At 37.3% G+C, this 58,844-nt stretch overlaps 4 protein-coding genes across 5 annotated transcripts in view; 1 reads left to right on the top strand and 3 right to left on the bottom strand.

Annotated features, from left to right (window-relative positions):
• LOC131927061 (uncharacterized) overlaps positions 1-3,716 on the bottom strand; it is a 12,082-nt gene extending 8,366 nt beyond the window's left edge. For both annotated transcript variants that reach the window (XM_059282720.1, XM_059282719.1), the window contains exons 1-4: positions 3,651-3,716; positions 2,354-2,505; positions 680-814; positions 67-180 (exon numbers count right to left, since the gene is read on the bottom strand). In XM_059282720.1, coding sequence (XP_059138703.1) covers positions 67-180; positions 680-814; positions 2,354-2,426 — 322 coding nt within the window. In that variant the 5' untranslated portion in view covers positions 2,427-2,505; positions 3,651-3,716. The remainder of the gene's footprint in view (positions 1-66; positions 181-679; positions 815-2,353; positions 2,506-3,650) is intronic.
• Positions 3,717-27,621: 23,905 nt separating this feature from the next.
• LOC131927039 (uncharacterized) lies at positions 27,622-31,045 on the top strand. Its single transcript, XM_059282696.1, has 5 exons — positions 27,622-27,736; positions 29,519-29,647; positions 30,433-30,561; positions 30,653-30,740; positions 30,979-31,045. Exons 1-5 carry the CDS (start codon positions 27,622-27,624, stop codon positions 31,043-31,045), a joined length of 528 nt encoding a protein of 175 aa, XP_059138679.1.
• Positions 31,046-31,197: 152 nt separating this feature from the next.
• Positions 31,198-32,282, bottom strand: LOC131927040 (uncharacterized). The gene is made up of 2 exons (XM_059282697.1): positions 32,255-32,282; positions 31,198-32,201 (listed from the first exon to the last, which is right to left on the bottom strand). The coding sequence occupies exons 1-2, from the start codon at positions 32,280-32,282 to the stop codon at positions 31,198-31,200; spliced, it is 1,032 nt and encodes a 343-aa protein (XP_059138680.1).
• Positions 32,283-55,910: 23,628 nt separating this feature from the next.
• LOC131927054 (procathepsin L) overlaps positions 55,911-58,844 on the bottom strand; it is a 7,012-nt gene continuing 4,078 nt past the window's right edge. The window contains exons 4-7 of the mRNA XM_059282711.1: positions 58,048-58,148; positions 57,696-57,800; positions 56,946-57,112; positions 55,911-56,587 (exon numbers count right to left, since the gene is read on the bottom strand). Coding sequence (XP_059138694.1) covers positions 56,488-56,587; positions 56,946-57,112; positions 57,696-57,800; positions 58,048-58,148 — 473 coding nt within the window. The 3' untranslated portion in view covers positions 55,911-56,487. The remainder of the gene's footprint in view (positions 56,588-56,945; positions 57,113-57,695; positions 57,801-58,047; positions 58,149-58,844) is intronic.

Genomic DNA, 58,844 nt, shown 5'->3' on the forward strand with positions numbered 1-58,844 from the left:
TTATTGACAGGCAACAAAATATGAGCAGAACTTACACATTTTCTAGAACTGTCATGTGAAACTTACATGTTTCGTGAAACTGTAGACTTATCCATTGGACTATGTACTGCCTTTGCCACGTGACTTTGACCCATGTGCTTGTTGACGTGTGCGATGCGTTCTCCACACTGACCAAGTCCTCTGTCGATTTGTTTTGAAAAAATTTAAGTTCCCAATTCGAACCTGACTTTCCATGGGATAAGTGAAGTAGAGTTCACCTGTTTCTGTGACCTCGGCATAGCGAGGGATAATGTGGTCAACACTAAACCGAGCCGCTTTTACTTTCCCTAACGTGAGTTAGGTACCCGTCAGGGCTGGGTAGACTCGGGACAATTTGAATTGTATTTGTTAAAAAAATCTCTGTAAAACTAGGACATACAGCTACTGGTAATATTTTGGCAGACTCATGCAAAGAGTTTATTCATCTTCGTATCATTTCAAACATTGACTGACTTTTTAACGCTGTGCTTGCGAGTTCCTGTCATAAAGTTACCCTAGTGTAACGGTCGTATGTCTACGAAGCTAGGGACACAGGTAGCTCTTTGAAAAAATAAAATCTGGATATTAATATTAGGTATACATTATTATTACTGAGGAGCAAGTAGAAACTTGACGATGACAGCATAAATTAAAAACTTACGGTACTGACATAAGGGACCAAACCATCCCCTGGCACAGTCGACGTTGTTGGCACACAGTCCAGCTGTGGTACAATGACCGTCAGTACAGTGACATTTGTACTCACACTTAGGTCCGAACCAGCCAATGTCACAAGCTGAGGATATAAGGGTTAAGTCTGTGAGTAGATGATGCAGCTATCTAAAGTCAAGTAGTCTGTGAGTAGGTGATGGAGTCGTGTAAAGTCAAGTAGTCTGTGAATAGTTGATGCAGCTATGTAAAGTCAAGTAGTCTGTGAATAGTTGATGCATCTATGTAAAGTCAAGTAGTCTGTGAATAGTTGATGCAGCTATGTAAAGTAAAGTAGTCTGTGAGTAGATGATACAGCTATGTAAAGTCAAGTAGTCTGTGAATAGTTGATACAGTTATGTAAAGTCAAATAGTCTGTGAGTAGATGATGCAGTCATGTAAAGTCATATAAAGTCATCAAATCTGACAGTAGGCGATGTAAACATATGTCTTGACACATTTCATTTATAAACCTCTGCTCTAGACACCCTCTCCCTTCATATGTCAAGGTCACCGAAAAAGTTTATCGCTATTGACCATAGCTCAACGAGAGAATTTTTTTTTACTGCACTATGATTACACTATGATTACACAATGATTCTACTATGATTACACTCTAATTACACTATGATTACACTATGATTATACTATGAATACTGTATGATTACACTATGATTACACTATGATTACACAATGATTCTACTATGATTACACTCTAATTACACTATTATTACACTATGATTATACTATGATTACTGTATGATTACACTATGATTACACTATGATTATACTATGATTACTGTATGATTACACTATGATTACACTATAATTACACAATGATTACACTGTGATTATACTATGAATACTGTATGATTACACTATGATTACACTATGATTACACATTGACCACATTATGATTACACTATTATTAAAATACCTAAGACTCAAAAGGATGTAATAATCTATTAAAATACATTAACAGAACTGAGCGTTGAGCGATTTCTTTGAAAATGTCTGTTTTACGTTAATATGGTAACAGTATGGTTTGTATATGTTTGCACAGCTCTGTTTTATCCCATGAGTCTCCAAACTTTACAGTCCGAGGGCCGCATTAACTATCAAATTTCAGTTCGGGGGCCAGTTTCTTCCTGGCATGTCTTTAATTTTTCTGGGCAAAGTTCCTCAGCCATCACCAACATACGTTTTTTCTGTGCACAAAAAGATCTCCGCGGGTCGAATGAGAGGACATCGCGGGCCGTAGTTTGGAGACCCCTGTTCTATCCTAATCGTCGAAGTTGATCGCTGGATAAACGGATCGGCATTTTCTAGACACTAAATACACAACAAACACAGCAGGTAGTGGCTACAAAAAGAAGGACTGCATACAAATTCAATTAGTATATTTATTAAAAAAATATTTTTGACGAAGTTTGATGAAGAAGTTTGTTTGAAATACCAAGTTTCATACACTTGTAGTGTACAACAATTATCGCATCATTGTTTTTTAACGCTGCCAGTAACCTGCGCAGCAACTATGGTAAGGTTTACTGCTAAGATACGTCTATGTTTTTGCTAGAACTCTTTTTTGTCATCGTTTATACGAATCCTTCTATGTCGTGTCACTTACCCCATGTGACCTGAGACAGTGTGTAGCACACAAATAGTATGTAGCACTCAGCCAACATCAATAATGAATTCATCCCTGCTCCAATGGTAACTCCAGTACGGTAACTCTTTTCGACGTGGCCAACATTGAGTTAACTAAAAAAGTTAAGACCTCTTGGAGAAAATAAGAGATGCAACGTTAATAAAATAAACCGGGAGTGATCTCCCCTAAACTTTCTCAAATATTCTAATATAACACTACGTGGGATTGCAACTCGGAATATAGACATGATTTTTTTTTACTTAAACTTTTAAAAATAGAATAGAATCTAGATCTAATAGAAAAAAGAATTGCGCACCAAGCGAACGCCAAAACAAAATGTGCATAATAGTGCGCAATATTATTGGTACTTTATAAATTTACATGCGTTTTTTTGAGAAATCGGAAATAGCGTAAATTAGTACTTCCGGTCAACGGAAATTACTCATAATTTGACAGAAGGTAGAGAATTAGATATTTTACTTACATGTGAAATTTCATTTATCTATCTGAAATAGTACTCAAGTTATAGGCTTTTGAAAAATTCAAAGTAGAAAAAATACCACTTCCGGTTATCGAAAATCACTCACAAGTTGACACGGATCTACGATTTTGATAAAATACTTATATATGAAATTTCATCAACCTAGCTGTAACGGTACTCAAGTTATCGTGTATACACACAGACAGACACACAGACAGACAGACACACAGACATACGAGCAAGATTGCAAAATTATGTTTTTCCGTATCAGTGAGGTGTAAAACGTCGAGATTTGTAAAAATCTCGATTTTTTTTTTGCACGATTACAATACTTTCTCTATATTTCGTATATACGAGAAAGTAAAAAATGAATATGAGGTACAACAATATTGTGCATCAAGACCAATTAGACGCCTTTTAACGTTTTTGTAACACTGATATTAAAAAATACTTTAATTCACAAATTGAATTGCAAATAAAAACTTGCTGTCTGATTGTAAACAAGTTCGCTCAAATGCTGGAAAGATTTTTATAAATTATTAAATATCAAATACCTGAAATATTAATTGATATTTTATATTTACTCAAATAAGTTTCAAAATAATTTAAAATCATAAGCCTTTACATGAATTTTTTTTTAAAATTGAATAACAATCGAAATGCAAAAACTCAAATACTTGATTAAAAAAAATAATACTAAAGAATATAGGAAAATACAATTAAATAATGAAGAATACCACAAAAACAAAAAGCACTTATTTTAATAACTGACTTTAGTCCTGTACACCCACCTACCCGTCACCGGTAACTTAGCTACCGCCTAACTCTAGTATCATGATATATAGACCTACTCTTATCTACAAATGGCCTATTTAGTGCCTAATCTCTACCTCTCTTTATATAGGTAGAAAGTCTTTAAAGTTTTCCCTGAAATAATTATTGATTTATTTGGGTTATCAGCGCAAGTTCTTGGCACCACTTGCCGAGGTTTGTTTATTAAGCAAAGTGACGTAGAACTACACATATTTTACATTGTAAAAATGTAAAAAAAAATTCAAATGTAGGTTGTTTATAAACTATTGATCTCATCTATTTAAAAGCTTTTAACTTAGTTTTGAAAACTCTTTCAACAAACATTCATCAACAAGAACTAATCACGCGTTTTAAATACAAAATTCTGATAGTGGTCCACAAGCATTTCACGCTTTAAATTATAAAGCATTATTATCATCGTAATCATTATCACCATCTCTAACGTGAACCTGTTGAGGATAGGGACGCAACCACATCTCTTCCTTGTAGTCAGCTTTTGGGCTTTTTCTTTCAGTAGGGTCCATGACATTCCAGCGGCTTATGTTTCATTGATAACTTCAGGGGCGTAGCGAGGGGGGGGGGGGCGGGGGGTGCGGACCGCACCGGGTGACACCATTTAGGGGGGTGACACCAAGGCAAAAAATAGCAAAATATGTAGAGAAAAACTCGAGGGGGGGGGGTGCAAATCGAAAGTTTGAGGGGGGGGGGGGGGTGCAAATCGAAAACTTGAGGGGGGTGCAAATCGAAAGTTTGAGGGGGGGGGGGTGCAAATCGAAAACTTGAAAGTTTGTCCCTGGGAAGGGTCTCTATGCCTCTAGGGGGGTGACACCATTAAGTGCCGCACCGGGTGACACCCGACCTCGCTACGCCACTGGATAACTTATCTTTTAAATTGTAATGAAAAAACTTGTTTTAACGTCTATAACTTGAGATTTAACGCAAGTAAATATTTGTATAATTTTATACATTTTTCGATCGCCTTTTTACATTTTTGTCTATATCGAAGTGACATTTTTAACATTTTTAATCATGTTGACGTCACATTTTAAACATATTTTATCATATCGACGTGCCATTGTTAACATTTTTGACAAATATGACAAGTAATGACGTGACCCTGTTAATAATTTTTACTATACTAAAATGATTTTGTAAACATTTTTGTCCATATCGTCGTCACTTTGTTAACATTATGACATTATCGACGTGACATTGTTAACATTTGTGACCATATCAACGCACCAGTGTTTAACAAATCAGCTCCACCAAAATCGATCAAGAGGCGTTGTTTGCTATTGTGCACGACAGAGCAATAAATTGTACAGTTTTTAAGTTTGTTCTAATTTGTAACCCAAAACTCGTAGGTTCGCCTTCCTCGGGAATTGCACAAAGTTTGACAAAGAAAGCACAACAGATAAGGAAAGATTTTCAAATATTCAGATGCAGGTAGATTTTAATATAAAAATAGTAACGTGTCGCCCGGGTATACTAACGTTAAAAGACGCCTGCTGTGTTGAGATAAGCTCACTGTATTGTTGTACCTGTGTAACTTATAAGACATTATCCCCACATAAAACATTTTGGCCCAGAATGAGCGGACATAAACGTATAGTTTGTATTAAATATATTTTCAGCAAATAACTTTGTTTTAAAGAGAAAAAAATTTAAGACACGGCAATGCGTTTTAACATGTGCGATACAAGTATTAAATTATATATCAGTCTTTAATAAAAAAAAATTAAAGTAAGAATAAAGTTATGACATATTGCATCGGACTTTGTAACCAATGCAATCTTGTGCCTATGTAACCAATTTATTATTGTACTTATGTAACCAATTTATTATTGTACTTATGTAACCATTATAGTCTTATGTCTATGTAACCATTTTAATCTTGTGCCTATGTAACCATTGTAGTCTTGTGCTTATGTAACCATTGTAGTCTTGTGCCTATGTAACCATTGTAGTCTTGTGCCTATGTAACCATTTTATTATTGTACTTATGTAACCATTTTAATCTTGTGCCTATGTAAGCGTTGTAATCGTGTGCCTATGTAACCATTGTATTGTTGCGTGTATGTAACCATTGTATTGTTGCGTGTATGTAACCATTGTATTGTTGCGTGTATGTAACCATTGTATTGTTGCGTGTATGTAACCATTGTATTGTTGTGTCTATGTAACCATTGTATTGTTGTGCATATGTTACTTATAAGACATTTTCCTCAAATAAAATCATTTTGGCACAGGATAAGCGGACATAAACGTATAGTATATACAAATACATTAATAATTTTTTTGTCTTGGTCCGCCACAGCTAATAAAACACGTTTTAATGTAATTATACTTATATAATTATATGTATTAAGAAAACAAAGCCAGAAAACGAGTTATTCAAAGAGGAATATTTATTTTTCTCTTTTAAAAACATACATAGGGTTTTATTTCATTGAGTTGTTTGACATTAGACGAAGGAAATTAGGTTATGGTTATTTTTGTTTAATTTACAACCGCTTACAATGAAATAAATATATACCTAACAGAAACCAAAACTCGATCCAAAAATTTTCATACAACAATAATTACATTTGTTTTAACCCTAACCAAATTCTTTTCAAACAATATTTGGAAAATAGTACAATAACCACTAGCACAAAGCAAACATTTTAAAAATATTCTGAATTAGTTATTAAATTAAAATAATACATCAAATCAATCTATAATTGCAAACAACCAGCTAATTTTAAATATTGTAGTAAAATCTTACCATAACACCTAGCCTAATCTTATAATCCTCAGTAGGCGCTAAAGTGCTGTCTTATTTTTAAAACCCTGAAACATTTGATCACCGAGGATTAGAGCTTGCCTAATACAAAAAATTCATTAAGAAACAATCCAACTCATTAAGGTAAGCAGATCTACTCGTTGAATTGTATATCGAGGGCAAATGTTCTGAAGCTCTGCCTGTTTTAAACTTGTGTTAAGTTCAAAAGTTTTCTTAGGAAGACAACTCTGGATTTACTCAGTAGGTGTTGCCGTCTTGAGAATCGTTGATGTTCGTTGTTGAGGGGAGCCATCGAACACAAACGTGGAGAGTGAGGGGAAACACGATCTGTTGGTACATGTTCTGTAGAAGTGGTGGATAAGTTCTCTTGAGAGCAGGCAATAGCTGAAAATTGTGTGGGGATTTCTTGTACATGTTTATCTGATTGTATGGTGAGGCTGTTTTCATATTCATGCTCGATTTCTTGGAGTTCGCAAAAGTCTAATGGCAGTAAGGCTGGTAATCCAGCCGGTGGAATGTTTGTTGCTAATGGTGCCAGGTATGGTGATCCCAGCGATGCACTTCTATGGCCTCTGGGCACAAATACAGGGGAGTCAGCTCGTAAGTTGCTTATTATTGTTGGCACAATTTCTGGATATTCGGCAGACAAGTTGCTTGGAAATTTGGGCACAAACTCTGGCGAGTCAGCACGTAAGTTGCTCATTATTGTTGGCACTTCTTCTAGAGATTCGGCAAACAAGTTGCTTGGAAATGTGGGCACAAATTCCGGTGAATCAGCTCTTAGGTTACTTTTAATAATTGGCATGAATGCACTAGAATCATCAGATGGAAGTCTTGCACGTGGACCTACTGACACATCTTCCAAAACCGTAATGCTGGGATGTCTGCCACAGTTTTGCAGAGAAGGAAACACAAAAGATGGGCATTCTGGGACACAGCAGTCAGCAGGGCAGACGTGTGGACCATTCCATTGGTCACCCTGAAAGAGAAGACAATAAGTTGAACGATTGTACAGGAATCCTATATCTTATTTTTTTAAAATGACAAGCATATACTTGTTTAAACGGAAATATAAACATTTTTTTTTCAAAACTAAAATTATTGTATAAAATTATATTGTTATTAATTAACGTTTTACATAAAAGAACATATTATAAACTGAATGGAGACAAAACAATGTAAATAAGAATAAGTAAGAAATTTACCTGCGAGTTTTGGATCACCGAAGGGGAGAGAACTGGTTCTATTTTGTCCTCCCTTGACACGATTACCGCCCATACATCCTTGCCGTTCTGACGGAAGGCGATTGGCTTAGTAAGAGCTGAAAAAATGTCATAAAACCTCGTTATAAGTCTAGACACTTTATTAGGCAGACACTAAGACAAACACTAACATAGACAGAGACCAAATACACACATAAACAGACACTAAAGTAAATACTACCACAGACCTATTATTATATTAAGGACACCACAAACAATGACACATAAGTAAACCCTAGTGTAGACCGACAATCAACTAAACACTGCCTTAAGCAGCAGCTCAAGTAAATGCTCACAGAGACATTATTGTAAACAGACAATCAACTAAACAGTACGTAAACAGACAATCAAGTAAACAGTAACGTAAACAATGAAAATAATCATTTGTGTTATAAATTTAAAGTCAATACTAATTAGTTGTCTATGGTGATGAGGGTGTAGGCCTATCCCAAGATCAAATAAAAAAGTATAAAAAGACTTGAATACTTACACAGCCATTGTTCCGTGTTCCCCTCAACACCCAGTAGCTTGATGTCAATGAATTGTTCCAGGTTAAACCTCTGGTCTATACAAGACACGCCATTGGTTAATTCAATGATTCCACCTAAGGAGGAATGAAATAGAGTAAGAAGGTTTTTTTTTTAAAATTATGGCGATTTTTATAATAATTTTAAAAATAAATTGGAATAACAATGATAAAAAGTATTCCACTATAACTTAATTTCAAATTGTTATCGCTCTATAAAATAGATTTTTAGGCCACTGGTTGTAATCTATGAGCAAATAGGCTACAATTTGCAGCTAATGTCAAAACTGGGCTTATCCCAAATCCTAGATTAATCCTTTAATAATTTGTAGACATATAACTAAACCAAAAACTACACAATTTCAACCAAACTGAAGTCCGTATTTTTAGTGTGTAAAAAAATAAAATCAAACGTACCTGACAAGTACTCACGATATCGAGGACGGTTGACAGAGATGCTGATGACGTGACTGTCTGATATTGGAACCCTGACGGAACTCCTCAAGTCTGGTCTGATGTGTGAGTTGTACATTCTTGTTGCTATACGGGTACAGGACGGTCTAGACAATCTGATCTGGAGTCTCTAGCTGGAGCTGATGTAGTTTATCCAAGAGTCTTTGCATTAAATGTTTTCCGATTCAAAATTGCGTGTGTATAACCTGGTTCGAGCCTTTTTTCGCAGGGGAGGTGAGGGAGGAGTGGGGGGGGGGGGGGGTAGGGGGGGGGGTAGAAGGACCAATGAGCAATGGACAATCGCACGTGTAATGTTGTAGACAGCACGCCACTGGTCATATCAAAGAATTCGACATCAACGACGTCACAACCACCATCTTGACGTTCGTCACAGACCATCGCACATCTAACAAAAACATTTCGGCGACGTCACGATCATCAACATGGTATTCGATACAGACCGCAGCACTACAAACAAACTTGTTGGCGGTACAGTCGACGTCATGATCATCCACCCGCGTCGTTTGTCTCTCGCCAAGCCACAGACACGCTTGGCTGATCACAGCAAATACGGAAATCATAACATTGACCGACCATGTGAGTGGAGATGACCCACATGCTTTGTTGTTGTTTATTCCCTGGCTCCAAACCTGCAGGTGTCACACTTACATCTACTCTAGTTTACACCTGTGTTTTTTATCTTTACAAAACAGATCACTAGAGCTAATCAAAACATGTCGGATCGTATTTACAATAGTTACTGTAAAGTTGCAGTAAAGTTACTTAATGTTTGTCTTTCTTTTTTCTTTTTTTTTAAACAAAAAATATATTTATAAAATTGAACCGTAAATGTATTAGTTTGTGAAAACAAATAGTTTAAGACATTTCTTTTTCTTAAAAGTGTAAATTATGCCTCACCAACCCTCCCACTTCTGATGTACCTGCCCTCACAACCCCAACCCTACAACCCATATGACCTTACCCCTTTTCGAGCCCCTATTCTTTACATGTAAAATAAACCTTATAACCCCCCCCCCTGTTTTATTCAACAGCCTTTCTGCCCAAACCTCCTTAGTACCCAACTATTTTATAGTATTCAATAATGTTAGTTCTATATATGTATTACTCCGCTTAAATGCAAACATTTGAAATGTACAATTCTAAGAGAAAAGATTCTCACAAATTATTTTCGTATAATGCTGTACTTTTTTTTTTCTGTTTTCAAGTCTGTCACCTTGAACTTAATATGTGAACACTTGTAAGGAATTTGTTTACCTCCATACGAAAACTCCACAGCAACCCCCCTCCCCCCAGGCATGTGACTCGAACACACCAAACCCACCCACCCCAGTTTAGCTGTTGAAATTTGAAGTTTTTTGTTTACTGACGTAAACTACAGTTCATAACACCTCCCCCCCCCCCCACTTTCTCCCCTTTTTGCCGGATTGTCACCTTCAGCAGCAGGTATAAGCATATCCAAACTATTTTATGAGAACCTTTGTAATGATTTTTTGACCTCTAAAAAGTAACTTCCTTTGTAACTCCACATCCCAGCACTGACCCCCTTCCAAAATCGTTTTATACCCAACTGTTTATACCAACATTTTTCTGCCCTAGTCTCCTTAGTACCCATCTATGTTATGGTACTAAATAATGTTTTGTCCATATATGTTTTACCGTATTAAAATGCAAACATTTGAGATGTGCATTACAAAGAGAAAAGAATTGCATGTATGAACCAATTTTTATTACCATTTGTGAACACCTGTAAGAAATCTGTTTACCCTTATACGAAATCACCACAGCAACCCCCCCCCCCCCCAAGCACGTGACTCGAACACACCAAACCTACCCGCCCCAGCTCAGATGCTGACATAAAAAGTTTTGTTTACTGACGCAGACTATAGCTCATAACCTCCTCCCCCCCCCCCCCAACCACCATTTTCTGACATTAAAAGTTTTGTTTTGTTTACTTATGCAGGCAATAGTTCATGACCCCCCCCCCCCCCTTCTATCCACCCATCCCATGTGGAAAATCATGCCTAACGCGCCCACCCCTCTTCAAATCTCTACCCCGCTAGACAACTGCCCCTACGACAATTATTCTTTTCTCACCTCCGTAGTATGGAGAAAAAGTGGTCCAGTGGCAGAGAACTGGACTGCTAACTCGTAAGTCCCAAGCTAAATCTGGATCAAATAAGATTAACGACCCCGAGTCCATTTTACTACATACACCAGAGCTTTATATATGTACTACCTAAATGAAATGAAATGAAAGTTTTGTTTGGTTTTTTTTTTTCTCTCCCACACATATGATTCATTTATTTATTTACTAAAAGAAAAGTTAAAGAATTCACTGTAAATAAATTGTATCTCCTTTTTTTGCGCTTCTTGTATATAACAAAAACAAAAAAAAAACCCCAAATCAGCGTACTGTAAAAATGTTGTATTTCCACCTTCTTCCTGTATATTAATAACATATGTACTTATTCATTCAAATTTATGTTAACATGTCACTATAAATATGTTGTATTTTGTTTTATGGAAAATAAAATTATTTAAAAAAAAATATACGTTTTAAAGAAAAAGAAATGTCTTAAACTATTGTGTGTGAGTTATCTATATGTATAATTCTCTTCTTAGAGACGCTAGAAAACACTAAGCTGTAAGCGCGCTCCCTACCACCCCACCCTTACATGGTCTGGTGAGCTTTGGTTGACGCTAAATGTTTACAATCGTTTAGCTGGGTTTAGTGACGGCTATTAGGGGCAGATAATTTAGTTTGAAACGATTTTAAACTTAGGGGAGGTAACTAAGAGGAGGCTGCTTTCACGGTGGGGGGGGGGGGGGGGAGGTGGGGGTGTAGGGTAGGGGTTGTGGGAAAGGAGGGTGGGGGTATTATCGTCCTTAACGACCTACTGATAGTGTTTTAAAGCAAATATTTTCAGTGGCAGCATTGGTACTGTAGAATTCACAAATTATGAATTACTGAAAAGTAGAAAATAACAAATAACTAAATAGCGGCGTATGATATGCCGCGGGTCGGCTCGTAGGTTATATTATTAAATCTTTTAATTGTAAAGTTGCTTTAAATTCTCCAATGACGATGTGCCATACAACAATATTTGTGTGATTTAGATTGCTTCCTAGGTACAGAAACTCTGTAATATAATCCATCGAACATGGACACTCTCCCTACTACATTTTACGTTAACGAAAAAAGTGTGGTTGAGATTAATTATAATCTAATGCTGAATCCAGTTTATTAAATATGTTTATTGATAATTTCTAAGTTAAATTGTCAAAATGTTCAAATAGTCGTATCTATAAGATATAGACGTACACTACTGCGATTGATGCGTATATTCATCAATTGATATCCACCAACAGGCTGATTCTACCAATCAGAATTGGATTGAATTTGACTCTACATATATGGAAACTGTACATAAATATGCTGCTAAAAAGCTGACTAAATTTTAGAGAAAGTTGCTGTGATTATCAAAAATCAAACCAAGTAAAATATTGTTTAATAAAACAATAGAAGATAGATGGGGTGGGGTAACATGCCCAGTGTTTCTTTCAGACATTTTTCTCCTTTGGGCATTTTAAACCTACGGGTGGGGGCGGCTGGGGGCGGCAGGGGGGTGGGGATAGTGTCAAATTCACAAATTATGCATTGTTGATAAGTAGAAAATTAAACAACTACTTAGCGGGTCAACTCGTAAAATATAATTTTTCTATTTTGTTGGGCGGGGGGGGGGGGGGGGGGGGGTGCGGTCGCCGTATTTTGAGGGAGGCGTGGGGTGTTCCTAAAGTCCCCCATTCCGAATAGATGGTTTAAAGAAACTAAATATTCCATTTAACTCACAAACCTTTGAAGGCTGTGTATGTACATTTTTATTTTATCAGGGGTTGGTGTGGGTTCGGGAGGGTTTACCATGCTGATTTGCTTCACACAAGCGTACAACCCATACTTGCATAGCGATTGGTGAAAAAAACAACTTTAGAATTAATTCGTTTTTTTCCGTGTATGGAAACATAACTCTGATGTTTTGGCTGTGAAATTCGAAATAGTCTCGAGTTCGAAGCCTCTGGCAGATAAGGCTCGATCCCTTCCGACACTAAAAATTAAGAACGAAGAAGAAGAAGAAGAGCTGTGAAATGTACCATTTGATCAAGTAGTGTTATCTTAGTTAAAATCAGTGGAGATAACGAACCCCACCAGTTCCATATGCGCATTCAACAAACCCTTCTTAATAGTCTTATCGTACGCACTTACTAAAACGGATCGTGAACCTTATGAGTCGGGTATTACCTCCGCAGAATCCCTGAGACTCACCGAACCCATGGGGTTTTATCGAATCCAGGTTAAGAACCACTCAATTAAATAATGTGAGGGACCAGTTTTATTTTTCATTAATTCAAAATTTTAAACTAGAGTGCGGTCAAGATTAATAAAAAAGTAACTTTCCATTTCGACAGTCCATGGTGCATGTGAAGTAGAGTTTACCTATTTCTATGACTTTAGTATATGTAGGGATGGGTTGGTCAGCATTATGCCCTCACACATTTACATTTCTTAATGGATTGGAACCATTAAGCCAACCCACGCGATGACTTATTCAGTTTAGTAAACGCTGTTCTCATACCTCCAAAAGGCAGGTCGAATTGTTATGTTGCCATAAACCATATATGACTTTGACTTACATTTTGGTTTACATTTTGACTTATATTTTGACTTATATTTTGACTTATATTTTGACTTATATTTTGACTTATATTTTGACTTATATTTCGACTTATATTTTGAATTACATTTTGACTTACATTTTGACTTATATATTTTGACTTACATCTTGACTTACATCTTGACTTACATTTTGCCTTACATTTTTACTTACATTTTGACTTATCTTTTGACTTGTATTTTGACTTTTATTTTAACTTATATTTTGACTTATATTTTACTTATATTTTGACTTGTATTTTGACTTTTATTTTAACTTATATTTTGACTTATATTTTACTTATATTTTGACTTATCTTTTGACTTATATTTTAACTTATATTTTAACTTATATTTTACTTATATTTTGAATTATATTTTGACTTATATTTTGACTTTACAGTTTTACATGAACTTATTATGTCAAAACATTTTTACCGGACTATTATCTAATGTCCAAAGTTTCTTCCCGAAATTTTTTTACCGCACCCCCAAACGAAATGAAATTTATATAATTTTTATAGAAAATATATACTTTTAACTGTGTCCTCCGCCCCCCCCCCCCCGAAGAAAGTCTACCGCCCGCCCCCCGAAAATTTTAAGTGCCCCCCCCCCCCCCCGGGAGAAAAAAGTCTGGAAGAAACACTGCTTACGTGACAAACTATCGTTGGGTAACTAAGTAGTTTTGATATAACTTCTGTTACGTGTTTTTACTTTCTCGTATATATGAAGTAGGCCCTATAGAGAAAGTCTTGTAATCGTGCAAAAAAAAAAATCTTTTTTTTTGCAAATCTCGACGTTTTACAGCTCCATGAGTCGGAAAAACATAGTTTTGCAATCTTGTCCGTATGTCTGTGTGTGTGTGTCTGTAAACACGATAACTTGAGTACCGTAACAGCTAGGTTGATGAAATTTCATATATAAGTATTTTATCAAAATCGTAGATACGTATCAACTTTGGGGCGATTTCCAATAACCGGAATTGGTACTTTTTCTACTTTGAATTTTTCAAAAGCCTATAACTTGAGTTCTATTTCAGATAGATAAATGAAATTTCATATACAAGTTACAGTTCTAATTATCTGCCTTCTATCGAAATTTGAGTACTAATAATATTCCACATTATTAAACACAATTTCTTTGGTGTGCAATACTTTTTTCTACGAGATTCTATTCTATTTTAAAAAGTTTAAGTATTTAAAATGGATTAAAAATCACGTCAATATCCCCAGTTGCCATCCCCGTAGTGTTCTATAAGAATATTCGAGAAAGTTTAGGGGAGATCACTACCGGTTTATTTTCGCAAGCAAATTTAACTTTAAAAAAAATTTTTTTAAACATTATCAAACTTTTTAGTTTAGTTATACTCCATAGTAGTTTACCTCATACTCACTTCACAAACCAGTAAAGTTATGCATCACATTCACATTCTTTCTTAATCAAATTAAACTTTTTTAAAAAAAGAGGTCAAGCTTTTTGGTGTTTAAATTTTTTATTTATTTTCTTGATGTAAACAAAAACAATGCATAAAGTTTCTAATTTTACAGTCAAACCAAATGTACCAATGTTGTGAAAAATACACGTTTCGATGTTGAAGTTTACAAATAGTAAAATTAGGTACAATAGTTGCTGTTGAAAGTTCATGTTATGTGACATGGAAATCAATACAAAATTTACAAAATATTTTCAAATGTTAAGCCATGCTTATCATGTGTAATAGTACATTGCTTCCATTAAGGCAAATTCATTGTTGTAAGTATGATAAGTCGAGGGTGTAATGATAGTCACAAATAGGTCAAAGTGGAATGCATGACAGCAAAAAATCATTACAAATTTTTTTCAAAGTAAACATCATTGACCTTAATATTTACACTGGATCTAGTTGTTTAACAACTTCAATATGCCAATGCTAGACAGAACTTGACATGGAGGTGGTAATAAATTTACCAAAAAGGTGTTAAATTAACAATCAAATTCATAAGATTGTTTACACATTTAAAACAATTTACATTTAAAAAAAATATTGTCATACAAAGAGAGTTGCATTGACATTTTTAAAAGCATCTACATATATAAATCAAATGACATGGGAATTAAAAAAGCAGCAGCAATAATCTTGCATTTGCCCATTTTTACGGTCATTATTTTTTTTGTTAGCCTGCGGTTGCTGGCCTTTTTATGATATTTTTATGATTTATACATGTATTATATATACAACAATGGTATTTACCAGTAATACATCTTTAAAAAAATGAAAAAAATGTTTTAAAAAAAAAAGATAAAAAGAAATTGAACAAAGTGAACATAAAACATTCATAAGAAATTAAAATAAAATCAATGAAATATCTTGACCTAATAGTAGACACGTCCAGTGTACCTAGCATTGGCGCCCAGAGACTGTCGTGGGACGCAGTTGTAGCCTGGTCGTCGTTGTACACAGTAGGACCTAGTGTGGGCCCAGTTACCTGTGGCCCCACACAAAGGGCAGACTACTGATTTTAGGGCAGGGCAGGTAACTCTGCCATCCCCATCTTTAACATTGTGTGAGGTGTACTGCTCCACGGTTTTGCCTTTCTTTTGACAGAAGCCACAGTATTTCTTCAAAGCCAGGGTTGTTCCACTTGACTTGGGTGATTCAGCTGTAGATTTCTGTACCTCAACTTTAGCCATTGCTGCAGCTCCTAAATCAGATTGATCCCTGTTTTCCTCGATGGTGTCTTCGCTGATTTCAACTTTATCATCATTGAGGCTCTTTTCATCAACGTTTTCATCATTTCTGTCATCGGTTGGTTTGATCTTCTCAGTGTGGTCACTGAATTGTTCAGAATTTTGTTGAACATCTCCAGAAGCATCGGGTGTCTGTGCAGCTGTGCTTTGTTGCACATTCTCTGCACGCTGTGGAGAAGTAGGCGTGGTTTCAGTATTTGACATCTTCTCGTTTGGAAGTTGAACTTCATCCTCATCAGGGAAGATCTGGTAAGGTTTGAACTCAGCCTCATCCTTGCTTAAAGGCTGTGGGAGGTCAGGATTATCAAACTTTAGCGGGGTAAAAATTTTATTCTCAGGCAGGTCCAAGATCCGGTAATCAATTTCAGGATCTGCGAAAGCTTCGTTAAAGATCTCCTCGACAAGTGGGACGTCAGGCAACAGATTGGGATCTTTGCTCAAGTCGTCAGACAGGGACCAAGATCCTGACTGTCTTGGTAGAGACATGTCTGAGACACAAGATCCTGACTGTCTTGTTAGAGACATGTCTGAGAGAGAAGATCCTGAAGACGTGGTTGAAACTCTACGCCAGAGGTTTAGCTGCCCTAGTAAATCCCGGTTGGAGGTCGTCTGTTCTGTGTCTTGGCTGTGTAACCTTTCAAGTCGTGACAGTAGGTCATCATCAGGAGAAACAGGCCTTTGTTGAGTTGGAGAACTCTGAAATTAAAGAGTGAAGGAAATTGAACAGCTGGAAAAAAAAAGTTTTCCCCAAAGTACTAAGCAATAAATTGTGTAAAGAAATAATAAAATTCTTTTTAAGAAGCGGATAAAGAAAGAATAAGACATGCTAAACAACATGAAAGAAAAGTTAAAATAATGCCTTAATAAAAGCTTAACTATAGACAGTTGGTTATTATAAAGTATTTTGAAAACATTCTGATTTCATTCAAGTAGATATCAGTATAGATGTTGATTACCTACCCTGTGTGGGCTGCAGTGTTGTTGATTGATGTTGGTGGGTGATTTGATTTCTCCACCACTTGTAGCAAAGCCAGGCTGATTGTTCTGGTGCTCATAGTTGCAAACGATGGGTGGACACGCACCTAAGAAAATAGACACAGACTAGAATTACTAGACGCCTTATCTTTAAAATGACTCTTAAATTTAATCATAGTTAACCATAACTGTTTAAATTGCGTATCACATATACCACAGTAACACATGTACATTTGACCATATTAAATCTTATATAAATGTGATCATTAACAAATATTTAACTGATTTATAAGTCTGACCATATAGTAATAATGTTTAAACTTACTATAATACGGGGCCATGTTATTTTGCAGATCATACACGTTTCTCATGTCAATGCCATTAGTTGTTTCATTGTGACCAGTTCCAGAAGATGAAATAATTCTGGTGGAGGCTTCAATATGGTTGAAAGCTCCGGCTATAGAACAATGATTAAATAATATAATATTAGACAAACATAAATTATACACACACTGATAGACAAAATATAATTTAGACTAAAATAAATTTTACATACACCGACAGACTAAACATAATTTTAGACTAAAATAAATTATACACTCATTGATAGACAAAATATAATTTAGACTAAAATAAATTTTACATACACCTTCAGACTAAATATAATTTTAGACTAACATAAATTTTACACACATTGATATACATAATATAATTAGGACTAACATAAATTATAAACACATTGATAGACTATTATATTATTTTAGAATAAAATAAATTATACACATTGCCCGACATTAATACCATTAAATGGTCTAAGAATGTTGCTTATTTTTAATTAATTACTTGAAAACAGTTTTAAAAAAAAATCAACTTTATCTCTCACTGGACAACATATCTGATGATTTCTTACTATAGTTCTTAGCTAGACAAGCTACCTTGATTTTAGTTTTTATTTTATACATATATTTTAATTTAATTACTGAGTAATAAAAGGTAGATAATCGACCATAATTAAAACAAGATTCCAGACAGTAAAATACTGACCGTCCGAGTTTTCCTGATGGAGTTGGTCCCAGTTGGAAGTAAGCTGTGTGTACAGGACGCTATTGGTGATCTCATCATCTGTGGGGGAGGGGGGCAATGGGACAGGGGGTCGGCCAAGTATGGGGCGCACTGAAACAGGTTATGTAGGATTTTATTAGTTGTTGGACATATATGATGTGGAACCCCTATTACAGAGGCATTAGAGTCAGTGGATAGCGTAAGAGATAAAGAAAGGGGGAGATAATTCTTAAATTAAGACAAGGTTACTATTTTATATTTTTTTCATTTATATTTTATTCTATATTTTTTTTTTTTTTTTTGTCTTAAGGGTTTAAAAATATTTAGAATAAATTTCAAGTGAATAACACAATTTTTTCGATTTTGCTAGTTCTTTGTCATAAAAAGGTTTATTTACATTACTTTTTAAAAAAGCTTAATTTTGAAAGAAAAGAAAAATCTGCCTGTATTATCCCCATTTAATATGCATTATTTCCCTTGAAAAAATGTAAGTTTAAGCGTCCATACTAAGTGTTAATCAGATTGGCAAAAGTTGAAGTTAAAATGCTATTTAGACAATTTAAAAAACAAGTTAATTTCATTTTAAAATGACTATTCAATTGATTCTGTATCATGTTTTTTCGTAGAATATTCTAGTAAATTGATTTATTTTGAAATATATTATTGTTACGACTAACGCATTTTATCAAAACTAGCCTATATGGCACCAATCTGCATTAAAAAAACAAAACATAGTATAATCCTCTAAGGGGTCGTCCATAAATGTCGAGGGGGTCCGCAATTTTGTGACGGTGTGTGATGAGGGGGAGGGTGGTGGAGGCGGGGGGTTCAGATGGTGCGACGTCACACTTTTGCATTATAAAAAAGCAATGTTAGAAAACAAATTTTAGACATTATTTTGGGTTTTAGAAAACTGTTTTAATAAATTGTAATAACACAGACAAGATTTTGGAAAAATATCGTAGCTGTTTAAAAAAAATTCAACTGCAATTTTGATGGGGGTTGTAGGCTGAGGTGTGACGTCATTTTAGGGGGGGGGTCTGGCTTTTTGTGATGACGTGTGACGGAGGAGAGGGGAGGAAGTAAATATGGTAAAAAAAGCGTGACGTCATTTCTAGATGACCCCTAACCAGGACATTGGTTTTTAAAAAGATATTAAACAGGATACAAGTCTGCAATAGCAGTTTTCGTATTAAAATAAAAATTGCGTCTTATCTGTATGTATACAACAATACAAATTATTTTATAGATAAATAGCATTATCCACCCTTTTGAAATACCCGTGTACTTGTAAATAAATATTGTGTTATTATAGTACAGGTCTGATCGTTCATTAACTGTTTATAACAATATTTAAATCAAGTATAGTTTTGTAAAACCCTTGTACATAATTGACTACCTAATCCCATTCAATGAGACGAGTCACAATAACATTAGTTAAATTAAAGAAGACTTTTAAGATGTGGGATTTGTGTGATAGCTATATCAACAGTTATATCAATAGTTATATCAACAATTATACCAATAATTAGTTATATCAACAGTTATATCAATAGTTATATCAATAGTTATATCAATAGTTATATTAACGGTTAAATCAAAAGTAATATCAACAGTTAAATATCTCTAGTGTCTTTAACCTAATGGTAAGTCAGATGTAAAATTAAAATCGAAATTACTTACGTCGAGTTTGTCTTGAGTTTGGTACAGGGATACCCTTTGGTGGCTGGATCTCACAAGATGGCTGCCACACCGCTGGAGTTGTATAGAAAGACATGGGAAGACTGCGGTTTGACACCGTGCTGACTGGTGTGTTTATGACATGATTTGTTCCAGGGGTTGTCTCCCATGTTTGTACGCCGTAGTTGCTTCCATAATTCATCATCGGGGCTGGCTCCATAGTGCGTCCTCTACCAGAATTTGTAGACACTCTGCTGTTGTCCTCAAGATATAAAACTGTCGGGTCTTGTAATGATGAGAACGATGAAGTAGTTCCAGTGTTAGCTTGACTTGTATGAAGGGCGACGATTTCAGGCATCTCTGCTCAACATAGGCAGGATGTCTGAAGTCTTGAAAATTCCTTTGGTCAACTAGTGGTCAGTTTGGTTTCAAACTCACGCGACGGGTACAGAACATAAAACACAACCCTAATCCTAACCAAACCTAAACTTAACTTGTCTATTGACTAACTTATACCTCCAGTAGTTTTCACCTAATGAACCTGCATCTACCCTTATACCCCTGGCCGAGCTGGCACCTCCCTTTAAATTCCCCCCTCCCACCCCCACCACCACCCGTCTGCGCGTGTCTTGCCACCTCAAGGTGCTGCTACAGAAGGCATCACCTGGCAGGGACAATTGACGTCATCACGCGTTATCTCCCCTGAAGCCAAACTGACCGCTTGAATGACCACTCGTCCGGAGCTGTGGGTGGCTTGTCTTTTGTTGACCATATTGATCACCGAAACCATTGACAGTACCGTAAAAACGTGTCATGTTTGTTTATATTACTTTCAGTAAATGATAGAGCTATCAGTGACGCAAACTTCGTCCGCCTACGTGTAGTGTTTCTTTCAGACGTTTTTCTCCGGTAAAGTGGTGGTGGTGATATGGGGGGGGGGTGCAACTTACTTCTCCAGAGGTGGGGGAACACGCACTGGTTAGTTTCTATTTGCTATATACTTCATATATTTTTTTCTGGGGGTGTGGGGTGCACCCTCTTTAGAAGGGAAGCAGTGCTCCCCTACTTCCCATATGAGATGCATGCAAGAAACTCTGACCAAATGCATAAATTTATATACAAAATTATACGAGTACAAATAATTAAGCGTGGGATACTCAATCTGTCGTAAAGAGAAATATCCAGTTGTAAAGACAAGTTATTAAAAAAAACCCCACGAAATGCTTGGGTGTTTTTTTTAAGAGTATAAAAATTACATTTAGTATTACTTGTCCACCTCAAGGTGCTGCTACAGAAGGCATCACCTGGCACCTTGATTGACAGTGGCGTCGGTAGGTCGGGTATCACCCGGTGCGACACTTCGTGGTGTCACCCTCCCCCCCCTGAAAAACAAAGTATATATATATATATATATATATATATATATATATATATATATATATATATATATATATATATATATATATATATATATATATATATATATATATATATGTATATATATATATATATATATATATATATATATATATGTATATATATATATATATATATATATATATATATATATATATATATATATATATATATATATATATATATATATATATATACATTTATATGTGTGTGTATAGTCCTATATAGGCCTATAATTTAAATATATGCCACATACGGGTACATGTATGCGTATAAACTTTAATCACTGCAGACTTAATAGTAACGATGTTTATCTAAAGTCTGTACATTTTGCAATTTTTTGCCTTGGTGTCGCCCCCTCCCCCCCCCCCCTAAATGGTGTCACCCGGTGCGCACCCCCGCACCGCCCTTGCTACGCCTCTGTTGATTGAACATACCAACTAATGCACTGGGGCATTTTATGACATCTTTGTGTTACCACGACAACTATTGCACAGTGGCCTATAATGACATCTGGATTGATCATGACAACTGTTTCAGTATGGCATTTAATGACATCTATGGTGTCTTTTATCACACCAGCTGGTCTGCCTTCTTTATGGGGTAATTTTTGTGTGTGTAAAAACTGTATGTTCATCAGATTCCTCTTCAATACAACATACAGTATATTTAAAAAAAAAACTAAACCTTGTAAACAAAAAAAAATTGAAAGAAACCCACATTAACATACAGTCAAAGGCGTAGGAACTGTGGTTCACTAGGCGAAAGCTTCAACTTTAATTTAAACTTCAATTGTAAACATTCAAACAAGATAAAGGAATCAGCAATTATTTTTATTTACTTTTATTATACGCAATTAAAATCCTCAAATAATGAACTGTTCGGAGTTAAATGTAATTAAATATAATTTTTAAAGAGGGATAGTGTAGGGTGGGATGGTCAGTCATTTGTCTTACGCTACTGAAGTCCACTGTAATTTTTTATATGTACAACACAGAAGTATGTTTCGATTAAATACAACGAGTGATCAATATTAATATGTTTATTCAATAACGTTATTTAAAAAAATAGTTGTACTCAATTAATAGAAATCCAGAATTCGAAAGTGAGCCAAAAGTAGCATAGACTATAGTAGTGTAGTTACACTAATTTTTTTACGCCTATCCATTCCTACTACCACCTCCCCCTCACCTCGCCCCCCTCACCACCTCCCTCCCCTTCCATTACACTGTTTCAATAAACAAAACAGACCCTCTGCTGACGTAATATTGTCCCCCCCCCCCCCATGCTTCGAAATACACCTTGGCCTATTATGCCAATTACCACATGTGACACGGCAGTCCACAAAAAACGAACCCACCTAATAATTATTTTAAAGCGCCGATTTCTTTCATGGGTGGTTAGCATTGACCTATGACCTCATTGACGCCCGAGGGTCAGTTTTGTTCACCAGAGAAGCGCGTGACGCTTTGCTGTGTCTATGTCACTGTCACATATGATATTTTTAGATTTTTTAAAGCGCTAAATATTAGCTGTATCTGTTTAATGACTTCCCCAAACACTGCCTTGATTTGTTGAGATTGATTAAATTAAATTATAAGACTGTAGTAAAAAAAAATCACGAGTGAACAACTACTTGATATGAAATGTAGACCATTAATTAGGTATTAGTTTATTACTCCTTTAAATTAATTACAAAAGTAATAATCAGGTTAATTGAAAGAATTACATTACACAACATGTTGAAGGTTTCAAATAATCTTCGGTTTTTAAAATAATTTTAAAATTTTATAGAAGGATAGAAAACCCTCTCTTGTTACTTTAATTGGTCATGAAATAATTAGCCGCTACAATTACTTGCTGGTGAAATTGAAGCAAATTATAACTGCTGCAAACAACGCACTTAAAATCAAATTTTTCCAGATCTTAACAAAACACCTTCATTAATTTCTCGTAAATGGGATAACACAATTAATAACGACTTAGCTAGACTGCTAACCCTAAGGTCTCGAGTTCGAATACAAGTCAGTAGTACGTCCCTTAGTCCACCCAACTCTGATGGGTACCTAACTCACGTTAGGGAAAGTAAAGGCGGCTGGGCATAAGTGCAGACTACTTTATCTTCATATGCCGAGTTAAATAAATATATGGACTCTACTTCATCTGCCCAATGGATCGCTACGTCTAAAGTGGATTCATTACTCAAAATAACAAAACTTCAAAATGCTGGAAAATAAGGATAGACGAAACAATTTTTCATGTGATTTAATAAAAATAGCTTTGGTCGCTACTATTTCACCTAAAGAAAGTTTGTTTTATTTTCTTAATTTTAGTATTTTATAAAAGCTGGTTATTAAGGTGTTTCAGGGCAGATGACCCTCGTTGGCAGCGGACAGCAAATTATCTTGGATACAAAATTTTAAAACACCTCTAAACGATAGTTATTTGCCCCTTAATATTGTCAATGCTGAACGCTCAGGTGTAATAAAAAACTTTACACAATCGTAAACAACAGCTGTGCGCTATCGCCATTACATAATACCCGAGATCTCACAGTTGATTACTGAATAAAGTAACCTTTAAAGTTATATGCTTCGAAAAAAAAAGAAAATCTAATAAGTTAGAATCGCTGAATCTGAAGTGAGTAAAAATTGAGTTAAAATATTTCACCATAAACATTTAGTATCTTTTGTAGAGAATAAAATTTGTAAAAAAAATGAATGGATATTTAGTTTTTGTATTTCAGAGAATCCACATCTGGTTGAACTATGGCTACTGGTCCACATTTTAAAATTTGTTTTGCCTGTAAACGTCGGTGTCAAATTTGTGGGTCATCGTGATCTCCCTTTTAGCCTGGTCAGTTCTGTGTCCAGCGCGTTGACGAATCACATTTCTGAACTTTTCACTAGTAGCGATCTCTCCTACTAGAGATGACCTAAAGAAAATATAGTAACATTGTTTATGACAGTAGCCATTGTTCATTCTAAAAAGTAAGACCATACAAAGAAGTATTTACGATAGGGGGAGAGGGGAAAAGCATATGGGGAGGGGGAAGGGAAAGTCGAGCACCAACACGTTTTAAAACCCTTAGCTTTCGAACTACTGGGGCTACAAGCCTACAATCCTTAGCTCTTGATCTACTGGGGCTACATGCCTACAATCCCTCGATCTACTGGGGCTACATGCCTACAATCCTTAGCTCTTGATCTACTGGGGCTACATGCCTACAATCCCTAGCTCTAGAACTACTGGGGTTACAAGCCTACAATCCCTAGCTACTGGGGCTACAAGCCTACAATCCCTAGCTACTGGGGCTACAAGCCTACAATCCCTAGCTCTTGCTCTACTGGGGCTACAAGCCTACAATCCCTAGCTCTAGAACTAATGGGGCTACATGCCTACAATCCTTAGCTCTTGATCTACTGGGGCTACAAGCCTACAATCCCTAGCTACTGGGGCTACAAGCCTACAATCCCTAGCTCTTGCTCTACTGGGGCTACAAGCCTACAATCCTTAGCTCTTGATCTACTGGGGCTACAAGCCTACAATCCTTAGCTCTTAATCTACTGGGGATACAAGCCTACAATCCTTAGCTGTTAATCTACTGGGGATACAAGCCTACAATCCCTAGCTCTTGATCTTCTGGGGCTACATGCCTACAATCCCTAGCTACTGGGACTACAAGCCTACAATCCCTAGCTCTTAATCTACTGGGGCTACATGCCTACAATCCCTAGCTACTGGGGCTACAAGCCTACAATCCTTAGCTCTTGATCTACTGGGGCTACAAGCCTACAATCCCTAGCTACTGGGGCTACAAGCCTACAATCCCTAGCTCTTGCTCTACTGGGGCTACAAGCCTACAATCCTTAGCTCTTGATCTACTGGGGCTACAAGCCTACAATCCCTAGCTCTAGAACTAATGGGGCTACATGCCTACAATCCCTAGCTTTTGATCTACTGGGGCTACAAGCCTACAATCCTTAGCTCTTGATCTACTGGGGCTACAAGCCTACAATCCCTAGCTACTGGGGCTACAAGCCTACAATCCCTAGCTCTTGCTCTACTGGGGCTACAAGCCTACAATCCTTAGCTCTTGATCTACTGGGGCTACAAGCCTACAATCCCTAGCTACTGGGGCTACAAGCCTACAATCCTTAGCTCTTAATCTACTGGGGCTACAAGCCTACAATCCTTAGCTCTTAATCTACTGGGGCTACAAGCCTACAATCCTTAGCTCTTGATCTTCTGGGGCTACATGCCTACAATCCCTAGCTACTGGGACTACAAGCCTACAATCCCTAGCTCTTAATCTACTGGGGCTACATGCCTACAATCCCTAGATCTACTGGGGCTACAAGCCTACAATCCTTAGCTCTCGATCACGTGAGGCGTCGACACTTACCACATGGTCTACTGAACTAGGGCTAAATCCCTTGGCTCTGGATCTAATGGGATCACAGCTCTTATTTGTAGATGTAGTGTGGCTTCAACATAAGCTCAATGTCTTATAGGGCTACAACCCATAGCTCTAGATATTGTAGGGCTAAAACTCCTAGATCTTAATCTAGTGGGATAACAGCTCTTAGTTCTAGATCTCGTAGGGCTACAACATGAGCTCAAGGTCTAATAGGGATAATACAGGTATAAAGCTCTAGATATTGTAGGGCTACAATCTTAGTACTTGACTCACTATGGCTACAACCCTTAGCTCTAGATCTATTATGGCTACAACCCTTAGCTCTAGATCTATTATGGCTACAACCCTTAGCTCTAGATCTATTATGGCTACAACCCTTAGCTCTAGATCTATTATGGCTACAACCCTTACCTCTGCCTCTACTAGGGCTACAACCCGTAGCTCTAGATCTACTTGGTGCAACAACCCTTACGGTTCGGAAAGTGGGGTTGAAGGTATGTGTGTGGGTGAGGGGGGGGGGGGGTGTTACAATACACCTATAAAAAGATGCCGGAAAAAAAAACTCAGGAGGAAAATGACCAGCCAAAATGGCGACTCTAGTCAGGGGAGATTACTGATAACGTCTACAGTCACGTAACGGGGGTCTATGTCTGTACCACCCTGGGGACGACCAGCCATGCTACACAGGGGGTGTAAGCTGGGGGAGCTAATCCTGCCGTTTTAGTTCTTTGATAATCACTCTAGACTGTGGATATATTACAGGGATACATGCTAATTTCTTTTCAAAGCGTTCATGACAAAATGGTATGGGGTCATCCATAAATGACGTCACGCTTTTTTGGACGATTTTTACCTCCCCCCTCCCCTCCGTCACACGTCGTCACAAAAAGCCAGACCCCCCTAAAATGACGTCACACCTCAGCCTACAACCCCCCTCGAAATCGCAGTTGATTTTTTAAAAAAACATCGATATTTTTCTAAAATCTTGTCTGAACTCTGTAAAAATAGAGTATTTTAATCAATTCATATTACAATTCATTAAAAGAGTTTTCTAAAACGCGTATTAACGTAAAAAATTCGATTTCTAACATTGATTTTTTATAATGCAAAAGTGTGACGTGGCACCATCTGAAACCCCCCCTCCCCTCATCACACACCGTCACAAAAATTACGGACCCCCCTCCCCCCTAAGAGTGTGACGTCATTTATGGACGACCCCTATCAGGTCTTGAGACAGGGGGGGGCGCTGGTAGTGGATATAAAAACATGGCTCCATAGTCTAATAGATCATTGGATGATCGCGCACTGGATATCAAAACACAAAGCCTGGGCCTTAAGTTGAGAAGAGCCAAATGTTGCCCCATGTATCAACCCCCCCCCCCCCCTCTCTACACAGCTGATGGACCCAAAGGACAAGAGGTAGTGGAAATAAACATGATTTTAAACGTCGTTTTTTATGACGAAAGGATGTGTTGGTGTCTGATTATATGTCCATCTCGCTCAGACATCCTGTCGTACTTAGTCCATTCAGTTCAGCGGACACACGAAATAATATTTTGGCTGTAGACATTACATAGACCGGCAATTTTACATCTAGAAGCTAGTGGTAGTGATAGTGACGAGTCTGTATTGTGGGCTGTATTGTGCCAGTAGTTATAGTGAATTCACAGGGGAGCTAACACTAATCTTGAGTAACTAGTCTTAACACAAGGGAACAAACTCCATCTTTAAATTAAGACAGTAGCTATAGCATACAAACAAGGGAACTAACCCCAATCTCGCAGAATAGCAGTAACTACATAGTATACAGCAAAGAGCGGCTACCCAAAAATTAAGTTGAAAAAAATCCAGAGTGACCCGCCTTTTTTTTTTTTTTACCCCATAGATCAGTCATGAAGTGAACTCATTCCTCGACATGATGGCGCCAGTCAGCCAACCCCTGCCGTATTACCGGACTAGAGGGCCATATGGTATCTGTCCAGATGATCAGATACCTCTATATCCACCTGTAACGGCCCCAGAGGCTTCCAAACGTAAGTTTGTCATCAGCCTTAGATTTAAATATTTTGTTTCACGGATTATCTTAGCCGTGTCGTCAAAAAATGGCTTCGTGTGTTGCATGAGTCTTGGCTTTGTCTCATAGCAAAAAAAAATTTAAAATTTAAAAAAACCCAGACCGCCCCCTCCTCTGCCAATTTCTAACACAAACCCATCTCCCAAGAATAACAGCTTTTCGACCTTGTAAATAAATAATTGAAAGTTGGCGCATTTAAAAAAAAATGATTTTGACAGAATCTGTTGGTCTGGATAGAATCTACTTTTCAAATTTTCTCTTCACTTTACAGAACTTATTTTTGCAAACATTTGCGTATATGAACATCTCTGGCATTCATCATATTTAGTCTAGAAATGTAAATGTTATGTAATATGGGTGAATCCTAGTCGTCATTTAAAGACTACTTCTTGACGTGTACGTGGACGTCCTTTTGACGTCAATTAATGACCACTTGGCGTAATTTGACAACTTGACGTCATTTATGGTCGAATCCTTGACGTTATGCATTGAAGACCCTTTGATGTTATTTATAGACGACCCCTTGTCGTTATTTATAGACGACCCCTTGACGTTAGTTATAGACGACCCCTTGACTTTATTTTTAGACGACCCCTTGACGTTATTTATAGACCCTTGACATTATTGTAGACGACCCCTTGACGTTATTCATAGACGACCCCTTGACGTTATTTATAGACGACCCCTTGACGTTATTTATAGACGACCCCTTGACGTTATTTACAGACGACCCTTTGACGTTATGCATTGGCGACCCCTTGACGTTATTTACAGACGACTCCATGACAACTCTTATGGACGACCCATTGACGATATTTATAGAAGATCCCTTGACGTTATTTATAGACGACCCCATGACAACTCTTATGGATGACCCCTTAGGTCCTAGAAATTCTACATCCCACACTTTCTTTAAAACGTATCCTTTATTGACACCATCGTGAACTATCGCTCATTCGCTCACTTGTAAAAAACAAATGAATCACGTTACACATTAGTACTGGTCGATCTTGTCTTACCTAACACACCTACAGCTAACTACTAATATTAGAAAAACACAGACACATCAACACTACAACGCAACACGGGCACAGCTACAAAACCACATAACCTCATCTGATAGACACACTCAACTCCACATAGAAGACAAAACACCACATATTACAACATAAACACACCTAGACTTAATCACACACCACTCACATGCTAGCATAGATCAGCACACTAACGTTACTATCACGGGTTGGTTTTAAAATAACTATGATTTGTACAATTATTTTTTAAACTATCAAACAAAACAATCATTCAAAACGATCAGAGGCGTAGCGAGAGGGGGGCGGGGGGGATACATATTTCCCCGGGCGCCGACCTTAGGGGGCGCCAAAGTGGGTTGGAAAAACATATTAAAATCTCATTTTAGCTGCAGTTTTGCATTATAAATATTTTTAAAAAATATTTGGCGGGGGGGGGGGGGGTGCAAATTTAAAGTTTGAGGTGGGGGGGGGGGGGCAACTTGAAAATTGAAAGGTTGTTCCCGAGGGGGAGGGGGGCGCCAAATTGAAAATCTTTCCCCGGGCGCCGGGAAGGGTCGCTACGCCTCTGAAAACAATGAAAACTAAAAAATATGTTTAAAAATATATATGCAGTGAAACATGTATGAACCATTATAAAACGCGTTTATACAATGGTCCCACAAGATCACCATTATATATGAACATGCACATTATAAAACCTCTTACAGGGCGCCCCATATTGGGCCGACCCCCAGTCTCTTTGACCCCTGTCCCCGCGGATGATGAAATCGCCAAAAGCACTGTCTTCACACAGCTCATGTCTAACTGGGATAAACTCACTCAGGAAAACTATGACGGTCAGTTTTTGATGCATGACATTAAACTACAGTTTACAAAATAGTTAATTAACCGATGGTTATAAAAAGATGTCGGACGGTGTAGCGCACGACTGGTAATCTGGGTATCTCGAGTTCGGATCCCGTGAGCGAGTCAGCAACATGCCACTGAGCATACTCAGCTCTAATCAGTATCTGGCGTTAGTAAACGTTTATATACTATTATATGCCGAGGTCACACACATACTTCATCTCTATTATCTGCACGGGTAACATTACGTTAAGTTTATCAGTGGTTTTTTTGTTAAACAAAAGGTTAATTAAAAATAGTATATTTAATATGTACTGTATTGAAGACATACCTATTCGCGCTATTTTCAACTTTTTGGTAAATAAAATAAAGTTACAATTTGGCTTTAGTTAGTGTAAGTGAATGTTTTCAATTAACCTTCTGCATACCACTTTCCTTCTTCTTCTTCGTACTTCAGTGTAATGTTGGAAGGGATTTCCCCCAACACAACTTACAGTAGATTTCTAGATTTGCTTCTATAGCTAAGTTCCAACCAAGAACAAGCTACACGGCAGCAATTATATGATTTTGGTTGCTGTTACAGCGATTTAGTATCATCTGCCCGTGGGTTCGAACTCCGGACTATTCGATTTAGCAACCATGTGTTTTACCGACCCGACATCGCTAAATGTAAACCGTTGGTATAGATTTGTTTGCACGCGAGAGCACCGTTTATAGTATTTATACATCTCTAAAATCTCATTGTTTTGCTATTTGTATTGAACCATTATTTTAGCCGGAGCTTTCGACTACATTAAAGACTTCAACAGGATCATTGCATCTGATGAGCCAGGACCTAATGAAACACTAGACGAAGCCACTCAACGAAAAACTCGAGATCTGCTGAACATGGTCCATTTAATTAGTGAGTCTAATGTTTATTTGGGTTCTTGTTGAAAAAAAACGTGTCGTCCTTAAAATGAGAAACAATTCAAGTTCGTTTTTTTCTACATCAGGTCTGTCTAAACCCATCGTGTGTAGCTATGAGGATCAGAATTATTGGGAAAGTGTTGCTTCCCCTGATCAAGAAAACAAGGCACCATGGTCGGGAAAAAAACTATATATTCCTATTGAGGTAAAGAACTTCTTATTTGATCGATTTTAAATTCAAAGTTGCTTCCCTTTTTGTGGTTACGTTTATGAAATAAATAATTGTACTTATATATTAACTGTGTAGTATTTAAAAAAAAAATTACAATGATTACCTCTAAACATATGAAGGTCAATTGACAAGTCGTATAGTTTACTAAGCCATTACTAGTAATGTCTTTATGCATTCTAGCTGTCAACATTTCTTTGCCTTTACTAAACTGCACAAAAATGTCACCAAAATCTCAATGTGTATATAATGTGAGTAGTTTGTATACATTTTTAAAACCTACATTTTCATATCATATCAAAGAACAAGATTATATATGTTTCAAATATTTGATTACAATCCTTTTCAGAAAACTTACAGTCAAGCAGTGCCAGCCCCACCTGATAATGACCTGCTGTCACGTCATGAGATGTTTGACAACCAGGACTCAGAGCAGACGGCATTCAACCCGGCATTACTGGGACAGTTCAACCACTGGTCTGGCACGTCTTTACCAAGACAGCCAGGATCGTGTGTCTCAGAAATGTCTTTACCAAGACAGCCAGGATCTCGTGTCTCTGACCTGTCTTTATCAAGACAGCCAGCATCATGTGTCTCAGAAATGTCTTTATCAAGACAGCCAGGATCTTGTGTCTCAGAAATGTCTTTATCAAGACAGACAGGATCTTGTGTCTCAGAAATGTCTTTATCAAGACAGCCAGCATCATGTGTCTCAGAAATGTCTTTATCAAGACAGCCAGGATCTTGTGTCTCAGAAATGTCTTTATCAAGACAGCCAGGATCTTGTGTCTCAGAAATGTCTTTACCAAGACAGCCAGGATCTTGTGTCTCAGACCTGTCTTTATCAAGACAACCAGGATCTTGTGTCTCAGAAATGTCTTTATCAAGACAGCCAGCATCATGTGTCTCAGAAATGTCTTTATCAAGACAGCCAGGATCTTGTGTCTCAGAAATGTCTTTACCAAGACAGCCAGGATCTTGTGTCTCAGACCTGTCTTTATCAAGACAACCAGGATCTTGTGTCTCAGAAATGTCTTTATCAAGACAGCCAGCATCTTGTGTCTCAGAAATGTCTTTATCAAGACAACCAGGATCTTGTGTCTCAGAAATGTCTTTATCAAGACAGCCAGGATCTTGTGTCTCAGACCTGTCTTTATCAAGACAGCCAGGATCTTGTGTCTCAGAAATGTCTTTATCAAGACAGCCAGCATCTTGTGTCTCAGAAATGTCTTTATCAAGACAGCCAGCATCTTGTGTCTCAGAAATGTCTTTATCAAGACAACCAGGATCTTGTGTCTCAGAAATGTCTTTATCAAGACAGCCAGGATCTTGTGTCTCAGACCTGTCTTTATCAAGACAGCCAGGATCTTGTGTCTCAGAAATGTCTTTACCAAGACAGCCAGAATCTTGTGTCTCAGAAATGTCTTTATCAAGACAGCCAGGATCTCGTGTCTCTGACCTGTCTTTATCAAGACAGCCAGCATCATGTGTCTCAGAAATGTCTTTATCAAGACAGCCAGGATCTTGTGTCTCAGAAATGTCTTTACCAAGACAGCCAGGATCTTGTGTCTCAGACCTGTCTTTATCAAGACAACCAGGATCTTGTGTCTCAGAAATGTCTTTATCAAGACAACCAGGATCTTGTGTCTCAGACCTGTCTTTATCAAGACAGCCAGGATCTTGTGTCTCAGAAATGTCTTTATCAAGACAGCCAGGATCTCGTGTCTCTGACCTGTCTTTATCAAGACAGCCAGGATCGTGTGTCTCAGAAATGTCTTTATCAAGACAGCCAGGATCTTGTGTCTCAGAAATGTCTTTATCAAGACAGACAGGATCTTGTGTCTCAGAAATGTCTTTATCAAGACAGCCAGGATCTTGTGTCTCAGAAATGTCTTTATCAAGACAGACAGGATCTTGTGTCTCAGAAATGTCTTTATCAAGACAGCCAGGATCTTGTGTCTCAGAAATGTCTTTACCAAGACAGCCAGGATCTTGGTCCCTGTCTGATGACAACTTGAGCAAAGATCCCAATCTGTTGCCTGACGTCCCACTTGTCGAAACCTTTGACAAAGCATTCGATTCTATCTTTCCAGGAAGTGGAATCGACTATCGGATTTTGAACTTGCACGAGAATGACATCTTCACCCCGCTCAAGTTCGACAACTTCGACACATCCAAATCTTCAGATCATTTTGGGCCCTTTTCCCCTTGTCCCATCTACCCGGCTCTGGGGAAGGAGACTTCAAAAAGGAGCCACCCGACTCTTCTTCAATACGAAGCGGCACCTTTAAACGGAACTGATGGGGGCTTAGACAAATCAGTATACAATTTGACTGGAGACTTGAAGAACCTCCACATTAGTAAAAATGACGATGTTCAACGAAACTCGACCGAGAACACTTCTGATTTCTCTTGCACTATTGAAGAAACTTCCGAAGAACCGGAATTATCTGACGCGGATACTCTCGTATCTTCTGACGGATATTATTCAGATGAGGCGAAACCCGATAACGGCGACAACATCACCGAAGAGGATGAAGACGACGACACACATCAGGCAAGTGGAGGCAAGTCTGTTTTGAGCACTGCTCTAGATGCCCGGAGTAGGAGCGTAGAAGGGAGACAACCCACATCTGACTATGACCAGTCAAGCGAGACAAGCGCTGCGTCTGAGAAATTCTGCGGCTTCTGTCAAAGGAAAGGCAAATCAGAGGAACAGTACACGTCTCATAACGTGAAAGATACCAATGGTAGAGTTATCTGCCCGGCACTTAGATCCATTATCTGCCGCTTGTGTGGAGCTACAGGGGCATATGCCCACACCCAGTCGTACTGTCCAAATTACTGTGCATATGCCTACGGTCCTCAACAGTTTAGAGGCAGCAATGCTAGACATAGAGGGCGTAGATATTGAGTCGATTTTTTTCCAGATATTTTATAATTTTTGCTTAGCTGTGCCCATGTTTTTTTATCTATCTTAATTGAAATATCATAATTAATGTGAGAAAAATATAAATAGTGCTTAATTTTTAATGATTTATTTTTAACTCCACTTTCGCTATTTTGTTCGCATTAGAGATGTGTCCGCACGTTAGAATGGTAGACATTTAAATTTATCGTCATGGTGTAGCTGCAGTTCTGAACATTATATCGCTTTAAAGAAGCTGTGGCCGTAGTTTAGATTGGTAGAAATATCAGATTAATACTAGGATAGTACTAGGGATACATAGAGGGAAACTAAGAGGAATTCTTCTGGGGATATTTTGGTGATTTTTATAGGGATAAGTATAGGGATTCTTCTGGGGATAATTTTAGTGATTTTTCTAGGGATATATAAAGAGATTCTTCCACAGATACATATAGGGTTTCCTCTGTTGATACATATAGTGGTTCTTCTGGGGATATTTAAGTAATTCTTCAAGGGATATATAGCGATTTTTTTCTGAGGATACTTCTAGTTATTCTTCTAAGGTTACATAGAAGGATTATTATTGGGATACTTTTGAGAACAATTTTGTGCTTTCTTTTGTTTTACTCCAGGATTCCTTTTAACTAACTGTTCAGTTGTCTATCTTTTTCATTAGAAATATTTTAAGATGTCATATACATTGAAAATTCATTAACTCAATTTTTATGAGGTTGTTTTTATATCAGGTTTTGACAATTTTATCTTTAGCCACCAGTGATGTCTTATGTTTACATTGGTTGAAGTATCAGGATACCTAGCAACTGTAAATATTTTTTTCTTTTATGATTAATCTTTTACAATTTTCAATGTTGTAACATTATAATGGTTTATAAGATGTGGGTTTTTTTTTAAATTTTTAAATTCTTTTAAAATTTTAAGAATTGTGCTTTAAATTTTATTTTACTCTACCATGTTTTGAGGTAATGACGTCATCATTTCCACGTTACTAGATAGATTTCTGCGTGTCTTAAAGCGATTAAGTTCAAATTCAAGTGAAGTGCAATTTAATTTGTAAATGTTCAATATAATTCTTATCCTTATTTTTTTATTTCATTAATTACAATTTCTCGCCAATAATCAAAACTATTTACTAACATTTTAGCAGTGTTTTAAATGACAATTTAAATTTTTATTTTCACAAGGGCATACAATTAGCCTTGAAAAAATGTTAACTAAAGTTATACTTTCAAAAATACTTTTCAAAATACTTTCAAAAGAACATTTTATGCAGTTAAAAAAAAATTCCCTTGTGCATTCATTACATCTATATTAAACGTCTCTCTGACTCTCTATCTTCCAAATTTGTGTATTAAACTTTTTTTTTTTGCTTTTTCGTTTTATTACAAATCTTACTTTTAAACGAAAATTTTAAACCTGATGTCGAATTCGCTATTAAGATCATTGAACTGATTTTATATGTTACGTTTATAGATGCAGATGTTTTTTTTAAATATTCTCAAAATGTACACTATATTATAGGCCTATACCTGTTGATTTTATCCATGCTTATTATTTTTGTCCTTTTTTGATTGTACGAGGACGTGATCAGTGTTTCTCCCAGACTTTTTTCTCCAGAGGGCACTTGAAATTTAGTGGGGGGGGGGGGGGGGGGGGGGGGGTTGGGGGGACTGACAAGCGGACTAAAATTTCCGGGAGAGGGGGTAGACTTTCTTCGGAGATGGGGGTCCCCCGAAGATGCCTGAAAGAAACTCTGCTCGTGACATAGTTTTATATTTTTATACTTAGAAACTCCACAAGCGTTAAGATTAAATCTTGTGTACTTTTAAAAGTGTCTTCAATAATTCGTCTTGATTGATGTTTTTAGAAATGTGTTTACTTTACAAATGTTTTGGGCTAATGATGAAAACTTAACTTTAATGAAGGCTTTAATTTCATATCAATAATTAAATTAATGTATTAAAGCAGTTATTAATGTTTACACAATTTTAAATTCACTAGTGTATTTCTGATTTAATATCAATTGAAAGAATACTTTTTAATAAAATTTGATTATTCTAAGTGTGCTTTTTAAATCTGATACACCAGAAGTGATAATGTGGTTAACATTTAAATATTTGTGCGTACGATTTATCCGATACCCGATGATGATTCTATGAGGGGAGATAAAAACAGATAAAGAAATATAAATGTAATGAGGGGAGAGAAAAACAGTTTGAAAATATAGAAGACGTTTTGAGGGGAGACAAAAACACATCGAAAATATAAAAAAACGTAACCAGGGGAGACAAAAAAAGATCGAAAATATAAAAGACAATGAGGGGAGACAAAATTCCATTATACCTTGCAGGATAATGGCAAAGATAGATGTTGTAACACTGTCTTTAAGTTTTTACTCTATAAAAAAATATAATACTTAACAGTTGAAGGAATGGTAGCTCTGTATTATTGATCAAGCTTCGCAATTGTTACTCTTGAAAAAAAAAAATTGAAGAAAGTGTCAATTTCCTGTGTAATAATTTCACCCCCCCCCCCACTACATTGTCAAATTGACATATTGAATGCAAACTTAATCCACCCCCACACACACCACCACAACCACCACACTGTCACATCGTCACGTAAGTTGTGTGTCATCAGTTTACAAACTGTTACCCACACTCACACTCCACACCATGGCTTAACCCTGACATTGCAACTGAACCCTGACATTACAACTGAACCCTGACATCACAACTGAACCCTGACATCACAACTGAACCCTGACATCACAACTGAACCTTGACATCACAACTGAACCCTGACATCACAACTGAACCCTGACATTACACCTGAACCCTGACATCACAACTGAACCCTGACATCACAACTGAACCCTTACATCACAACTGAACCCTGACATCACAACTGAACCCTGACATCACAACTGAACCCTGACATCACAACTGAACCCTGACATTACACCTGAACCCTGACATCACAACTGAACCCTGACATCACAACTGAACCCTTACATCACAACTGAACCCTGACATCACAACTGAACCCTGACATCACAACTGAACCCTGACATCACAACTGAACCCTGACATCACAACTGAACCCTGGCTTTACAACCACGCCAGGCGGTATGTGCTTCCGCCAACGCCAATCTAATTTAACACATTTAAAACCTCTAGACCATTCCCCCACCTACGAAAGTACCACTAAAGAATGTTGCTTGTAACCATAGATAGGAGGCTGGCCTTAACTTCATGAAACAACGGTGAAGCAGCTGGCGAATACAATAGAATATTACAAATGATGTGCGGGCGGAGTAATATTGATCAAGCAATAATATAAAATAGCCCTAAATAATTTATCTCTGTAGAAATGAACACAAAGATTTATAACCCTGCGCACTAGAATAATCTCAGTTGCTAAAACTATTATACGTTTTAATTCTATTTTGTGTTGTTGGTATAATCAGTGTTTCTTCCAGGCATGAACGAAATGAAATTTGTATAATTTATATAGAAAATATATACTTTTAACAGTGTCCGCCCCCCCCCCCCCCCGAAAAATTTTTTACCGCCCCCCCCCCCCGAACGAAATGAAATTTATATAATTTATATAGAAAATATATACTTTTAACAGTGTCCGCCCCCCCCCCCCGAAGAAAGTTTACCGCCCCCCCCCCCCGAAAATTTCAAGTGCCCCCCCGGAGAAAAAAGTCTGGAAGAAACACTGGGTATAATTTATTCTGTCTTAGCGTGGGTTGTAAACAATCAAAACTACAAATAGATGAAACATTTTACATATATATATATATATATATATATATATATATATATATATATATATATATATATATATATATATATATATATATATATATATATATATATATATATATATATCATTTTAAAATTATATCATTATGACGTGTTCGGTTCATTTATCGTTATTGTAGGAGAATACATTATTTAGAACAAAAAATTGCTTACATCGGGATTACATTATATTCCCAGCGCGATTCATCTATGTAGGAGTTCATTTAAAAGCTAATTGTTGCAATTAATTACACAATCGTTATAACATTTAAGTCGAATTTGTTCTCCTTAAATAAAAAAACGTATTGAATGCGACAGAAAAAAATTTAATGTCGGTAAATCAAACCTTAAAATCCATTAGAAAATTATTCTCTCTTTTTCTTAAGTAATTACTAACTTTTGATTAAGTATTTACCTAAGTTATGGCACCTTGGTGATTAGTTGTCAAAGGCGGGCGCTTTTGTAATCAGTTTTTTAGTTTAGATGCACTTGCTAACCTATATATAATCTACAGTAACGGTTTATTTCAGTGGTTGCTAGTTTAACTGTGTGCAGTCTCATTGTTTTTTTTTATGATGTCTTTTTTTTTAAACAATGATTGAGTCAAGGAAACCTTATTCTTCAAGAAGGAAGATCTGCTTCATTTTTATTTAAACAAATATAAAGCGTGTTAAGTAAAATATATATAAAACTCAGAATACTTTAAAAACATGACTTTACACCGCATTCGATTATGTTTGGTAGCCTCCGTGTTTTACCCGTGTGTTTCGGCGATTTATTTTCCGGTGTGTTTAAATGAGACGGATCCTTCACAAAAACAAAAGATCGACTACGACAAGGCTCCGGCGAAAGTACAAGATAAACCTAAACTACCACGTGACTCTAACGGTACGATGTTCGAGTGGGACAAGACCAGGGTATCGGCTAGGGAGTTCCAGGAGCAGTTCTGTGGCAGACGATGTGGCGGGAGAGACAAGCAGACGATACACATCTGTAGGGTCATCGAGTGCTTGGAGTGCGGCTGTAGGTACCCACAGTGCCAGACGTACGGCACCTGTTGTCCTGATGTTTACAAGACCAGCCCCTGGTCGTCATCGACCACATCGTTACCGGATGTACGCGCGTTTACAGGTCTTCGGCAAAAAGGTCGCCAGCGTGAAGGTCTTCAGCATGAAGGTCACCAGCGTGAAGGTCTTCAGCATGAAGGTCACCAGCATGAAGGTTCTCAGCATGAAGGTCGCCAGCGTGAAGGTCTTCAACATGAAGGTCACCAGCGTGAAGGTCTTCAGCATGAAGGTCACCAGCGTGAAGGTCTTCAACATGAAGGTCACCAGCGTGAAGGTCTTCAGCATGAAGGTCAACAAAGCGGTCTTCAAAATGAAGGTCTTCAAAAGAAAATTCTTCGAAATGAAAGTGTTCAAAATGAAAAACCTCGGCATGCAAGTCCTCACCGTGGGGAAAACCAACTTTCAGCTCCTCACACCACAGACTCTCTATATCCAAGACCCAAACAAGCGGATACTCGTCTATCAAAACCTCTGGAAGCAGATCGGTCTCACAGCCCTGCAGTTCTAAAGCCCAAACTGGACGTAGACATAATTTGCACGGACGAGTTTTTCACCTCCCGGCATTTTCTAGTGATCACTTCCTGTCCGAGCGGTTTCACCGGTCCACCCGAGACTGTCAGGCGATGCCAGGACACGCCTTCCCCCGATGACGTCGATTTAGATCTGCTGGCACGTGCCTACGATACAGTGACGAATGTAATTTACCGGAATAAATATTGTGCGCTGTGTAATGGTGTTCTTCAGGTATTTATCCGTTAAATTTATAAACGTTAAATTTCCAACTAAGCATCGGGTATTTTTCAATTACTTTAAAAAAATACATAAGGATACATGTTGGATTTTCAAATATACATCCGTTAAGTATTTGTAGTAATCTTTGTATATTTAAATACAATTCATAGGTATTTATTTTCTTACAATTTTAATGTATATAAGAACGTTTTCGGAGACAATTAATACAAATAAATAAATACATTTTAAAATCCGTCTTAAAAGAGTAAAGTAATTAAAAAATAAACAAGTAAAATTTAATAATAAGTATAATTTAAGATATAATTTTTAATGACGTCACTGCAGTTGATTATTCTTTCTATTAAAATAAAATAGAATTTATATTTTTTCTCTACACAAATCCTTCAGGTTTTTAAATTAAAATTGTAATCTGTTTTTTTCCCATCAGCCCCAACAGACTGAGATGAGCGTACAATGCCACAACTTCCACGAGATCTACACCGCCGCCACAGAACCTGATTTGTTGAGGCTGATTCGACGAGGGGTCGTCGACTGCTCCCTACAACTCATATTCCCGGCATTCATCAAACCTCACGGCTGCTACCCAGGTTATTTCCGGTATGACGTGTATTTACTTTTTAAAAATAACTTATATCAATCCTAGTGATATCCAACTTACGGGAACTCTTGTATCGGTTATCTTTTAGAATTTCTTTCACTCACAAGGGTTTATTAAGTATGTCCTCCAAAACGAAAACTATTAAATGGACAAATCATTTTTACTATTGTTAACAATGACAATGACATTTTTTAGGCAAAATTTAACATGATTGAGCCTTTCTCCAAGCCTTGCTCACCTAACCAAATATAGCTCATCTAACCAAATATTGCCCATTTAACCAAATATAGCTCACCTAACCAAATATTGCTCACCTAACTAAATATTGCTCACCTAACCAAATATAGCTCACCTTACCAAATATTGCTCACCTAACCAAATATTGCTCACCTAACCAAATATAGCTCACCTAACCAAATATTGCTCACCTAACCAAATATAGCTTACCTAACCAAATATTGCTCACCTAACCAAATATTGCTCACCTAACCAAATATTGCTCATCTAACCAAATATAGCTCACCTAACCAATTATTGCTCACCTAACCAAATATTGCTCACCTAACCAAATATTGCTCACCTAACCAAATATAGCTCACCTTACCAAATATTGCTCACCTAACCAAATATTGCTCACCTAACCAAATATAGCTCACCTAACCAAATATTGCTCACCTAACCAAATATAGCTTACCTAACCAAATATTGCTCACCTAACCAAATATTGCTAACTTAAACAAATATTGCTCACCTAACCAAGTCATGCACACCTAACCAAATATTGCTCACCTAACCAAATATTGCTCACCTAACCAAATATTGCTCACAAAATATTGCTCACCTAACCAAATATTGCTCACCTAACCAAATATAGCTCACCTTACCAAATATTGCTCACCTAACCAAATATTGCTCACCTAACCAAATATAGCTCACCTAACCAAATATTGCTCACCTAACCAAATATAGCTTACCTAACCAAATATTGCTCACCTAACCAAATATTGCTAACTTAAACAAATATTGCTCACCTAACCAAGTCATGCACACCTAACCAAATATTGCTCACCTAACCAAATATTGCTCACCTAACCAAATATTGCTCACAAAATATTGCTCACCTAACCAAATATTGCTCACCTTTCCAAATATTGCTCACCTAACCAAATATTGCTCACCTAACCAAATATTGCTCACCTAACCAAATATTGCTCACCTAACCAAATATTGCTCACCTAACCAAATATTGCTCACCTAACCAAATATTGCTCACCTAACCAAATATTGCTCACCTAACCAAATATTTCTAACCAAATATTGCTCACCTAACCAAATATTTCTCACCAAATATTGCTCACCTAACCAAATATTGCTCACTTAACAAAATATTGCTCACCTAACCAAATATTGCTCACTTAACAAAATATTGCTCACCTAACCAAATATTGCTCACCTAACCAAATATTGCTCACCTAACCAAATATTGCTCACCTAACCAAATATTTCTCACCAAATATTGCACACCTAACCAAATATTGCTCACTTAACTAAATATTGCTCACCTAACCAAGTCATGCACACCGTACCAAATATTGCTCACCAACCAAATCTTTCTCACCAACTTACCCGTCCCCAGGGGTCGCGTCATCAGCGACTGCAGCGCCAGCCCCGGGGAGGTGGACAAGGACGTGCAGGACGCGTGCCTCCAGCTGACCGACTACAGTCACGTCGTCTACGACCTACTGACCATGACTTTGTACGCCAACGTGTTCTGTGCCATGTGTAACATAGTAAGTGTGTACAAAATGTGTACGCTAATGTGTTATGTGACATGTGTAGCATGGTAAGTGTGTACACAATTTGTACGCTAATGTGTTCTGTGCCATGTGTAACATAGTAAGTATGTACACAATGTGTACGCTAATGTGTTATGTGGCATGTGTAGCATGGTAAGTGTGTACACAATTTGTACGCTAATGTTCTCTGTGCCATGTGCACCACGGTAAGTGTGTACTAAAAATGTACGCTAATGTGTACTGTCCTTGTACACCTGGGCGTGTACACACTTTGTACGCTGTGTCCTGTCCTTATACAACATGCTAATTGTGACTACATCACAAAGTGAATAGTGTGTAACACAAGGTTACAGTGTTTAGAATATTGCATATAACAATAAAGTTGGACGGAGTGGTTGGAAGGGAGAGCGCACGACTACTAACCCGAAAGTCTCGATTTTCAGTCTCTGCGTCATGTTAAGGAAAGCAACAAAGGTTAGTCACAGTGCTGACACCACTATCCATTCATGACACAATCCTAAGTTTTTATTTAATACAAAGTTATTAACTAATCAACTTTCCAAATGACTTATAAACATCAATAAACTAAAAGTGAAAATTTTTCTTTAGTCCTAGCGATCCATTCAGCGGATCAAGTTGAGTTAATGTGTGTCCTGACCTAGGCATATAGATGGATAATGTGGTCAGCACTATGCCCGGCCGTCTTTAGTTTCCCTAACTTAACTTTCGAGTACCAGTCTAGGGATCTACCGCTAGACCACGCCGTCCCACGTTGAACATCAATAAGGCAGGATAAAAGTTTTAATAAATTAAAAAAAAAAAACTTTTCCTTTGATTTACTTCCAGAAAAATCTGTCATCCTATAGGAACTCGTGCGAGTGTATTCTCGTAGAAGAATCAGTCGAGTCCGCCCCCTTCTCTATACTGTTGAATTTAACAACGCCAGCAAAGAACCATAACTCCGACATAGTTCCGAATTTGCCTACAAAGTGCTCAGTTTTTGAGTGGGCGTCACCAGATGTATGTAATCCTGATGTTTTTTTTTTTTTAAAATTCCGTTTTACTTCCCAGATCGTTAAACCATTTTTTTTTTAATCCAGATTTTGCATTTGTAGCCTGATTGGGATATAGAAATGTGTATTTAAGTGACGTTATACAAATGATATCTTGATTGTTGCCAACATTTTGAATGTGTTGGTCTTACGTTTAGTTAAAGGTCGACAATAAATAACGTCACACCAAACTCCTAAGCAGACGGGGGGGGGGGCGTACATTGTTAAAAGTATATATTTTCCATATAAATTCCATTTCGTTCGGGGGGGGGGGGCGGTAGACTTCCTTCGGGGGGGGGGGGGGGGGAGGGTGGTCTTCTCCCCCCCCCCCCGAAGAGATGCCTGGAAGAAACTCTGGTAGACAGAGGCTCCGACTTGTGACGAAATGTGACGAGAGGGCGGTGGGAGGGGGGAGGGGGGAAAGGGGGGGATCAGAAAGAATGACGCGACTCGGTGTGGTCGGGGCGGTAAAGTTCATGGCTGCTAAACCGAAAAGTTCCGAGTTCGAACCACGAGGCAGATGATGCCCTATAGCTGTGGACAGCTGGTCATCTAGGAGAGAAAACTTTAATATCAAACTGCTGCAAATTTGAGTCAACAGGCCATATGGCACATAACATTTCGACACGTACTAATTGTATTGGAGGAAATCCAGTCCAACATTACAATTTAGAAACAAGATGAAGAAACAACGTGACTATAAACTTGCATTTTGAAATGTTAGAACCTTCATTTTAGCCGTTTTTTTTCCGCGTTTTTTTTTAAAAATATTTTGAAAACTATAACTATATCAGGCTATAGACATTGTAGGTACGTATTTGATAAAATTGCTTATTTTTCCAGAAAACACATTGAGGCGAATGGTCTTAGAATATGCATCCTTATGAGATTGTTTTGCACAATTACAATACTCTCAATCTACTTCGTATTTGAGAAAGAAAAAAATTGATCAACTGCAATAAAAAAAATCTAAAACGAATGTATGGTCAGTTAACTTTTGAATGTGTATTTTGTTCAATAGGGAACGTGCAAGCCGCTAGTTTGCACGCCAGGAAAGAAACTAGTCAACACATCGTGCGTCTCATCGTTCAGAATGGTGCGAGGGCTGGTGTATACCCTCAAACTGTGGTTATTGTCTGAAGATGAACCAGCAGGAAAGAGTACTCACGCACAAAGCCTTAATGTTACCACCCACGTACAGGTTCACTTGGAAAATAAGGTATTTTTAAAAAAAAAAAACGTAGACTATTCTTATTCGTTCTTAATTTTTAGTGTTGGAAGGGATCGAGCCTTATCTGCCAGAAGGTTGAACTCGCGACTTTTTCGAATTTATCAACCATGAGCTTTACCGACTCCAGGCCGACCCCTTGTAGAGTATTCAAATTTCCTTTCAGATAGAAAAACCAGGTACATATTTAAAACCTGTTTATTTTACAATTTTGAGGTAAGATGGATACTGCAGAGCATGTGTTTATATTAAATAGGATAGGAATACTGTAAACACGCAGTTGTGAGAAATTACTTATTTGGCATAGCTTTAACTGAATTTCTAATTATGACCGTAGCAGTAGAGTTTGAACCAAACATTTCCCGGATCCTAATCTTAAATCTGATCCCAAAACAAAACAACACTTACAAGCCATTCGTTTTTTATTTACCTCATGTGTCTATCAAACTACCACACCCAATTCAGCTAATCAAGATTATATATATATATATATATATATATATATATATATATATATATATATATATATATATATATATATATATATATATATATATATGGGTATAGGGCACTATAGGGTATTATCCCCCCCCCGTCATTTACCCCCCGGACATTCCCCCTCCCCCGACATTACCCCCCCCCCCCGGAGTAATTACCCCCCTTGTCAATTAACCCTTATCAATTACCCCCCCCCCCCCGACAAGTAGGACATTACACCCCCGGCAGGGCTAGGGCTAGGGCTAGGGCTAGGGCTAGGGCTAGGGCTAGGGCTAGGGCTAGGGCTAGGGCTAGGGCTAGGGCTAGGGCTAGGGCTAGGGCTAGGGCTAGGGCTAGGGCTAGGGCTAGGGCTAGGGCTATGGCTAGGGCTAGGGCTGGGGCTGGGGCTGGGGCTGGGGCTGGGGCTGGGGCTGGGGCTGGGGCTAGGGCTAGGGCTGGGCTGGGGCTAGGGCTGGGCTGGGGCTAGGCTTAGGGCTAGGGTTAGGGTTAGGGTTAGGGTTAGGGGGTTAGACTTTAAAAACAATGACTAGCATAGGATTTGGTTTAGTGTTAAGTTTGAGGCTGAGTTTAATACTCTGTTCCTTAAGGTTAAGATTAATGTAATATATAAGTATAGAATTTGAGTTGGAGTTAAGATTCTAACTTGAGGGGGGGGGATATGGTTTCACGGAGGAGGGGTTTAATGACAGGGGGGGGGGGTAATTGTCAGGTGGGTAATTGCTCCGGGGGGGATACGGGAAGGGGGAAATATCCGGGGCAGGGGGTAATTGACGGGTGTATATATATATATATATATATATATATATATATATATATATATATATATATATATATATATATATATATATATATATATATATATATATATATATATATATGTTCTAGCTAACACAAATCCTGAGACCAATATGTGCTGACTTGGAAGCAAAAGTTGGTGTAGTTGCCATGGATACGTTGAATCTCACATCAAACTCTACGACTAAGTATGTGGCGTGGCTGGAGACTACAATTTTTGGCAGTTGGAATGTGCCTCGAGATTCGTTTGAGACTAAGATTCTACGTATGTTTGTTTCACAAGATGTTGTTCAGTCAGATGGGTTGGCTTTGAACTTCACCCCTTACACCATGCAAAGTTTTAATCATTATGAACTGTCTGATACTCTCTTTAAGAAAATGGATTTCATTGAAATTGAGAGCCTTGGAGATAGGACGACAAAGAAACACTATTCTTTTTTAAACATGACCAATCTGTTAAGGTGCGGTTTTGTTAGTTTCAACAGCACCAGCTATACAGTCGAACCAATAGACAGCTTCCCTCCAACGGTCAACATTACCTTGACACTAGGCAAGGTTGAGCTGAACTTCTGGAAGATTCCAGAGCTGAACATGTTTGAGGTGACCAGTGACGGGGTGTTGAACATTTGCAAGGAAACGCTGGAGGAGAAAGTCAAAGGTGTGCCAGGTGTGGAGCCGCAGGTGAGGGGTCCAAGACAAACTGGCCAGTACCTGCTGACCCTGGTGTGTTGTGGCATCTCCATGCTGTGTCTGTGTCTCACGCTGATGACGTACGCGTTGATTCCTGAGCTGAGGAACTTGGTTGGCAAGTACAACATGTTTCTGAGTACAAGTCTTCTGCTGGCACAGTCTTCACTCCTGGCAACCACACATGTGTAAGTGAAAACCCATAAAATCTCAGAATATTTGAAAATTTTTTTTTTATAACTTTTAATCTTACACGTGCTAGATCTCATTCATAAGTAAAACTTTTGGGCAGCGCAGTCGGGAGGTAGAGCGCTCGAATGTTCTCAAGCATGTCTCAAGTTTGAATCTAGGTCCGGATTTGTGCCTGCAGGTTGTTCATGTGTTTACCCTTCTTTGATGGGTACCTGACTCACGGTAGGGAAAGTTATAAGCCGAGGTTAGGAATGTATGAACTCTACTTCATCTGCCGAATATGAATCGTTTGGCCTGATGGGGAACTTTTCATGTATAACCTTTATGTAGATTTCAAATCAATATACTTTCAAATGTTTAATATGGTTGAAATGAAATATAAAAAAAACTACAAATAAGTAGATTCATTATTCACACAAGGTTGTCTGTTTTTAAAAAAAAATCAAAAGTGTTGGTATTCAATATATTAAAATACGGTTAAGTGGTCTGAATGTGGGGCATTTAATAGGAGAAATGGGAGAAATGGAATCCAACACCAGAGACAATCATTTCTCACACTATGCGAACCAGGCAAGCTAGATTTATGAGAATAGGTTGACGTATCTTGACTTGTCTAAACTGGTTCAACGACTCCCGTGGGACCCGGCATAAAGGTTGATTACGTCAAGGGAGATAACTTCAATACTAACCAGATTCAATTTACAACGGAGTTGTTTCTCTTATGTGAACACCGCCAGTTACCTCGCTGTGGCATTAGCTAATGTAATCATATAGTAACTCCATTGTTTTCAAAATTACAAAAACAATAATAATAATAAAAAATAAATTAAAAAAAAATAAATAAAAACAAATAAAAATAAATAAAAATAAATATAAATAAATATAGATAAATTAAAATAAATAAAAATAAATTAAATTAAATTAAAATAAATAAAAATAAATAAAAAATAAATGAAAATAAATAAAAACATAAAAATAAATAAAAATTAATATAAATAAATAAAAATAAATAAAAATGAATAAAAATGAATAAAAATGAATAAAAATAAACAAAAATAAATAAGAATAAATTAATAAAAAATAAATCAATCAAATGAATAAATAATTAAACGAAACAATTCAACGCCCGTAAAAGATATTTGGCGCTATGTAGTTATATAGTTATAATATTACTCCCATTTCTAACCTACGGTTTATTTGGCGAAACATTAATGCTACATTACTGCTTTTAACAATTATAGACCAACCAAAAGATGGCTAAAATCTAGTACCCTAAATTTGTCAATCTAATTATGTCCTAGCTTCAATTTTTTGCGTCGAACAGATTTTTGTTGTTCTTACTATTTTTAGAAATCAATTTCACCATTGAAAAGAATCGGGTATTTAAACTTGTTGTTAGAGATGTCTACATTACAGCAAAGATAGGTTTTGAGCAATGAGGAAGACAACCAGATGAGATTCGGTGTTCGAATCTCTAAGACATATTTATTATAAACGTATAGGTCGTTATCGCGCTAATCAAATATATTGATCTCGATTATAAACCTAACTCTTTAAACTGAGCGAATTATTTAAACGACGCAATTATTAATAAACCGGGAGTGATCTCCCCTAAAATTTCATGAATATCTATATATATAATTCTCTTCTGGGAGACGCTAGAAAACAAGCTGTAAACGCGCTCCCTACCAGCCCCACCCCTACATGGTCTGGTGAGCTGTGGTTCACTCTAAATATTTACAAACAGAGCCGGGTTTAATGACAACTATGAGGGGCAGATAATTTAGTTTGAAACGATTTTAAACGTAGGCGGGGGGGGGGGGGGGTGGGGGGTAACTAAGGGGGGGGGGGGTTATTGTCCTTAACGAGCTACTTATAGTGTTTTAAAGAAATATTTTCAGTGGCAGCGTTGGTAGTGTCGAATTCACAAATTATGAATAACTGAAAAGTAGAAAAAGCAACAACTAAATACCGGCGTATGATATGCCGCGTGTCGGCTCGTTCTTATATAAAACAACAAGGGATGTCAACTTGGGATATTGTTATGATTTTTAATCCATTTTAAATACTTAAACTTTTAAAAATAGAATAGAATCTCATAGAAAAAAGAATTGCGCACCAAGCGAACGCCAGAACAAAATGTGTATAAAAGTGCGGGATATTATAAGTACTTTATAAATTTACATGCGTTTTTGAGAAATCGGAAATAGCGTAAATTAGTACTTCTGGTCAACGGAAATTACTCTAAATTTAACAGAAAGTAGAGAATTAGATCTTTTACTTACGTGTGAAATTTCATGCATCTATCTAAAATAGTACTCAACTTATAGGCTTTTGAAAAATTGAAAGTAGAAAAAGTACCACTTCCGGTTATCGGAAATCGCTCAAAAGTTGATTAGGATCTACGATTTTGATAAAATACTTATATATGAAATTTCATCAACCTAGCTGTAACGGTACTCAAGTTATCGTGTTTACACACAGACACACAGACAGACACACAGACATGCGGACAGAATTGCAAAGTCCAGTTTTTACGACTCGATAAGGCATAAAACGCCAAAACGTTTATATATTTGTATTTATAATTTTTGCCTGATTAAAATAAGTCCTCTATACTCCGGATGTGATGAAGGACTGAGGAGTAAAACGGTGAAAACTGTCAAAATTTCATGTTATTTTTGTGCACGATTACAATACTTTCTCTATACTTCGTATATACGAGAAAGTAAAAAAGGGACGGTCTAAATAATCAATTAGATATAAGCGGTCATTGTGCCAATATTTAGTTCTTTTGTTCTGATAAGTATTATTAATTAACGCCAATGTAATGTCTTTGGGTGCCTGCATTGTAAGAACTTTGAAGAATTATTTGTGTCATTAAAAAAACCACTTAACACTCGTTAGATAAAAATTAGCTCATCTTTGCCTATAATATTTACGTTTGTTGTACTTTAAATAGTTAAAATATTTTTTTGTTACATAACTGTCCTCCCCCAGGCACGGTGCCAGTTACCTGTGTCAGGTGATAGGAATCTCCACCCACTTCCTGTGGCTGTGGATGTTTGTCTGGACGTTCATCTGTACCTTCCACGCCTTCACCGTATTCAGGAGCACACGAGTCATCTCCCTTGTCACGTCCCATGAAGAGTTGTGTATGTTAACTAAACGAGTTGTCTTCTCCTTGGCTGTCCCAGCCAGTATCGTCACCACGGTCGTCGCGTCAAGCTTGGCGACATCGGGCTACACGACGATTGGATACGGAAATGGCCGATGTTACTTGGACTCGCCTTTTCTTATCAGTATGTTTACATGTGTATGATGTTTAATTCATGGTAATTTAAATAATATAACATGTAGAATATACGAATATAATAATACCTTATTTTAAAGAGGCCTAATTCTTCCCTTCCCCAGTGGTATCTATGGTTGGCCCTTTGGCCATCATTGTCCTCTGTAACGTTCTTTGTTCTTAACGTTCTTTGTTCCAACTTTGATTTCAATCTACACGACCAGGGCCATGATGGTCGACAGGTACAATCGGGTCAATGACCTCTACATGTACATCAAGCTGTCAACATCTACAGGAGCTTTCTGGACCGTTGCTGTCTTGTCTGAGCTTACAGACAGTGATGTTCTCAGGTAGGTTACAGACAGTGATGTTCTCAGGTAGGTTACAGACAGTGATGTTCTCAGGTAGGTTACAATGATGTTTTCAGGTAGGTTACAGATAGTGATGTTCTCATGTAGGCTACAATGATGTTCTCAGGTAGGTTACAGACAGTGATGTTCTCATGTAGGCTACAATGATGTTCTCAGGTAGATTATGGACAATGATGTTCTCAGGTAGATTATAGACAGTGATGTGGTTAGGTAAGTTACAAACAGTGATGTTCTCAGGTAAGTTAAGGTAGTGCTGTCTCATTGTTGATGGGTCAATTTTAAATGTGTGTTAGTATGTGTGTGTGTATTGTGACCTACTTAGGTCTTCTTTTTTATTATTTGATTTTACGATTGTTTAATTGGCCTGAGAGGTCTGTGGTGCAATCCAAAGAAATTTTCCATCACGCTCATGTGATAAGATTCACCAATGATTTCGCTTGGCTCGTGCTTTGGTTATTTCCTCCCCAATAGTCCTTGACTTTGAGGTCGACATCCCATAATTTTGGGGTCCTATATATATCAGGAATTTTCCTCCCTCGAGGCAGAGCATACCAGACATCTACCGGGAGAGAAAGCCACGTACGACGCCATGTTGTATATTCTAGTTTAAGCAGCAATCTATATACTACTAAAAGTCAAGTTTGTTTACATGTTTGAATATTTATTTGTTTGTTTGTTTGTTTGCCTGATCAAGTATCCTGATATGTTCGGCTCTATCTGGAGAGCTGTAAAATAGTATGTAGGTAGAGAATAATTTTTTAATGCAGACAGACTGTTAATCACAAATTTATTTAAAGACGTTAATTAATTTATTGATTTATTCATTGTTAAATTAACCGTATTTTTTAAAAAATGTTAATACTTTGAATAAACTTTGTGGGGATAGTGACGTCCCTTGATAGTGACGTCAGAGTTTTTTGTTGACTCTTTAGTACAATAAAATGGCGGCGTCTATCGAAGAAAATTGTGTTCCCATTCCAAAGTTTAACGCGTTCTAAATCTAATTTTCTGTCGGTCACAACTTTAACAATACGTCCGTTTGCTGTATTTATTACGTTCCAACACTTATATCAATTTTCAACTGTCTTTTTTCATTTAGTTTTACAATAAATTTCTCTAGATCTAAAGATCAGCTGTCGAAGGAAATGTATGAATCTAGCCTAGATCTAGATCACTCAATGTAAATTCTAAATCTAGACTTAATGTAAATTCTACATCTAGAATCTATTTCAGGCCTTAATACATCTAGAATCTATTTCAGGCCTTAATTATTTTATATAAATCTTTGTTTGGCTAATTTAAGATAAAATTTAATTTGAAAGTTACTACTTCTAGACTAGACGCTCGAAATCAAGTTGCATCAAAGTATAGTATAAAAATTCATTTGTGACGTCAGGAGTAAATAGCTAAGTTTGTAGCGTAGTCCGCTCTCATGCGAGTGGTACAGGTTCTAGACCAATATGTCAATGATATTTTTTTCAATTTTTTTTTTTTTATATGTTAATGATAAAAAATGATTTTTTTTTTTCAATTTTTTTTTTTTAGATGTTAATGATAAAGTTGCCTATCTGAACTTGGCAGGATACAGGGCAGGTGAAGTAGAGTTCATCTGTTTCTTTGTCCTAACCATATGAAAGGATAGTGTGGTCAGAGACATGCTCGGCTGGAATCGTTTTTTAAACGATAAAAACATGTTGTCTGAGACTTGGCGGGACACTGGGCAGGTGAAGTAGAGTTGAGTAGGTCACATGTGACGTCAGTATATGAAGGGATAGTCCGAAATCGGTGTTTTCGGTGTTTTTAAAAGATAAGAAACATATTTTTGAATGTGGGCTCTGTTTTTGTGACGATAAGTGACACTGCAGTAGCGTAGCGAGGAGGGGGGGGGGCGGGTGGGGAGGCGGGGGGGGGGGGGGGGGGGGGGGGGAAGGGGAGGCGGGGGGGGGGGGGGAAAGGGGAGGCGGGGGGGGAGTGAAGGGGGGGGCGGGGGGGACGTATGTTGGGGCGCCAAAATGGTTTGGAAAAATAAATTGAAAGGTTGAGGGGGGTTCAAATCGAAAGTTTGAGTGGGGGGGGGGGAGTGGGTGCACATCAAAAGTTTGAGGGGGGGGGGGGTTGAAAATCGAAATCTTGGGGGGGGGGGGGTTAAAATCGAAAAGTTTGTCCCCGGGCGCCGGGAAGGCTCGCTATGCCTCTGAGTGACAGACGTGATGTTTTTTGATGGATGACCCCCGAAACCCTCAGTTATCCAAGGGATGACGGGTATTCTAGTTATCCCTAAATACCTGTGCATTCAGTATTTTTCTGTGCCTCAATTTAATAACGCGTAGGTTTTGTTGATTACTTAAGTACCTTATCCAGTGTTAGTAGTTTCAGTGTGTTATTCTTCAACTCGTAAGTTGGGTCTTTCATTATTTGTATATTTCTAATACTTTACATAGTATTTATTATTTGGACTTGTATACATATTAAAAGCTTGTGGATTGATTAAAAGTATTATTAGTTGTGAAGGTCTTCGTGTTATTACCCTAGACTTTAGATACGAGTTCACGGAGAGTTTTTGTTGTCTGGTAATCTTTTAGTTGCGTAAGTCATCAGTCCAAAACCATCCAAAAGAATTAGGGTAGTGCGTTATCTTTACCAGTGGTAGAGAAGCGCCGTAATAATATGTGTGTGTGTACATCTACGGGTTAATCTGTTATTGTTTATCTGTTATTGTTGTTATGCGTGTATTAGTGTATGACTGTTTACCTCTGCGTTTGTATTATTGAGTATATCCCACAGATATATCTCCATAGTGTTGCTGGTAATCCCCCTGTCTTTATCCCACAGGTATATCTCCATAGTGTTGAACGGTTTACAAGGAGTCGCCATCTTCACTTCCTATATCGCCATCAGACGAGTCATGTTGCTGTACTGCAAGAGGGTTCTTCAACTAAAAGAGAATATGACATCTGTGTCTGATTGAACACATGACCCTTTTCTTTTTATAAAACCTTCTAGATAGTAAGCAGTTTATATAGAATATTGAAATTTAGTCAAATAAATTAATAAAATATCCAAAATTTGATTTATAATAGTCTTAAGTTTTAGAATGCATTTTTCCCCAATATTATAAGAAATTTCAGATTTTTGAGTTTCAGTGTTTTAATATATCTTATCGTCTCTGTTATCATGCATTGTTTTTTTTTTCAAGTGTTTTTATTCATCTTCGTACATTTTTTTACCTTGTTCTGAGGATACCTATATCTCAATGTTCTATGTTGTTTCAAAATTGTCTCCAGCAGGCTACAGTTTCATTATGAATATTCACGTAATAAACAAAACACCCACTACACTGTGCACAGAATTTATGAACTTTCTAACTCTGATCTTGTAAACCAATAACACGTGGTTGGAATTTAGGTTAACTATGAGTGATTGGTTGAGAAGCTGAAACCACCTTCGCCTCCCCACACCATCATCATATGCCATACATCATCTTACGACTACATGAAATGCACTGTTCCAAACCATCTATTATTTAGATGTGTTCTAGATATAACTGTAATGGGGCTTATAAATAAAGGAATAAATATAAAATTTCGTTCATATCTTATATCACGAATATCTTGAATATTTAAAACTGTTTTAATTGCAATACTCAACAAAGGTGTGATTAAAATGGTCTATATTTCATTTAAATAGTCATCATATTGATTTGTAATAAACATTTAAAGTAATTTAAACTTTTTATAAAAAATTGCACTTGTCTGCAATTAATAGATTTTATGATTTATTGTAGTCGTCTATAAATGACGTCACACTCGAATGGGGGAGGGGTCCGTAATTTTGTGACGGTGTGTGATGAGGGAGATGTGAAATGGGTCAGATCGTGTGACGTCACATTTTTGCTTTATAAAAAAAAAACAATGCTAGAAAACAAATATTTTTGCCGTTATTTTGTGTTTTAGAAAGCTGTTTTAATAAATCGTAATAGAAATTGATTAAAATACTCTATGTTGACAGAGTTCTGACGAGATTTAGGAAAAATATAGCTTTTTTTTAAAAAAAAAGTTCCTGTAATTTTGAGGGGGATTGTAGTCAGAGGTGTGACGTCATTTTAGGGGATTTGCTTTTTGTGACGATGTGTGACGGAGGGGTGGTGGGGGTATAAATCGTCCAAAAAAGCGTGACATCATTTATGGATGACCCCATTTCTAAAAATTATATATATATATATATATATATATATATATATATACATATATATAATAGCCTCGTAAAATAGATATTTTAAAAATTTCACGTTTTTTTAAAATTATTTTGAAGAAGTGTACCATTGTTATTATTTATTCGAATCCTTGGGGGGGGGGGGGGTGTTATTTAAGCTAATTTTTTTTTCAAAAATGTGGATAATTACTAGAGAAACTGTTATAGAGAATATTTCATCTAGAATTGTCATTAGTTATTACAATATTCCTTAAAACCACATTTTTGCTAGTCTTTTAGTGATGTTTCTAGAATGTCGATGGAATGCCTTTATAAAGTTTCTAGTATGACTCTATAAAGTCTCTAGAATGCCTCTATAAAGTCTTTACAATGCCTCTATAAAGTCTCTACAAGTCCCCTAAAATCCTCTATAAGGCCTTAGCAAGAGCAATACGTTGACGATTTATTCTAACAGTTTTCTAGAGGAAGTAAATTATTGTTAAAGACAACACTGTTGGGTGTGTTATACTAATACATACAATACTTCTTCTAGTTATCAATTCTATTTCGAAACAAACAATTTTTCGGGTTTTCACGATGGTTGAGATCTGATTAAAATGGGTAGCGGAAGTCTAAAGGTAGTTATTGAATGTCATGTTTATGACACGAAGTATTGGGGTCAAGGCATTTCTTCTTATCAACGCAGAAGTGATGTGAATAGCAGAACTCACAGAGGGAGAAGGGGGAAGTAAAAAAATTAATTGGTCGAAAGCTTTTTCATCTGCTCCTCTATACAAACATTTGAACGACGGATATCGCATACCAGCCCACACTCACCCCACAACCACACCACACACTCCCACACCCACCACACTCCCAACACACACCCATCCCACTCACACCACACACCCACCCAAACCCCACTTCCAGAACACACCCATCACACTCCCACCACACACTCTCACTACTCCCACCACACACCCACCACACTCCCAACACACACCCATCCCACTCACACCACACACCCACCCAAACCCCACTTCCAGAACACACCCATCACACTCCCACCACACACCCATCAAACTCCCACACACACACACACACCCCTCCCATCCCACACCCATCCCACACCCATCACACTCACTTTACTCCCATTACACTTTAACCCCACTTCCACCACATACAACCCCTCCCACCACACACACACCTCCCACCCCACACCCACCGTACACCCACCACACACACAGCACACTCCAACACACACCATCCTGCTCCCAACATATACCCACCCCACACACACCCCACACACACCCCACACACCACACACACACCCCACACACCCCACACACACCCCACACACACACCACACACACACCACACACACCCCACACACACCCCACACACACCCCACACACACACCACACACACACACCACACACACACCACACACACCCCACACACACCACACACCCCCCACACGCACCCCACACAGCATGACGTGAGCTGAACGTGTGTGTGTCCCTCACACTGTTCGAACAGAAGCGGTAGTCCTAGATGAGATTTGTCCTTTACCCTGTAATATTTTTAACTTCACATTAATGTAACTCGGATGTACACAAATACATCACACTGTATTTTAGCGCGATATGCTTTTATGTTATTAAAACGTTCCCGGAAACACTGGGCCAGGAATGGAAAAAGAAACCGAAAGCGTACAATACAAACCAGTACCATCGACCCGGGGAACAGATACACAAATCATATTTTACTACCAGAATTTACCGCACTTAACCCACTCATAAAGGCCGTCTAAGCAGTCACGGACTTTTAATAATAATTGATAAAAGCCTTTTTTTCTGTAAATTTTTATTAAAATCACAAATATAAATAAAAACAGAAAAATCAACAAAACTTACACTAATTCCTTTTTAATTAAATGAATATATAATTTACAACTAGGTGCATTTAGCATAACTGTACCACTATAATAGTATCATGTAAATAATTCTGCAATAAGCTATGTCATGGAAAGTTTTAAATAAAGCAAAATAGATATCTGATTAATAGGAAAGCAAAGGTTTGTGTGTGATAGTAAGGTTAGCTAAGGGAGTAAGGATTTAGTATTGTGGTTGTTAGCAAAGTAAGTTATAGGGATTAAGGATTAAGTACTGTGGTTTTAAGCTAGATAAGTTATAGAGAGTAAGGGTTTAGTATTGTGGATGTTAGCATTATAAGTTATAGGGGGTTAATATTTAGTATTAGGGTTGTTAGCAAGGTAAGTTATAGGGAGTAGGGATTTTGTATTGTGGTAGTCAGCTAGATAATTTATATGGGTAAATATTTAGTATTGTATTTGTTAGCAATATAAGTTATAGTGGGTAAAGATTTAGGAAAAATGTGCAAACTATTTCAATGAGAGGGATTCTCGTGATTTTTAAACGATGGGGTACAGAGCGTTTGAGGCTATCCCACAATTGTTGTTCTTGTTTCTGATCATCTTGATGTAGCCGCTCAGTCCCCAAGATACACCCCAGCTGTGGAAAACAAAAAATTACCCCAGATGTAAAAAAAAAAACATGACCCCAGATATAAAAGCAAAAACATTACCCCGGATGTGGAAAACAAAAACATAACTCCAGTTGTAAAAAAAAAAAAAACATGACACAGGATGTAAAAATAAAAACAAGACCCCCCCCCCGACATAAAAACAAAAACATTAAAAAATAGATGCAAAAAACAAAACTACGACCCAAGATGCATTAAAAACATGATCCCGATGCATAAGACAGAGACATGACCTTGGGTTGTAAAAATAAAAACATGCAATAGACCCCTCATGCATAGACCCCACCTGAAGCTAATTTCAGAACCAAAAACAACAGTCTCAAATACCTGTTTTTGACAATCCAATAGTCCTGAGCGCCGTCTGTGTCATAACCCACTACTAGGACTGCATGAACGAGTGATGTGCTGGAGCACGCAGGCTCTGAGTACACACCCCCACCATACAGCTGGAAGGACCGGTGACTGGCGTCTATAGCAACACTGATGGGCCCGACCTGTCAAGTGAAAATATAAAAGGGTGATTGGCGTCTATAGCAACATCGAATATGAAAGGGTGACGCGTCTATGGCAACGCTAAATATGAAATGTTGACTGGCGTCTATAGCAGCACTGAATATAAAAGGGTGATTAGCGTCTATAGCAACACTGACCCAACCTGTCAAATAAACGTTCAAAGATGTCTACAGAAAAGTGTATCATTCCTACGTATAATAGACTCTATAGCCAATACAGTACCTATATTTCTCGTAAGAAAAATGTTCACTATCCTTTACCATTTTCCACATCTTTGCTGAAGTATAACCTAAACCTTCACCTGCTTGTAGCTCCAACCTCTGCTGTAGACCTAACTCAAGCTTTAATCGCACTTGCTCATGACCTATCCATGGCCTAATTCCTAAACTTAACATAGAACTAACACTAAACACAAGATTCAAAGGTGTGTGTAAAATATACACATGCGTTCGTATATAAAAAAAATTAGAACCAAGCTAGCTTGTCTTATAATCGAATTCATTTTTATTTAAAAATCAGCTTAATGAGTTTTCAAACAGACCTGCCATCGAGGCCGTTACATACCCCAGCCACAGCCTGTTGTAAAGCGAGCTCGCTGCCCTTTTCTATAGTGTTGAAGGAGCTGATTTTTGCCCCCACAGCCGCGCTTGAAAAAGCACAGGTATCTTGCTGGGGAAAAAAAATAAAAACAAGAACAAATCAGATTTAAAAATAGAACAATTTTTATGTGCTTTATTATAAAAATTCATTTAAAAATGGCATTGTCACTTTTTCCCAAACAAACAAAGAATACCTAATAAACACTTACTACAAACTTAATGATACATATTTTTTTTAATAAATATTTAAAATATATATAATTCACTCAGTTAACTAATCTATAATGCATCCAATTCACTAATCTATTATTTCCTACCTTAGGCGTATAAGGATAACTGGCCTCTCTATCGATACCGTTATTATTGATGACGTAGCGAAAAGCTGTCGACCTTAAGCCACCATTGCATCCGTGGTTTTCTGCAAACAGTGAGTGCAATTAAAGCAAATTAGAAATAGATGTTTTTTTAAACATAAACTCATATTTGGGAGTGTCTATTGGTACTTTGCTACAAATAGCCTTCACAAGGCAATCACATTTATTTTTAAATTTATTGTGCATGCGTGCATAATTTTTTTCTTGCGTATGACACTCGACTTATGAAAAATAGGAACTGTTTGTGTGGTCGAAGTGGTTATGCATCGACTGGTTTGTTATCGAAGCGTGGGTTCTATTCCTTTTTGGCTCGGTGTTTTTTTTTAAATTTTACTTAAGGTTTAGTGATTAGGGTTAGGCATAGGGTTAGGGTTTAGGGTTAGGCATTTGTGTTGGAGTTTAGTGTTAGGCCTTAAGGTTAAGCACTAGAGTTTAGGGTTAGGCACTAGGGTTAAGGATTTGGGTTTAGAGTTAGGCATTAGGGTTAGGGTTAAGCATTAGGGTTGAGCATTAGGATGGTGATTAGGGTAGAGTTAGAGTAATGTTTAGGGTTTGTGATAAGGTTAGATCTAAAAAACAAACAATTAGTCGTACATAGCATGAATAAGGGAATTCAAGAATCACAGAAAAATGCCTCGCGCTGATTAGTCAGAGTACGAATACCCTTCAGAGGACTATTTGCAGTGAAGTACGAATAGCCGCAGCCTTTTTAAAAGCTTCACAATAAAAACTGTTTTACT

Source organism: Physella acuta, unplaced genomic scaffold (genome assembly GCF_028476545.2).
Source record: "Physella acuta isolate Inbredline_101_S28 unplaced genomic scaffold, ASM2847654v3 ptg001368l, whole genome shotgun sequence".
NCBI classification, from domain to species: Eukaryota; Metazoa; Mollusca; class Gastropoda; family Physidae; genus Physella; species Physella acuta.

Excerpts from the sequence above, each read along its gene's own strand:
- LOC131927039 (XM_059282696.1), top strand. The coding sequence starts at position 27,622 with ATGGCGCCAGTCAGCCAACCCCTGCCGTATTACCGGACTAGAGGGCCA. Across the intron at positions 27,737-29,518 it reads GGCCCCAGAGGCTTCCAAAC|GGCGCCCCATATTGGGCCGA; the intron begins GTAAGTTTGTCA and ends AACCTCTTACAG. Across the intron at positions 29,648-30,432 it reads CACTCAGGAAAACTATGACG|CCGGAGCTTTCGACTACATT; the intron begins GTCAGTTTTTGA and ends CCATTATTTTAG.
- LOC131927040 (XM_059282697.1), bottom strand. The coding sequence starts at position 32,282 with ATGATGCTGGCTGTCTTGATAAAGACAG. Across the intron at positions 32,202-32,254 it reads GGCTGTCTTGATAAAGACAG|ATTCTGGCTGTCTTGGTAAA; the intron begins GTCAGAGACACG and ends CTGAGACACAAG.